Raw genomic sequence first — 72,089 nt, 5'->3', positions numbered from 1 at the left:
TAAGTGTGTGCTCACAGTTGTCCTGTGCAACAGTTGCAAGATAAGGGGGCAGTAATATTGGTATACTCTTGTTGTTGCACAACCGTGTGTCATTATTGTGTGGGCACAGTAATTAACAAGTTGCAGTAGCCGCAACCATATGTGGGCAGTGCATTTGTGTTGTTGCATACCATTGTAGTGTGACCTATTGTTACGGACCCGAGCCCGACGTCCGAGCACGGAGCAGTGACGACCGCGCCATCTGTGGGTCAGCTCCCGAAACCCCCTCCAAATGGCCGCCGCCATCTAGTGAGGACGAGATATACTGGCTACAAGGGCTAGTTTCCCGTCCTAATCAGCTCATAACACAGCCGCTGCTGACCTCTGGTGAGGTGGCGCCTAGACAGCAACGCCATCTATGGATTAGATACGTCGGGCGTTTGTGTCTAAGCCTGTAAGTAAGGTGTCCTAGTGTGTCCCTGTTAATGATGACGTGTCTGATTACAGAGTCGACCTGGGACTGCTGTAATGGGAGTTGGATCAGTCTACCCAAGGCAGCCGACTTGTCTCCAAGTGTTTGCTGCAGCAGCTGTGAGTCGCCCCCCGGATGAACACTGTTGTGTTAACCTGCCTGTGAAGTGGCAGTTGAGGGATTGTCATACCCGGGACTGACTGGTAGAGACGCTTAACCACTGGGGTGTTGAGGCGAGGAGAGTGGTCTGTGGGGATCACACGAGGCTCCTGACTAGGGCTACCCTAGTATCGCTCGTGGAGTGGCCTAACCAGCGTCGCTGTTTGGAACCTGCCAGCTACCGGCTGGACTTGTGGTTGATGGCCTCCACGATGGTGCCCCCAGTGGAACTGTGATTTGGCTGGCCTGTGGCCAGGGTAGACTCGAGAGGATCAAAGGATTCGTAGTGAGGCCACAAGAGCACCAAGAGCTTAGCATCGTGAGCACCGTGAACGTCCGGAGTCTTCAGTGGAAGACAACGTTGTGCATTGTAGTGTTTATACCCCCCCCCCCCCCCCCGTGTAATCGTTTATATAGTATTTATGGTGATGGTAATAATTATATTATTAAGTTTTTGACTTTATTTCCCTTCCCCCTTTAATTTACTTGCGTTACGGATCACATCCCTTGAAAGCCACTACTAGCTTGGGGCCGGATACCCTATCTCTAACAACATCTGAGAAAGAACCCGGTTGCGACCCGAGAGGGCCGTAACACCTATGTAACACTGGGGTTACTTTGTTTCTTTAAGTTGTGTTGAGGACTTAAGAATTCAGTGAGTTAATAATTGGGGAATTAACTGGATAAGGGGTGCACACTTATTGTGGAGTGAGTGAGGGCTGTTATGAGAGAAAACAGCATTGAGCTTGAGTGAGATACGTCTTGGGAGCAATTAATTGTCCATGTGACAACTAATTGACCACTCTAGCTAATTATGTAATTAGCCTTCTCATCATGAATTCACGTAGTGGGAGAGGATCTGTCAGAGTCTGTCAGTATTTGTGTTAACGTAATTTGCTCAAGACTAATTACCTTTCTGGGGTATAGCAATTAGTGGCTCATGTTAATTAGTGGAGTAATTAACGTCTGGAGGGCTCAGATGACTCGGTAAAGCGAGGTCATGGAGCTAGCATAAATCGTTGTATTAATCATATCCTGTCTGAGGACAGTGGATTAATGGCACTCAAGTTAATTCGGGGTAATTAACTCCTTTCCCGTGAATTCACAGTGTTTGATGAGACCTGCTTAGGCAGTGCGGAGTGAGACGTATTTATGGATGATTAATTATCGGTCTTGGTGACAGTTAATTAATTGCTCGGAGTTAATTCGGGTAATTAACACTCGCTAGTAATTTTTTTTGACACAGACTGTTGAGAAGCTACCAAGTTAGGGTAGGCTTAGTTAACGTAACTCAATGGGGATGTAATTAGTGGTCCGTTTGACCTTAATTGAGAATTACTCACTGAATACTTGCAAGGAGTCAAGTGTGGTGTAATATGTTGAGTTATTGTTAACAAGAGAGACAAGTGTTAATGATTAACGTAGAGTATCATCATGTTATATCAAATATGTTATATATCAATTATATGTTATCAATCAAATAAATGGATTTAAACTATTTCACACAGTTAGATATATTAGACGAGGAGGTGGAGTAGCCATATATGTTAGGGACAATTTGAAATGTAGTCTCAAAGAGGGAATCAAAACTATGCCACACACAGAAACTATTTGGATAGAATTAAACGAAAAAGCAAATAATATTATAATAGGAGTTATATATAGGCCACCAAATTTAGACAGAATGGAAGCAAAGCATCTATGGAATGAAATATCTAGAGCATCTAGATCTAACAGTATTTATGTCATGGGTGACTTTAATTTTAGTGGAATAAACTGGGTGAACAAAACAGGGAATAGTGAAGCAGAAGATTTTCTAGAATTAATTGACGATTGCTTTCTTACGCAACACATTAAGGAACCAACACGGGAAAATAATATTTTAGATTTAGTGTTAACTAACAGGGAAACACAAATTAATGATATCGAAATAGGGAGTGAGCTAGGGAACAGTGATCACAAAGTAATCAGATTTAGCATAGAATGGAATAGACCTGTAGGAGAAAATTCTGTTAAAGTGCCAGATTTTCGAAAAGCTGATTTTAATAGCCTAAGAAATTTTTTGGGTCAAATAGATTGGAAACTCTTGGGTATGGGGTGTGGGCCGGTCTTAGAGCAAGACATGAACCCAGCGATAGGTGACGAAAAAGGGGATTTCGATGTGGATTTAATATATAACTTATTTAAGAATATTCTAAACAAAGCACAGGAACGTAGTATACCATACAAATTGAATAGGTCGAATACTAATGACCCAAAGTGGATAACAAATAATTTAAAGAACCTTATAGGTAAAAAGAGAGCTTGGTACAAAAGGATTAAGAATGGGGAAGTCAGGTTAGAACAGGAATTCATACAACTGGTTAGAAATGTTAAAAAAGAGATTAGGAAAGTAAAAAGAAACTATGAAGTTCGCATAGCAGAGCAAGCAAAGTCAAATCCTAAAGGTTTTTTTCAGTTATATTGAACTAAGACTAGGGAAAGGATAGGTCCATTAAAATCTGAGACAGGTCAAATAACGGATAATGACAAGGAGATGAGTAGTATTTTTAACAAATATTTTATATCTCTATTTACTAAAGAAGAACTTAACAATATGCCTTCAGCCGAACAAGTCTATGTGGGTGGGGATGAGGACAGGTTGACTAGTTTAGCAGTTACCAGGGAGGATGTTCTTAAACAATTAGAAAAACTAAAACCAAACAAATCCCCAGGGCCGGATGAAGTGTTTGCCAGGGTGCTTAAAGAATGCAAAGAGGAGCTTTCCGAGCCACTGTCTACCATATTTAATAAATCAATAGAGTCGGGCAGAGTGCCAGAGTCATGGAAGGTAGCTAATGTGGTACCAATTTTTAAGAAAGGAGATAGATCACTTGCGTCAAACTATCGGCCAATTAGCCTAACGTCTATTGTGGGAAAGTTACTTGAATCAATAATTGCAAATACAATTCGTCTCCATCTTGAAAAACATAAATTAATAAATGAGTCGCAACATGGTTTTACAAATGGCCGTTCATGTTTAACAAATTTGCTAACTTTTTATTCCAGCATAGTTGAGGCAGTTGATAGTGGTAAGGATTGTGATGTTGTGTACCTTGACTTTAGCAAAGCTTTTGATACAGTGCCACATGAAAGACTAATTAAAAAAATAGAAGCTCATGGTATTGGGGGTGCTATATTAACTTGGATTAGGGCATGGCTATTCCAAAGGAAACAGAGAGTTAGTATAAATGGGGTTAAGTCAGAGTGGGATAATGTTGTTAGTGGAGTACCTCAGGGCTCTGTCCTGGGACCTCTGTTGTTTATAATATATATAAATGATTTAGATACAGGATTGAGTAGCAACATTTGCAAATTAGCCGATGATACGAAAATCGGTATGGAAATTAATTCGGAGGAGGACTCACTATCACTTCAAGTTGATCTAGATAGGGTTTTGAAATGGTCAAAGGATTGGCAAATGCAGTTTAATGATGATAGTTACAAGATACGAGCTAGATGGTGTTGAGATTGCGAATTCGGATTGCGAAAGGGATCTGGGAGTTATGATTAGTAAAAATTTAAAACAAAAAGATCAATGCATGAATGTTCGTAAAAAGGCGAATAGGACACTGGGATTTATTAATCGAAGCGTTAGTAACAAGACACCTGGTGTGGTTCTTAAGCTATATCTTGCTCTGGTTAGGCCCCATTTAGATTATGCAGTTCAGTTTTGGTCGCCGTATTATAGAATGGATATAAATTCACTTGAACGTGTCCAACGTAGGATAACTAAGTTAATTCCCCAAATTAGAAATCTTTTATATGAAGAAAGATTAACAAAGCTTAAGCTGCATTCACTGGAAAGGCGAAGAGTTAGGGGTGACATGATAGAGGTTTACAAGTGGATGAATGGACATAACAGGGAGGATATTAATAGGGTATTAAAAATATAAACACAAGACAGAACACGAAACAATGGGTATAAATTGGATAAGTTTAGATTTAGGAAAGACTTGGGTAAATACTGGTTCAGTAACAGGGTTGTTGATTTGTGGAACCAATTGCCGCGTAACGTGGTGGAGGTGGTGTCCCTCGATTGTTTCAAGCGCGGGTTGGACAAGTATATGAGTGGGATTGGGTGGTTATAGAATAGGAGCTGCCTCGTATGGGCCAATAGGCCTTCTGCAGTTAACTTTGTTCTTATGTAATGGACATAACAAAGGGGATATTAATAGGGTATTAAAAGTATCAACACAAGACAGAACACGAAACAATGGGTATAAATTGGATAAGTTTAGATTTAGGAAAGACTTGGGTAAATACTGGTTCAGTAACAGGGTTGTTGATTTGTGGAACCAATTGCCACGTAACGTGCTGGAGGTGGGGTCCCTCGATTGTTTCAAGCGCGGGTTGGACAAGTATATGAGTGGGATTGGGTTGTTATAAATAGGAGCTGCCTCGTATGGGCCAATAGGCCTTCTGCAGTTGCCTTTGTTTTTATGTTCTTATGTTATTATGTTGTTGTCTAGTGTGAAACAATTATTTGTGATTACCGTAGTACTTTGTTGCTGACTGCTGCGATCAATGGATAACAATGGATAACAAAGAATTTGAAGAACCTTATAGGTAAAAAGAGAGCTTGGTACAAAAGGATTAAAAATGGGGAGGTCACTTTAGAACAGGAATTCGTACAACTGGTTAGAAATGTTAAAAAAGAGATAAGGAAAGCAAAAAGAAACTATGAAGTTCGCATAGCAGGGCAAGCAAAGACAAATCCTAAAGGGTTTTTTCAGTTATATCGTACTAAGACTAGGGAAAGGATAGGTCCATTAAAAACTGAGACAGGTCAAATAACAGATAGTGATGAAGAGATGAGTAGTATTTTTAATAAATATTTTGTATCTGTATTTACTAAAGAGGAACTTAACAATATGCCTTCAGCTGAACAAGTCTGTGTGGGTGGGGACGAGGACAGGTTGACGAGTTTAGCAGTTACCAGGGAGGATGTTCTTAAACAAATAGTAAAACTCAAACCAAACAAATCCCCAGGGCCGGATGAAGTGTTTGCCAGGGTGCTTAAAGAATGCAAAGAGGAGCTTTGTGAGCCACTGTCAACCATATTTAATAAATCAATAGAGTCAGGCAGAGTGCCAGAGTTTTGGAAAGTTGCTAATGTGATACCAGTTTTTAAGAAAGGAGATAGATCACTTGCGTCTAACTATCGACCAATTAGCCTAACGTCTATTGTGGGAAAGTTACTCGAATCTATAATAGCAAATAAAATTCATCTTCATCTTGAAAAACATAAATTAATAATTGAGTCTCAACATGGTTTTATAAATGGCCGTTCATGTTTAACAAATTTGTTATCTTTTTATTCTAGCATTGTTGAGGCAGTTGATAGTGGTAAGGATTGCGATGTTGTATACCTTGACTTTAGCAAAGCTTTTGATACAGTGCCACATGAAAGACTGATTAAAAAGATAGAGTCTCATGGTATTGGGGGTGCTATATTAAGCTGGATTAGGGCATGGCTATACCAAAGGAAACAGAGAGTTAGTATAAATGGAATCAAGTCAGAGTGGGAAAATGTTGTAAGTGGAGTGCCTCAAGGCTCTGTCCTGGGACCTCTGTTGTTTATAATATATATAAATGATTTAGATTCAGGTTTGAGTAGCAACATTTGCAAATTTGCCGATGATACGAAAATCGGTAGGGAAATTAATTCGGAGGAGGACTCACTATCACTTCAAGTTGATCTAGATAGGGTTTTGAAATGGTCAAAGGATTGGCAGATGCAGTTTAATGCTGATAAATGTAAATTTCTGAGGTTAGGTAATGATGATAGAGTTACAAGATACGAGCTAGATGGTGTTGTGATTGCGAAGTCGGATTGCGAAAGGGATCTGGGAGTTATGATTAGTAAGAATTTAAAACAAAAGGATCAATGCATAAATGTTCGTAATAAGGCAAATCGGACACTTGGATTTATTAATCGCAGCGTTAGTAACAAGACACCTGGTGTGGTTCTCAAGCTATATCTTGCTCTAGTTAGGCCCCATTTAGATTATGCAGTTCAGTTTTGGTCGCCATATTATAGAATGGATATAAATTCACTTGAACGTGTCCAGCGTAGGATGACTAAGTTAATTCCCCAAATTAGAAATCTTTCATATGAAGAAAGATTAACAAAGCTTAAGTTGCATTCACTGGAAAGGCGAAGAGTTAGGGGCGACATGATAGAGGTTTACAAGTGGGTGAATGGACATAACAAGGGAGATATTAATAGGGTATTAAAAGTATCAACACAGGACAGAACACGAAACAATGGGTATAAATTGGATAAGTTTAGATTTAGGAAAGACTTGGGTAAATACTGGTTCAGTAACAGGGTTGTTGATTTGTGGAACCAATTGCCGCGTAACGTGGTGGAGGTGGGGTCCCTCGATTGTTTCAAGCGCGGGTTGGACAAGTATATGAGTGGGATTGGGTGGTTATAGAATAGGAGCTGCCTCGAATGGGCCAATAGGCCTTCTGCAGTTACCTTTGTTCTTATGTTCTTATGTTCTTATCAGTCAATTAACGTAATTAATCACTTAAGGAAATTTCTTTTGGTTGTCGTCTGGTGACGAGAGTAGAGTAATCTAGGGATTTGTGGAGCTGTGTCCCAGAATCCCGCCTTGCCTGTCTTTGTTACTATTTACAGTGCAACTTCTTGTAGGGAGTTGCAAAGAGTGTTCACACTGGGTTGTGATAGGGGGAGTCACTGTTGGACTACCCGCCTAGTTACGGGGGTCACTCCTGTTTGGAAGGAGGACCCTTAAGCTTGTGATTAGAGTAGCTGTCAGGGAAGCCGTGACACTATTGATCGCATGCTTGCGTCATCAGTGGGCATCATTGTTCAGTTAGTTCACTTGTCAGCCTGAAGTGTCAGCAGGATGGAGCCTGCTGTCATTTCTCGAGGGGCTGTTGAATAGCTGTGTTGCAATTGCCACTTGATGGACAATAACGTAACCATTCGCTGTGGAGTAACTTAGTCTGTGATATTTTTCTTTGATTTGCAATATTGTGTCATCAGTGGGCACACCTGTGTTCAGGTTAGTTCAGTATACAGCCTCACAGCAAGGGTTGCTATTTAGCTGTTTGTTATCGTGCCACTGGATGGACATTAACGTAACGTAAACTCGGTAATGTAGTAGTTAGTCTCTTGTTATTAATAAATTGTTATGTTATAGAAAACGGTCTTTGTTGTCAACCCTTCAACCATATTATTCCACACATGTTTCTGCATATTACGATTAAATGTTGATGTGATCTTGATATGGCGGCTGTTCTTGGGAATTCGAATTCCAATTCATAGAGCCACATCAAATATAAATATTTGATTGTGAGAACCCGTCGGTTACCCTTTATTAGTTTTAACGTCCTGTTTAACTAGGAGGAGCCAGCGGCCTATTGTGGACAGGTTTTCACCCCTAGTGGTGGAGGCCTGGCGGTTTGCTCCCGCTTTTCCTTTTTCTATTGGACTCATGCTTAACTGCCGTGAGCAGCCTTTAAACTTGTAGTCCACCTCCTAAGGCAGGTAGGCGTAGAAAAAAATCTCACAACCCCTACACGTCGGTCAGAGATGATATTTACTTGGCTAGGGAATTAGCTTTCTTTTTTCAGAGCACAAAGATCACTAATTCTGTAAGTATCATATTTCATTTAGTAGGAATACCCTTGCTTATGTCCTGTAGAGACTCGGCAAGGTATCCCTACATTTTTGGACTACCTTATTCACTTTTAAAACAATTAAATGTTTCATTTGTTTTAGAAACTGTCGGTTTCATTTATTTAGTAGGATTTTCTTGCTCTTATTCTCTTACATTACCGGGTACAAGATTTCCTGCGATTTTGATTGACTAATCATTTACCATACTAAGATTAACGTTAATTGTTAAATATTAAATTACCACAGGATAGTTACCAGTTGCCACGTCATCCTGTTACTGACACTTACATTATCGCAAGTATATTCATTGTACATTTATTTGCTATTTTTCACCATGTTTCGTCTCCAAGCATTTCGTAACGATCCAGCAAGTGAAGTAGGGAACTTAAGTTGTGCCAAGAGGACCGAATTACAAACTCTTGCACACGAGTATAAACTAGATGTTCCCCATGGACCCAACAAAAATGACTTGCATAATTTAATCTTGGATTATCTCTTAGATGAAGGAAAGATAGACTGAAGCTCACGAAAACTATTCTATTAGAGATAAACATGCTCTGGCAGCTATGAAGCTAAAGCTCTCACTTGCAAAGCTCGAGTAGGAAGAACAAAAAGAAGCTCTCCAACAACAAAAAGAAGCTCTCCAAATAAGGGAACACGAGGCAGCCATAAGGAAAGAAGAACAAGAACACGAGATGGCCGTAAAGAAGGAAGAGGCTACCCTACTCCGTGAGCGGGAAAGAGAGCAGCATGAAGCAAGAAAACGTGACCTGGAGATACAACGGGAGCACAGTAAACAGCTAGCTGATAGTGTGCTCGAATATCGTCGACAAGATCTTGCTTTGGAAACTACACACCACACTCAGCGCCAACAAGCTACATCTAGTCTTCCCGTAAGTTTCAATGTCTCCCATGCAAGTACGTTAATGCCACCATTCGTTGAGACAGAAATAGACGTGTTTTTCACCACTTTTGAGACCCTAGCTAAAAAGCTTAGCTGGCCTGCAGATCAATGGTCTACCCTTCTCAGAGTGCATCTCACAGGTAGGGCTGCAGTTACTCTCAGTACCTTAGCGTCTGAGAATGACTACCAGACCCTGAAGCAAGCAGTTTTAGACGCCTACCTTCTCTCCACCGAAAGCTACAGACGAAAATTCCGTGATTATCTAAAGGCAAGTACCACCACCTTTTTAGAATTTGCCAATACAAAGAAAAGATATTTCATGAAATGGCTGGAAGCAGCACATGTCTGTACATTTTCAGAACTCGTCAACCTCATTCTAGTTGAAGAATTCTTTAGACGTGCTCCCCCCTTCCGTCCGTTTACATTTAGCAGACAAAGAAGAAACCGACTACATCAGATGTGCGAAGTCGGCTGACACCTACAGCCTCATACATCGGCTAACAGCACCTTCCAGTAAGAAGTCTTGGTATAGCTATGATAAAGTGAGTACCGATCAAGCGAGCTCTCAATTGTATTGTAAGTATTGTAAACTCTATGGACATACCATAGATAGATGTGGGAAAGCTCAATACAAAGGCAATGAAACTCCTAAAACCAAACCGACTCCTCCTAAGTCCGGTAAGCCTGTGATGAATGTTGGTGTTCCTGCTAATGATCTTTCTCTCTTCAGCAAACACCTATATCCTGGAACTGTCTCTGCCATCAGTATAGATTCGGAGGGACGTTTCAAATTGAAGATCTTGAGGGACACAGCGGCTCTTCAATCAATAATATTGAAATCGGCTGTGCCTAACGTCACCTACACCGGGGAAACCGTCCTTATCACTGACCTCACTGCTACCACTCCATATCCACTCGCCAGAGTCCACCTGGATTGTCCTTTCGTGACCGGTGAAGTCCAAGTCGCCATCAGGGAAAAGCCTTTTCCCATGTCTGGAGAGCAACTTCTCCTGGGCAACGACTTGGCAGAAGATCTGAAACCGTCCAACCTGATCATCATGGACAAACCCCAGGTGTGTAACTCTGTAGTGGACAATCCCATCTTTAAGTATGTTCCAGCAGAGGTCCAAGAAAATGATAAAGTTTCTCCTTCTGTTTTGGTGACCACCCGTGCACAAGCCGCACGCCCGCAACCAGCTGACTCTACTGCAACCGCTGTCCCTCAAGACCATCAGAATCTACCACCGAATCTTACTATGTTGGAGTTCCGTAAGTTACTGAGGGAGGATCCTTCATTAACACCATTATTCTTCCAGGCGGAGACTCAACCTGACAGTATCCCTGGGTTCGTCCTAGAGAATCAGTTGCTCTACCGCAGGTACAGACCCAGTAAGCTGGAGGAGGATGACGAATGGGCAAATGTCGAACAACTATTGGTTCCCACCAGCCTACGGCCCGATATTCTACACCTGGCCCACGGAGCACTTTCTCACTATGGTTTTAACAAAACCTACCACGGAATCAGACAAGACTACTACTAGCCAGGTATGGTTAAAGACGTCAAAAGTTACGTGCAACAGTGTCATACATGTCAGATGGCAGGTAAACCTAACATTTCTATTCCCAAGGCTCCATTCATTCCTATCCAGGTGCCTGCGGAACCTTTCCACAGACTCATCATAGACTGTGTTGGTCCTTTACCCCGGACCAGTTCTGGCAACGCCTATATACTAACTATCCTGTGTCCTACCACCAGATTCCCCATAGCAGTTCCAGTAAAGAACATTATGGCTGCTACTTTGGTGAAACAACTATTGAAGATCTTCACCCAGTATGGATTTCCAAGAGAGGTTCAAAGTGACTGTGGCACCAACTTCACCAACTTCAAGAAGACACTGGAAGAGTTCAACATCACACAGGTATTGTCCAGCCCCTATCATCCTGCTTCACAGGGTTCTCTTGAACGTAGTCATCAGACTGTTAAAGCACTCCTAAAGAAATTTTGCAATGAAACCTTGAAGGACTGGGATAAACAACTTGACCTCATCATGTGTATTTTCAGAAGTCTCCCCAATGAGTCTGTAGGAGTATCTCCTTATGAGATGCTCTACGAACGTAAGTGCCGTACTCCTCTCAAAGCTTTCAAAGACTCTCTACGTAATGCCACCTTCAGTGACCCTCAGAATGTGCCCCAGTTTCTTCAAAACTTAAAGCACATTCTAGAGAGAGTACGTAAATTTGCTAATGACAATCTATTGAAAGCTCAGGAGAGGATGAAGACTAATTTTGACCAACGCAGCAAAATAAGGAAATTTAAACCAGGAGACTTCGTGTTGGCATATTTTCCTATCCCAGGTTCTCCATTGCAAAACAAGTTTTCAGGACCCTACCGCATCAAGGAGTGCAGAAACAACCACAACTACGTTCTTGAGACTCCAGATAGGCGGCGGAAGACCCAAGTGTGCCACGTCAACCTCCTGAAGCAGTATCAAGGTACTCCCATCACTGTGTTGGTATCATTATCCACATTTAAAGGTCCATACCTCCACAGTGAGACCTTCCCTGCTTCTCCTCCCGAAAGCACTAACACTGAGTCAGTGCCTTCCAACTCAGAAATCCTAACTGATTTTCATACCTATTTGCAGGACAGTAATAGTGCTTCTCTCATCAGAATCTTCAAGGAACACCAGAAGTTGTTCAGCGATGATCCACAGGAGTGTAATGTGGTTCAGCACGACATCCAGCTACTCCCTGACACCCGGCCGATTCGTCAACCTGTCTAGCGAATCAGCCCGAGCAAAAAGGAAGTTATGCGTGCTGAAGTATAGTATCTCCTGGATCATGGGCTGGCCACCCCTTGTGAGTCCCCTTGGGCCTCACCCTGCATCTTGGTGCCGAAACCGCACGGTAAAGTGAGGCTGTGTACCGACTACAGGAAATTGAATCTTGTGACTGTCAAGGATGCTTACCCATTACCTAGAATAGATGACTTCCTTGACGCCATTGGTAATGCTCGGTATTTATCCAAACTAGACTTACTCAAGGGATACTACCAAGTGTGTTTGACAGAGCGAGGTAAGGAAATATCTGCCTTCACCACTCCTTTTGGCCTTTACAGATATGAACGCCTTCCATTTGGACTATGTAATGCCCCGGCCACCTTCCAGCGAGCTGTCAACCGCGTCATCCATGGCTTATATCACACCTACGCCTACTTGGATGATATCGTTGTGGCAACCAACACCTGGAGCGAACATCTGCTCCAGCTGCAACGATTGTTTGCCAAGCTCCTGACAGCCGGCCTCACCATCAACTTGGGCAAGTCCACCTTTGCTAAAGGTAAAGTGCGTTATCTTGGTCATGTGATAGGGAGTGGCAGCCTAGCTCCGTAAACACACTCAAGCCATCCAGCATTACCCACAGCCTACCACCAGGAAGCAGCTCCTGCGCTTCCTTGGTCTTGCCTCCTACTACCGTAGGTTTGCGAAGAATTTTAGTACGGTAGTGAAACCATTGATCACTTTAACCAGCCCCAAGCAACGGTATCTTAGCAAACCATTGCTTTTGAACAACTTAAATCTCTGCTCTGTTCTAATCCCATTCTCGCCTCGCCAGATATCACGAAGCCTTTCATCCTCCATGTCGACGCCAGTGGTACTGGCATCGGGGGCGTCCTGATGCAACAACGAGGCGAGGAGGTTCTACCTGTTAGCTACTACAGCTACAAGTTAAAACCCCACCAGAAGAACTACAGCAGTATCGAAAAGGAACTTCTCTCCATCGTCCTGAACTTACAGCACTTTACAACGTACCTACAAGGTGCTCGGTCTACCACCATCTGCTCGGACCACAATCCCCTACGCTTCTTGCAGCAAGCCCAATTCACCAATCAACGACTTCTACGATGGGCTTTGTATCTGCAGAATTTCAACCTGGAGATCTTCTACATCACGGGTTCTGACAACATCGTACCAGACGCCCTCTCCAGAGTCTATGAGGTAGAGGCAGCTACACATACCACTCTACCATCAGAAGAAGTAACTTGACCCGTTAGAGCAGGCTTCGGGGGAGAGTTGTGATGGTAATCTCTTTCAAGAGAGATTGAGCCTGCTTTTCCCTATGTAAAGTTACTATATATATACAACAGTAAGATGCTACCTTCAAGATACGTCTACCAGTAGCACAAAACTTTTTGACCAGGAGGCAAACGTACCCTAAACTCCCCCCACTCCTCACTCCCTCCATGCCGGCTCGCCACCGTCGTCAACCAGCAAACTACCATTCCAGCCTGCCTGCTTCTGATTGGTGACCCGCCGACTGCGCACCTCAGCGCTCTCTACCAAGTCGATGTCTGGGCTTGAACCAGCCATTGAAGTCAGAATATCCTTGTGCTCTCAAGCTGTGAACAACCAACTGATATACACTCTGTTTATTGGTGGAGGTTCTCAGCTATCGCTATATTCTCAGCACCTGTTTAATCATTTTTCTGTTTTTATTTTATTTGTAAAGTAACGTCACCCTTTTTATTAATTTTTATGTTATATTTTTTGACTTGTTTGTTTGCACTGTACATAGCCAAGGAATTGTCTTATTCTTAATTTTTAAAGTTAATTAAAGTTTCATTGTTCATACTATGTGTTTTGCATGTCTTCCCTTACTTTACCACAGACAACAGCCAAGCAGTCGATCTTTTTTTTCTAAAATGTGATAGGCATTGACACCAGCCATTAGGAGGACTGCCGAACACTTACACTTCTACACTTTCCCATCACAATATATATACATTATATATATATATATATATATATATATATATATATATATATTTGTGTGTGTGTATTTCAAACACATACATGTCATAGGAAGTGTATGTGAAATAGGTCTTCTGCAGATTAATTTATTCTAACATTAGAGCTTTTAAAACTTTACAATATTCCAACTATGTCTATTTGGGTCTATTTGTTTATATTTCTGAGACAATGAACTTCCCTAAAGTTAGAGAAAAATTCCATATAGAGAACTAAAGCTGTAATGAGAAGCACATCAACCTTCTCTGACACAAGCAGGTGAGTACAACCACAATATGCTGCTGATGTGTCCATAAAACGTAAACACACTCTTCACTACTGCTTCATAAATATAGCTTTATCAACCAAACAATAGAGGGTACAGGCAGCTATCAACACGTTCTTAGGTTTGTAATTACATTGCAACATTCGAGCATTTTCATTTTTGAAATGAACAAATAAATATCAGTCTAAGTTAATAATATTATTAGTAAAGCATAATAATTCTTTGACAATACAGACTTTATGTAATTTAATTACAAATGACAAAAAAGGGCATTATATTCATATGTGTATTAATAAATACACCACATTACATAATGATGTTCAAGTAATGGTAAGATCTGCAAAATAAGTGCAGTTGTGCCATGCTAAACCAAAGTAATTCACACAAGAGACTTTAAAATAGTTAAGAACAAGGGTAACAAAAATAATGATAATAACCTTGAAGATTAAAATGTATAAAATCTATAACATAAATAAATTTAAAAATCACGAAAAAAAATAGCAATTTTAATATCTATAATTTTAGAGCCCAAACATTAACCTCGCATATCTGAATAAATTCAGCAACAGCACCAACATATCGGATAGCGATGTACCGGCCATAGATCTTGTCAACTCTGTCACAGGTGAGCAGCCACTGGTCAGCGGTGTAAGGTCCCGCATATGTTGAAAACAACGTGTACTCAGAGAGGTCACCTGACGTAATAAGATTTTGACCCACCCGGACCTGAGTTATAGACAAAATAATGATATTAGTACAACTTCAAAATTATGTGTAAAAAGAACTCAAATTCAAAACAGTATTTATATGTTCTCGAAAGGTAAACAAATATTTTATTAACAACATACCAAGGAAGTTGTTGTAGAATGTATTATTGCGTTTAGAAACTAAGAGTCACATGACATAACGTATAATTTGTTAAATGTCCATCTGTTTCTGAGATTAGTTGCAAGATTGAAACCAATGATCTAATTAACCTTTAATTTCAAGAATTATCATAAATTAAACAATACTATCTTAAGGCTACTTTTTATTTTACAGATGTTTTATTTATTCTCTGGATTTTATCCCAACATTTTATTCTACAATCTCTGTTGTGTATCTAATTCTCCTGACTAGGTCAAGTAAATAGGAAGAATGTTACAGGATCTTTGTAAACAAAAAAAAAGTACCTTAAGGGAGCATTATGCTACTTTGAAATAAAAAAAAAAAATTACAAGTAAATATGCGTTTTTATAAAGAAAAGGTTATGTTTCTGATTTTTTTCTTACATTATTATTCATATTACATTATTCATAAGTGGATAAGGTTTCCAGTACACACCAGTTGCTTTGTGCTCCTGGCAGTATGGGTTCGAGTCACTTCTGGGGTGTGAGTTTTCAGTTGCATATAGTCCTGGGGACCATCCAGGCTTGTTCGCATTTGTGTTCCTCATGTGTGCCCCAAAGAATGAGGTTATTTGATAAAATACTATACCCAAGATTACCATCAGAGTGCCGGCGGGCTGATGGGCAAATAGCCTCGGCTACCATTAGCTTTTGTCCGGTCGTGATGGTCGAGTGGATAAGGTGTCCTGTACACACCAGTTGCATTTTGCTCCTGGCAGTATGGGTTCGAGTCACTTCGCAGATGTCAAGCCGCCTGCTATCGCTGTATCTATCGATGATTTCTGTGTTGTTTGCTAAGATTTCTCTGGTGATGGTTTGGTTGTGGGAAGAGATTATGTGTTCCTTAATGGAGCCCTGTTGCTTATGCATCGTTAATCGCCTGGAAAGAGATGTTGTTGTCTTGCCTATATACTGAGTTTTTTGAGGCTTACAGTCCCCAAGAGGGCATTTGAAAGCATAGACGACGTTGGTCTCTTTTAAAGCGTTCTGCTTTGTGTCTGGAGAGTTTCTGATGAGTAGGCTGGCCGTTTTTTTGGTTTTATAGTAAATCGTCAGTTGTATCTTCTGATTTTTGTCTGTAGGGATAACGTTTCTATTAACAATATCTTTCAGGACCCTTTCATCCGTTTTATGAGCTTTGGAAAAGAAGTTCCTGTAAAATAGTTTAATAGGGGGTATAAGTGTTGTGTTAGTTGTCTCTTCAGTGGTTGCATGGCGTTTCACTTTCCTTCTTATGATGTCTTCAAAGAAACCATTGGAGAAGCCGTTGTTGACTAGGACCTGCTTTACCCTACAGAGTTCTTCATCGACTTGCTTCCATCCTGAGCTGAGGCTGAGAGCACGGTCGACATAAGCGTTAACAACACATCTCTTGTACCTGTCTGGGCAGTCACTGTTGGCATTTAGGCACATTCCTATGTTTGTTTCCTTAGTGTAGACTGCAGTGTGGAAACCTCCGCTCCTTTCCATGACTGTTACATCTAGAAAAGGCAGCTTCCCATCCTTCTCCATCTTGTAAGTGAAACGCAACACAGAATTCTGCTCAAATGCCTCCTTCAGCTCCTGCAGATGTCTGACATCAGGTACCTGTGTAAAAATGTCGTCAACATACCTGCAGTATATGGCCGGTTTCAAGTTCATGTCGACTAAGACTTTTTACTCGATGGTACCCATGTAGAAGTTCGCAAACAGGACACCTAGGGGAGAACCCATGGCGACCCCATCTACTTGCTTATACATGTGCCCATCCGGGCTCAAGAAGGGTGCCTCTTTAGTACAAGCTTGGAGTAGTTTCCTTAGAATGATTTCTTGTATGTCAAGAGGAGTACAGGCCAGATCACGATACACTCTGTCCGCTATCATCCCGATTGTTTCATCCACAGGTACGTTGGTAAACAGTGATTCTACGTCAAACGAGGCTCTTATCCCTGTGGCCCGTGTTCCCCGTAGTAAGTCAACAAATTCCTTTGGAGACTTCAGGCTGAAGGCGCAAGGGACATAAGGAATCAGCAAGCCGTTGAGTCGTTTCGCCAGTCTGTACGTGGGTGTGGGTATCTGGCTGATGATTGGCCGAAGTGGGTTTCCAGGCTTATGTGTCTTGACATTTCCATACGCGTTTCCAGGCTTATATTTGTTACGGCCCTATTGGGTCGCAACCGGGTTCTTCTCTGATGTTATTAGAGTTTGGGTATCTGGCCCCAAGCTAGTAGTGGCTTTCAAGGGGTGCATTCCGTAATGCAAGTTAAATTAAAAGGGAAGGGATACCAATGCACTGCTTTATATATATATTTCTACCACCACCATAAATAAATATCTCACAGTCACACGCAGGGGCTATAACTACACTTATGTACAATAACTTGTCTTCCTCCGAAGACTCATGATGCTCCACGGTGCTCACGATGAGTAGCCCTGGTTCTCTTCTTTGTGGCCCACGATGAATCCTCTTGGATTCTCTCGGCAAATCTACCCTGGCCACAGGCCAGCCAAATCACAGTCCCACTGGGTGCTCCGTCGTGGAGGCCTTCAACCACAATCCAGCCTGTAGCTGGCAGGTTCCAATCAGCTCCGCTTTGTAGGCCACTCCACGACCGATACTAGGGTTGCGACCCCTAGGCAGGAGCCTCATGTGATTTTGCAGATCACTCTCCTCTCTCCACACCACAGTGGCTAGTCTCTTCCACCAGCCAGCCCCCAGATAAGACGATTCCTGGTACTGCCACGTCACAGGCAGGCTAACACACTCAACAGTGTTCGTCCGGGGGTGACTCACAGCTTCTGCAGCAAACACGTGGAGAGACTTTGGCTGCCTTGGGTAGACTGATCCATCGTCCAATACAGCAGTCCCAGGTCGACTCTGTAATCAGACACGTCATTAGTTCTAGGGCACCTCACTTACAGGCTTAGACACAAACGCCCACCTATCCACTTCATAGATGGTGTTGTTGCCTAAGCGCCACCTCACCAGAGGTCAGCAGCGGCTATGTCACGAGCTGATTAAGACGGGAATCCATCTCCTGTGGCCGGTATATCCCGTCCTCACTAGTTGGCGTCGTCCATTTGGAGGGGGTTTCGGGAGCTGACCCACAGATGGCGTTGTCGTCACTGCTCCGTGCTCGGACGCTGGGCTCGGGTCCGTAACAATATTCCCCAATAATCTTTGGCAGGTGGAGTCCGGATTTCTAGGCGTTCACAGTTTTGATCAATTTGTTGACCTTTGCCTTCAATTCGGCTGTAGTGTCCTTCGTTATCCTTGGAATTTAGTTTGGTCAGAGAGTATGAGGTTCATTTTCGCCAGATATTCGTCTTTTTAAAGAATGACGTATATTGGCGACTTGTAAACCTCTCCTGACAACTATTTCCTTGTTCTCACGAAGGCTCTTGGCTGCCGCTTTGAGCGCGGGGGACAGTATGGTGCTTCTGTAGTTGCCTCGATTCTTTCCTCCTTCCGCAATAAGTTCTGCTTGTAAGGTGTCTTTGGTGGTGACCTTCTTAAGAAGGTCACCACTGTTGTAACATATCAGTTGTAGCAAATCACCTCACCCAAAACGCGGGTATAAAATGAAAAATGAAAGCTGTTTAAATCATAGCATAAGTAAGAACTCTGTTTAGTGTTTGCAGGTAATAGTTGTGTGTGTGTAAACTAAAAGTCTTTGAAAATGTAATAAGTTATTACGAAACGCGTTCAAGTGTCGCATCAGACTAGAAATAAAAATTAATTTTGGAGAATTGATTTTTCAATTACCATCAACATAAAACATAAGAAAGATCGAGAAAATTCGTGTTAGAATTATTAATCTTACTTTTTCGGTCATATTTAATAATATATATATATATATATATATATATATATATATATATATATATATATATATATATATATATATATATATATATATATATATATATATACATATATATATACACACACACACACACACACACACACACACACACACACACAAGGCCCAATTTGCCTAATAAGCCAAGATTTCATGAATTAATTGTTTTTCGACTACCTAACCTAACCTAATTTTTTCGGCTACATAACCTAACCTAACCTATAAAGATAGGTTAGGTTAGGTTAGGTAGGGTTGGTTAGGTTCGGTCATATATCTACGTTAATTTTAACTTCAATAAAAAAAAAATTGACCTCATACATAATGAAATGAGTAGCTTTTTCATTTCATAAGAAAAAAAATTAGAGAAATATATTAATACAGGAAAACTTGGCTTATTAGGCAAATCGGGCCTTGCATAGTAGGCCGAGAAGTGCATTCTGGCTACTAGGTACGAGATATATATATATATATATATATATATATATTTATATATATATATATATATATATATATATATATATATATATATATATATATATATATATATATATATATATATATATTAGTATATTTTGGTAGCAGTCTTTCCTGTAGACATATATTATTAAATATGACCGAAAAAGTAAGATTAATAATTCTAACACGAATTTTCTCAATCTTTCGTACATTTCTTTTCACTGTTGGAGGTAATTCAAAAATCAATTCTCCAAAATTCATTTTTATTTCTAGTCTGACGTGACACGAGCGCGTTTCGTAAAACTTATTACATTTTCAAAGACTTTAGTTTACAAATACACAACTGAATAGAACTTACACATCTCCGATTTTGTTTATATCTACATTTGAGTGAGGTGGATGGGGTGAGGTGGCATTAATAGGGTATTAATTTCATCAACACAAGACAGAACAAGAGGTGGCATTAATAGGGTATTACTTTCATCAACACAAGACAGAACACGAAACAATGGGTATTGAAATGGAAGTGATTGTAGAAAGCCTATTGGTCCATATTTCTTGATGCTTCTATATTGGAGCGGAGTCTTGAGGTGGGTAGAATATAGTTGTGCATTAATTGGCTGTTGATTGCTGGTGTTGACTTCTTAATGTGTAGTGCCTCGCAAACGTCAAGCCGCCTGCTATCGCTGTATCTATCGATGATTTCTGTGTTGTTTACTAGGATTTCTCTGGCGATGGTTTGGTTGTGGGAAGAGATTATGTTCCTTAATGGAGCCCTGTTGTTTATGCATCGTTAAACGCCTAGAAAGAGATGTTGTTGTCTTGCCTATATACTGGGTTTTTTGGAGCTTACAGTCCCCAAGTGGGCATTTGAAGGCATAGACGACGTTGGTCTCTTTTAAAGCGTTCTGCTTTGTGTCTGGAGAGTTTCTCATGAGTAGGCTGGCCGTTTTTCTGGTTTTATAGTAAATCGTCAGTTGTATCCTCTGATTTTTGTCTGTAGGGATAACGTTTCTATTAATATCTTTCAGGACCCTTTCCTCTGTTTTATGAGCTGTGGAAAAGAAGTTCCTGTAAAATAGTCTAATAGGGGGTATAGGTGTTGTGTTAGTTGTCTCTTCAGAGGTTGCATGGCGTTTCACTTTCCTTCTTATGATGTCTTCGACGAAACCATTGGAGAAGCCGTTGTTGACTAGGACCTGCCTTACCCTACAGAGTTCTTCGTCGACTTGCTTCCATTCTGAGCTGTGGCTTAGAGCATGGTCGACATATGCGTTAACAACACTCCTCTTGTATCTGTCTGGGCAGTCGCTGTTGGCATTTAGGCACATTCCTATGTTCGTTTCCTTAGTGTAGACTGCAGTGTGGAAACCTCCGCTCTATTCCATGACTGTTACATCTAGAAAGGGCAGCTTCCCATCCTTTTCCATCTCGTAAGTGAAACGCAGCACGGAACTCTGCTCAAATGCCTCCTTCAGCTCCTGCAGATGTCTGACATCAGGTACCTGTGTAAAAATGTCGTTAACATACCTGCAGTATATGGCCGGTTTCAAGTTCATGTCGACTAAGACTTTTTGCTCGATGGTACCCATGTAGACGTTTGCAAACAGGACACCTAGGGGAGAACCCATGGCGACCCCATCTACTTGCTTATACATGTGCCCATCCGGGCTCAAGAAGGGTGCCTCTTTAGTACAAGCTTGGAGTAGTTTCCTTAGAATATTTTCTGGTATGTCAAGAGGAGTACAGGCTGGATCACGATACACTCTGTCGGCTATCATCCCGATTGTCTCGTCCACAGGTACGTTGGTAAACAGCGATTCTACGTCCAACGAGGCTCTTATCCCTGTGGCCCGTGTGCCCCGCAGTAAGTCAACAAATTCCTTTGGAGACTTCAGGCTGAAGGCGCAAGGAACATAAGGAGTCAGCAGGCCGTTGAGTCGCTTCGCCAGTCTGTACGTGGGTGTGGGTATCTGGCTAATGATTGGCCGAAGTGGGTTTCCAGGCTTGTGTGTCTTGACATTTCCATACGCATATCCAGGTTTATATTCCCCAATGATCTTTGGCAGGTGGAGTCCGGATTTCTTGGCGTTCACAGTTTCGATCAGTTTGTTGACCTTTGCTTTCAGTTCGGCTGTAGTGTACTTCGTTTCCCTTTGGAACTTAGTTTGGTCAGAGAGTATGAGGTTCATTTTCGCCAGATATTCGTCTTTTTTAAGAATGACATATATTGGCGACTTGTCACCTCTCCTGACAACTATCTCCTTGTTCTCACGAAGGCTTTTAGCTGCCGCTTTGAGCTCTGGGGACAGTATGGTGCTTCTGTAATTGCCTCGATTCTTTCCTCCTTCTGCAATAAGTTCTGCTTGTAAGGTATCTTTGGTAGTGACCTTCTTTTCTGTCTCGAGGTCGAATATGTCGTCCAACAGAATTTCCAACTCTACTTTCCGGGCCATCTCACTCGGTCTGGACATAACGTGACAGTTTATGCCCAGATTTAGGAGAGTGACTTGGTCCTCAGTGAGGTTAATTCTTGCAAGTTTCAGGAAGCCATCTCTTGGTCGTGGAATTGCCATAGGTCCTCCATATAATGTTGTTAGTTTCTTGATAATTCTCTTGACATACCCGAAAATATTCTAAGGAAACTACTCCAAGCTTGTACTAAAGAGGCACCCTTCTTGAGCCAGGATGGGCACATGTATAAGCAAGTAGATGGGGTCGCCATGGGTTCTCCCCTAGGTGTCCTGTTTGCAAACTTCTACATGGGTACCATCGAGCAAAACGTCTTAGTCGACATGAACTTGAAACCGGCCATATACTGCAGGTATGTTGACGACATTTTTACACAGGTACCTGATGTCAGACATCTGCAGGAGCTGCAGGAGGCATTTGAGCAGAGTTCCGTGCTGCGTTTCACTTACGAGATGGAAAAGGATGGAAAGCTGCCCTTTCTAGATGTAACAGTCATGGAAAAGAGCGGAGGTTTCCATACTGCAGTCTACACTAAGGAAACGAACATAGGAATGTGCCTAAATGCCAACAGCGACTGCCCAGACAGGTACAAGAGGAGTGTTGTTAACGCATATGTCGACCGTGCTCTAAGCCACAGCTCAGAATGGAAGCAAGTCGACGAAGAACTCTGTAGGGTAAGGCAGGTCCTAGTCAACAACGGCTTCTCCAATGATTTCGTCGAAGACATCATAAGAAGGAAAGTGAAACGCCATGCAACCTCTGAAGAGACAACTAACACAACACCTATACCCCCTATTAGACTATGTTACAGGAACTTCTTTTCCACAGCTCATAAAACAGAGGAAAGGGTCCTGAAAGATATTGTTAATAGAAACGTTATCCCTACAGACAAAAATCAGAGGATACAACTTACGATTTACTATAAAACCAGAAAAACGGCCAGCCTACTCATGAGAAACTCTCCAGACACAAAGCAGAACGCTTTAAAAGAGACCAACGTCGTCTATGCCTTCAAATGCCCACTTGGGGACTGTAAGCTCCAAAAAACCCAGTATATAGGCAAGACAACAACATCTCTTTCTAGGCGTTTAACGATGCATAAACAACAGGGCTCCATTAAGGAACATATAATATCTTCCCACAACCAAACCATCGCCAGAGAAATCCTAGTAAACAACACAGAAATCATCGATAGATACAGCGATAGCAGGCGGCTTGACGTTTGCGAGGCACTACACATTAAGAAGTCAACACCAGCAATCAACAGCCAATTAATGCACAACTATATTCTACCCACCTCAAGACTCCGCTCCAATATAGAAGCATCAAGAAATATGGACCAATAGGCTTTCTACAATCACTTCCATTTCAATACCCATTGTTTTGTGTTCTGTCTTGTGTTGATGAAAGTAATACCCTATTAATGCCACCTCTTGTTCTGTCTTGTGTTGATGAAATTATTACCCTATTAATGCCACCTCACCCCATCCACCTCACTCAAATGTAGATATAAACAAAATCGGAGATGTGTAAGTTCTATTCAGTTGTGTATTTGTAAACTAAAGTCTTTGAAAATGTAATAAGTTTTACGAAACGCGCTCGTGTCGCGTCAGACTAGAAATAAAAATGAATTTTGGAGAATTGATTTTTGAATTACCTCCAACAGTGAAAAGAAATGTACGAAAGATTGAGAAAATTCGTGTTAGAATTATTAATCTTACTTTTTCGGTCATATTTAATAATATATATATATATATATACACACACACACACACACACACACACACACACACACACACACACACACACACACACACACACACACACACACACACACACACACACACACAATTGTCTCAGAAATAATTCAACATTAATCATAGGCAAATTGATCATCTAAGTCAAAGAACATTCAATTAAATATTCATAATCTCTGCATTTTTCCTTAGAACATTACTACTTCAATGGGAATGGGAAGGGAGTGTTATACATCCATACCATGTCTTTGGAGCGGTGGGGGAGAGGAGGAGGAGAGACTACAGGAATTAAACCTCACATCGCTAGCAGACAGAAGAGTTAGGGGAGACATGATCACCACGTACCAGATTCTCAGAGGAATAGACAGGGGTTACCTTGAGGTGCTTCCGGGGCTTAGCGTCCCCGCGGCCAGGTCGTCGACCAGACCTCCTGGATACAGATAAAGATAAGGGGTAGATAAAGAGGTAGATAAAGACAGACTATTTAATACGAGGCACACACGCACTAGGGGACACAGGTGGAAATTGAGTGACCAAATGATCCACAGACATATTAGAAAGAATTTTTTTTAGTGTCAGAGTGCTTGACAAATGAAATGCATTAGGCAGTGATGTGGTGGAGGCTAACTCCATACACAGTTTCAAGTGTAGATATGATAGAGCCCAATAGCTCAGGAACCTTAACACCAGTTGATTGACAGTTGAGAGGCGGGACCAAAGAGCCAGAGCTCAACCCCTGCAAGCACAAATAGGTGAGTACACACACACACACACACACACACACACACACACACACACACACACACACACACACACACACACACACACACACACACACACACACACATACACAAACACACACACACACACAAACAGTGAGGGGACAAAACGTGGGGAGAAAAGTTAGTAGATTTTATAGACAGGAATTTCTTAACACAACATGTGAAGTAAGACACAAGGGAATGAGGAGGTGATGCAACGAGCCTTTTAGACCTGATTTTCACCCAAAACGTAGAAGACATCGAGAATTTGGAGCATGAAATACCTCTAGGGGCCAGCAACCATTGTGTCCTAGTCATTGACTACATGATGAAATTCAAATTTTGTGGCCATGGGACAAGAGGTCTGGGAGAGGAGAGTTGACTACAGGAAAGGGCACTACAGGAGGATAAGAGACTATCTGGGAGAAGTGCAGTTGGAGGGAAAAATAAGAGGAAAGACAGTCCGAGATATGATGGACCTAGTCATACAGAAATGCCAGGAGGCCAAAGAGAGATTTATACCAACAGTAAAGGGAAAAAGTAAGAGGGAATATAATAACCCATGGTTTAATAGACAGTGCCAGGAAGCAAAAATGGCCAGCAGGCGGGAGTGGAGGAAGTACAAGAAGGAAGTTAGAACATCATTCAGAAACCTAAGTCAGGAGGCATTTAGGGCGCTTTACGCTGCCTCCGTGAAGCCAGTCTTAGAGTATGCCGCATCATCTTGGAGTCCCCATCTAAAGAAGCATATAAGGAAACTTGAAATGGTTCAGAGGTTTGCGAGACTCGTCCCAGAGTTACGAGGGATGGGGTATGAGGAGCGCCTGAAGGAACTGAGCCTTACGACACTAGAAAGAAGAAGGGAGAAGAGGGGATATGATAGAAACGTATAAAATACTCAGGGGGATTGACAGAGTGAACATAGACGAAATGTTCACACGAAGTAGTAACAGAACGAGGGGACATGGGTGGAAGCTGGAAACTCAGATGAGTCAAAGTGATGTAAGGAAGTTTTCTATTAGCGTGAGAGTAGTGGGAAAATGAAATGCACTTAAGGAACATGTTGTGGAAGCAAATACTATTCATAATTTTAAAACTAGGTATGATAGGGAAATAGGACCATAGTCATTGCTGTAAACAACCGATGCTCGAAAGGCGGGATCCAAGAGTCAATGCTCGATCCTGCAGACACAAATAGGTGAGTACACACACACACAAAAGGAATCGAAAGGAATCCAAAGGCTCAAAAGGATTCTGTTGGAACTGAATGTGACAAAGGCTGTTGGACCTGACAGAATCTTACCATGGATACTAAAAGAAGGTGCAGAGGCACTAAGTGTGCCACTCTCTATGGTGCATAACAGGTCACTGGAAACAGGAGACCTACCAGAAAGTTGGAAGACAGCTAACGTAGTCCCAATATACAAAAAGAGTGACAGACCAGAGACACTGAACTACAGACCAGTTTCCCTAACTTGTATGCCACGAAGGTGATGTAGACTGGATTGTATACCTGGATTGTATACCTGGATTGTATACCTGGATTGTGGGTTTAGACCTAATTTAGTTTTTTATTACAAGTGGCATCTTTTTTTATTATAAAGTCTCAATCACACTGTCTACTTCCTTGTAGGTTTAGTTTACATTTTCCTACTACAAATTTGCAGATTTCTTTTTATGTCCCTCTTCGTAAGGTGTATTCTGCCAGCTCCTTGCCCTCCATTAGGAGTGTTTGTTGCTTCTTCCGCCTGTCAATCTCTGAGTAAGTATTATGCCGAAATCATAAAGAGCTTGAGATACGGTCATTATGGAGCTATTGTTAAAACCAGGAAGAATCCACTCGCTAGAACAACACTGTGATACGTCCATCTCATCGTCTCAAATTTAATGACGTTGAGCGTCTGTTCTATCGACACCTACCTACACCGATTATCCATGTTTGTTGGTACCTTCAACAACTAACTTTTATTACAATTAGCTCTTAATCAGCTCTTTATTCCCTTTTTTGCTAAATATTTGGAAATTGTCTGAAAGTTGCACAACATGCAGAGAGTTCTGGCCTAGCAATCTGCCACATATCATTGGTCATTGAGCCTAACAAAATCTTACTATATAAACAATGCAGATATTACAAACCTCCATGTCATGGAACCTGGTGGGACAACAGCCATACCGTGGGATGATCGTCACCTTGTAGATCAGACGGTTCTCGCCAATGTCCACGATCCACCAGCCATTAGTATCTTGTATAGCAGAGGCATAGAAATTGGTCCCGGTCGTGATGCCATCTACGGCGTAGCTGCTATAGTAACTGTGTGAAAAAGTTGAGCAATGATGTGTTCTAGATGACAATCATGACCTAAGCACTTCCCTATTACTCTCTCTCTCTCTCTCTCTCTCTCTCTCTCTCTCTCTCTCTCTCTCTCTCTCTCTCTCTCTCTCTCTCTCTCTCTCTCTCTCTCTCTCTCTCTCCCTCTCTCCCTCTCTCCCCCTCTCTCTCTCTCTCTCTCTCTCTCTCTCTCTCTCTCTCTCTCTCTCTCTCTCTCTCTCTCTCTCTCTCTCTCTCTCTCTCTCTCCCTCTCTCTCTCTCTCTCTCTCTCTCTCTCTCTCTCTCTCTCTCCCTCTCCCTCTCCCTCTCCCTCTCTCTCTCTCTCTCTCTCTCTCTCTCTCTCTCTCTCTCTCTCTCTCTCTCTCTCTCTCTCCCTCTCTCTCTCTCTCTCTCTCTCTCTCTCTCTCTCTCTCTCTCTCTCTCTCTCTCTCTCTCCCTCTCTCTCTCTCTCTCTCTCTCTCTCTCTCTCTCTCTCTCTCTCTCTCTCTCTCTCTCTCTCTCCCTCTCTCTCTCTCTCTCTCTCTCTCTCTCTCTCTCTCTCTCTCTCTCTCTCTCTCTCTCTCTCTCTCTCTCTCTCTCTCTCCCTCTCTCTCTCTCCCTCTCCCTCTCTCTCTCTCCCTCTCTCTCTCTCTCTCTCTCTCTCTCTCTCTCTCTCTCTCTCTCTCTCTCTCTCTCTCTCTCTCTCTCCCTCTCCCTCTCTCTCTCTCCCTCTCCCTCTCTCTCTCTCCCTCTCTCTCTCTCTCTCTCTCTCTCTCTCTCTCTCTCTCTCTCTCTCTCTCTCTCTCTCTCTCTCTCTCTCTCTCTCTCTCTCTCTCTTAAAACTAAGATTAGGGTTCTTTAGGGCTGTTAATTGACATACCTAGTGAAACGGTTAGCATATCTAGTGAAATCTCCAAGCATGAACGGTTATTCTACCTCAGCTCATCTGAAGCCTACTCCTAGTGACTCATTTATTTAATGAGAATTTGCTTTGAAATTATCACATAGGGAACTATTATATAAGGAACCTGGTGAAACTGCGAGCAAGATCAACTAAACCTGCCAACTTAGCAATTTCATTGGCTTTCACATTTAATGGGATTCCAGCATGGGGATGGGATAGAGTTTAGGGTGTTGTCTTTGTGTTTGGCGTTTAGCGACTGCTCCAAGATACAAAATGGTGGCAATTATTTCCACGTTGTCTTTCCACTGCTTTTTTCCCTAATATTTGAAGTGAACCTTTCGAGTCTGATTGCGCTCTGAACGTTTTGTGCAATCACATATGCGAATGCCTGTTGTTTGGCAAACAGCTCAGATTGGGTTGATGATATTAGTCCTAACAGTCTCCAATATGCCTGTTCGCTGGACCGTGCAAAGAGCAGCGCCAGCATTCTCATATTCCGTGTCAACCGATCCGTCTGTGAAGATGTGGGTGGCTCCTGCTACTGCTATGCTGCATATTTGCTTTTCTATTATGCGCCTAAGGATTGTTGGATCATAGTCAGCCTTTGTCATCGGAAGACCTTCTATTACTATTTTGAAGGTAGGCTCATCCCACGGTTGGGGAACAAGTGTAGTTTTGGTGTGGTTTATCACCTCCTTTATCAAGGATCATTTTTTTTTTAATTGTTGTCTGTTTAGGACCCTTCCCACTCTGGCAGCCCAAGAGTTTCCGTTTAGTGGGCCTAGTTCATCCACCAAGGTCTGTTGTACTGGGTCTGGATCAGGGGAAATAAGTATCTTACTGATAATCGTAGCTGTTCTTTGATGTATTCTTTCTTGAAGAGAGGGCAAACCTGATTCCAGTCTTAGAGTTTCAAGCCTGATCTACATTGGGGCTCCCAATGCAGCTCTCGCAACATTGTTTTGGGCAACTTCAAGCTTTGTCCACTGTTGGTGTGATAGACATGTGAGTGCAGGTGCGGCATTGTCGATCACTGATCTGACTGCCTGTACATAGTGCGAATTACTTGCAGATTGGCTCCTCCAGAGAGGGAGGTTAGAGACGTGAGGATTTCCGTCTGGGCAGCAGTTCTCTCTCTCAAGTAAGGGACCTCAGCATTAAAATTTATGTGTGTCCAGGATTATTCCTAGATACTGATAAGTGTCCACCTATTAGTTGACCCTGTACTGTGAGTTGGATAATGGGCCTCGCTATTTTTTATGAGCATGACTTTTGTCTTTGTGGGGTTGAGTTTGGTAGCAATCTGCTTTGCCTCTTTACTGATGCAGTCTAAGCATTTGGGTGCAAGGCTTACCGCATCCCTTCCTTTTATGATGATGACAAAGTCGTCCGCGTAGTTTAACAGCCTGCTAAGCTACTTCTTTCAGTTGAAGAGAAAGGGGCGCTGAGAATGCCTTCTGAAGGGCCTCGTAGCCTGGTGGATAGCGCGCAGGACTCGTAATTCTGTGGCGCGGGTTCGATTTCCGCACGAGGCAGAAACAAATGGGCAAAGTTTCTTTCACCCTGAATGCCCCTGTTACCTAGCAGTAAATAGGTACCTGGGTGTTAGTCAGCTGTCACGGGCTGCTTCCTGGGGGTGGAGGCCTGGTCGAGGACCGGGCCGCGGGGACACTAAAGCCCCGAAATCATCTCAAGATAACCTCAAGATTGCCGTGTACCATTTTAATGTTTTTTAGTATTCAGAGACTGTCATGAAGGCTTACTCCTGCTTCTAGGTTTATGAGAGAGTATTTGGGAGAGCAGGTTGCCTTTGACCTCTTTGTCGATGAGGCAGCAGAGAATAGTTGGGGCGCTAGTTTGATCAAAAGCTTTCTCGAGGTCCAGGACTATCAGCATTCCTGGTCTGTCATCCAAGTGGGCTAGAGTTGTAATACATTCCACTGTGCCAACCCCCTCTTCTATAGGCATACATATCCTGGTGCAGTTTAGGAATTTTCCACTCAGGTCTGATGAGTGCCATTCTGTCAGCCGTCTTGGCTGAACAGCTTTAGAGAGAGATGCACATGGGATTAGCTGGATCTTTGGGTTTTGAGATCGGCATTATGTCTGCTCTATTCCAAGCCGTAGGTTTAGTTTGAGAAACCCAGGTTAAATTAATTCACCTAAGGTATGCTGTGTCTCCCTCTGGGCCGAGGTTTCTAATCATTTTATAGGATATTTTGTCGTGTCCAGGGGATGTATTCTTGGAGTTTTTCTTAGCCAGATTGAGCTCATCCAGTGTAAAAGAAGTATTAGTGTCAGAGGCTTCTGCACATGTTGTTAGGATTCTGTGCCACCTTTCTTCCTCTAATCCTGGTTGCACTGCTAACACATCTGGTGGAAGCTGATTACTGGTTGCTCTTTCTGCAAACCTGGTTGCCAGTACTTCGGCTTTCTGATGCGGATCCTTAGGGTGTGGGGCTTTAGGTGTTTTATTTCATTTGGCCCGGTGGATTTGCTGCCACATCTATCCAAGAGAGGTGTGTTCGTTCAGAAGTGAACACCATTCCTGTCCCTTTTGTTCTTTTATTAGCCTGGTCTCTTGATGCACATGTTCCTTAACGTCATAATGTAGGGTCTTGTTGCGGTCACTTGGCTGCTTTTTGAAAAGCTTCCTTGTGTTGTTGAGTCCATGATTGGGTTGTTTTACACGTTCGCAATAGTACCAGGGATCTTTGTGGTGTCTGGTGGACTGTATTTTCAGTGGAATTGAATGGTTGGCTGCCATTTGAATAGCTTCAACAAACTCTTGTTCAGCCTGATTAATGTCTTTGGGAACATCATAGTTTCTATGCCACTCTGAAATGAGGTTTTGAAATCGGTCCCAGTTTGTTAAAGCAAAGTTCCAGGCTTCAGATGGAGGCGGAGGTGGGGTGGGAAGATCTAACTTAATATCAATTTGGACCCCATAGTGGTCGCTTGTGAGAGTGGGCTCAGCTGACCATATAGTTGCATCTCTTAGGGAGGCTGATAAAAAGGTAAGGTCTAATCTACCTCCTTGGATGTGGGTGGGTTCATTCTTGTTTAGGATTTGGATTTCTAGAAGCTGGTCTAGTAGATGTGCTATGTGAGTGTCGGCCACATTTGTTGTGTTGGAGCCCAGTGCCAAACGATGATGGGCATTGAAATCACCACAAATGGTTGGGTTTGATGTAGTCGCGTGTCCAAATAACACCGAGAGATCCATTTCAGCACGTGAAGACCTGTAAACATTAAACACTTCAGGTTTGTCGTGTCTTAGTTCAATGGATACTCCCATTTCCTCTGTCCCTGCTCCACAATCGGGTGGGCTGGTTATGGTCCTGGAGGTTAGGTCACGTTTTAAATAGATTGCATCATCCCCTGGATTGCCCGTTGACCCATGGCAGGAAGAAGCCTCGATAGCCTGAGATTTTAGGTTCTAATCCGACTCGAAGTAGGCTCTCCTGTAGTATCAGGATGTCTTGGCCTTTGGTTGCTGCTATACATTGCATGTGTTGCAATTTTGTGCGCAGCCCTTGCACATTCCATTGCAGGATCTTTAGTTCTCTAGGTTGTTGGAACTTGCTGATATTACCTTGGTATCCATGAAGTCTGATGAACCCGCAATGGAAGTTAAGACTTGCGTTGAGGATCTTGGTGTACTTGAAATTGCCTCATCAATGTCGCTTTCAGATGTACGGGACTCTACCTGTTTTTTAGGAGTGTCTCCTGTCCTGCGTTCTTAAAGGTCAGGATATTTATTTTTCTTGAGCTTGTGCTTAATTGTCTTTCGACTCTGTATGGTTTGCTTGATACCGTGTATCGACAGCAAATTTTCGACTAATTCCTTGACTTTGAGCTTAAGCATTGGCCAAAGGGTGTCCAGTTGTGTGGGAGCACTATTTACTGCTGTGCTGGTTTGGGGCATGTTTACTCTTTGGCCCTTAACAGTGGAAGCCTTGACACTCTTGCCATTATTGCCCCCAGTGTGCTTACTGGATGCAATGGGCAGACAACTACGTTGAAATGTTTTCTTGTAGCCTCCAGCCATCCCTCTGCCCTAGACGGAGGCCTTCACACCCCTTCAGTATGGCCGATGGTAGAGGGCCATGTGGCCCCCTCTACCTTGTTTAATCTTGGTAGGTTCTACGCTGTTTTTGTGGGCAGGGGAGCTGGTGTATGTTTTGATTGGGGCGAGGTATGTTTTGATCGCTGGCGAGATCTAGATGAGAGCGAACCTGTGCTTCATATAAGGATTTGCAACCCATTCTGTGTTGCAAGAAGGTGTGAGGTGCACCGTTGAGATGTAATTTTCCTTGCTGCTTTTCGAGCTAGGTTAAGCACGTGGCACTGAATTACCACTGAAGAGTCGAACATTCATTCCCAAGATGTCAATTTCATCTGTGAACTCTGTTGTTTTGCCACTCATATGCATGCCTGTCCGATTTGCCATGTTCAGTCTAGTTATTATCATCGCTTGTGCTTGCTCAACCGTATATGTGACCTGTCATCTCCTACTTCAGGTCGAAATCGCTGAAAGTTAGTGACTTGATAAGTTTTGCAGCAGTTCGCATTTCTTCCGTTCTGTACGTGAAGGTTAGAGTGCAGTCATCAGCATAGGTTTCAGCTTCAGGAATGAGATGTGGATCGTTGAAATAGCATCCCACAGATGAGCGGCCAAGCACACTATTCCCTGTAGAATATATATATATATATATATATATATATATATATATATATATATATATATATATATATATATATATATATATATATATATATATATATATATATAATGTTAGTGTAATAACAGCAAAAGGATTATGTTGGGAGGAGCCATTTGGGGGTGGATAGAGGTGGCGTCGTCTGCATGACTTGTTTGGCTGTGTGGAGGGTGGTCACTATGCTCTTTGTGCACCCTACAAGCCTAGGTGTACAGTTAGGAAATTATCCAAGGGTTAAGTGCAACCCTAACCCTTCCCCCCGCCCCCCCCCCCCTGAGTGTAGTGCCTCCCCCTCCCCCCAGTGAGTGTAGTGTCTCCCACTCCCCCACTCCCTTTGTGCAGTGTCTCCCGCTCCCCGCAAGTGAGGTGCAGTGTCTTCCGCTCCCCCGCCCACACCTCCCACAATCAGGTGGTCGCGCCTTCCCCTCCCAGCCCCACTCCCAGACCGGGCCAGCGCAACCTTCCACCCTCACCCACCACCACCACGAGCCCACCCATCCCAGACATCTTCCCAGACATGACGCATGGTATAGGGGGACAACCTGCCCCCCCCCCAGCTAGGAGGGAGAGACAAATACTCCAGTGCAAGGTGACAGTCACTTTACCTAAGGGGATTGCAGAAGAAGCCGCTACCAGCCAGCTCACCCCTCCCGAAGCCAATCAAAGGAGAGGCACATGCAGTGTTTGTGGGAGCAACATCAGCATCACCTTGGTCTCCAGAGTCATACGCCAGCATGGTGACTGTCCTGGGTCAGGGAGGCTTCCCGTGGGAGGAGGCAGCACTCAGGAGCCTGTTGCACCAGTGCAAATCGCAACAGATTACATTGCAACAGACGACCTGCTAGAGGCAATTAAAGCAAAGTCAACCAGGACACTAACCCACATCCCAAAGGCCTATCGCCCATTTGCTGCCGGGAAATACTCGGACCTCATCGGAAAAGTCAACAGAGGGTCAAATAACCTTGATGCACCTGATACCATCAAAACCTGGCACAGTCTGTTACTTTATGGCAACGCATGCTTAGGTGTACCAGACAGAGGAGGCAAGACATGGCCTCATCTGTCAATAAAGCAATTAGGGATTTTCCTAGGGCTGAGAACCTAATCCGCATCCCCAAACACACCAAACACTGCCGAGGCAGACCAAGTACGACAATCAGCGACAACAGAAAATTAGGTACCCAAGTCAGCAAGAAAACTGAAGAGGGCAATACAGTCGGGACACTTAGGTTGATCACAAGTGAGGACAAAATTTTGCCCAAGGATGAAACCACAGCCCAAGCACTGAGAGAAAAACACCCCCTCAGGGCCGTAGGGGGACCTCCTCTGCAGGTCAGGGTTCCTCCTAACCAGGAACCTCTCGTCCTCCGGGAGTCAGAGGTTTATAAAGCTATCGTTTCATTTCCCCCGGGTTCCTCAGGAGGCTACACATGGGTAAGACCTCAACATGTGAAGGAAATGGTGAACCCGTTTCTTGGCCCAGCTGCAGAAGCGCTCCTGACAAAAATCACAACATTTGTCAATAACTGCCTCGCCGGGTTAATTCCTGATGAAATCAAACCATTCTTCTTTGGTGCATCCCTATGTGCCCTGAAAAAGATGGGGGAAGGGATCAGACCCATTGCCGTTGGTAATACCCTTCGCCGCCTAGTTGCAAGGGCTGCTGTCAGAAGTATCCGAATGGAAGCAGCCACCATGCTGCAATCCAACCAGTTGGGGTTTGAAGTTCCCCAAGGCTGTGAAGCAGCGGCCCATGCTGCACGAGCCTACATTAGCTCTCTTACTGAAGACCAGGCAGTAGTAAAATTTGATTTTAAATACGCTTTCAACTCGGTCAAAAGGGAAGCAGTCCTCACTGCAGTCCAGGAACATTGCCCAAGCATTCTCCCGTTTGTGTCAGCAGGCTACAGCAAAGACTCAACCCTCCTGTTTGGCAAACACGAAGTCACCTCAGCAGAGGGAATTCAACAGGCAGACCCACTTGCACCCTTCCTCTTTGCATAGCGGTTCGAGAAATTACAACCAGACTGTCCAGTGAGCTCAACATCTGGTTCCTGGATGATGGCACTCTGGCAGGCACACAAGACTCCCTGCTGGAAGACCTGCAGCTGGTGAAGACACGGGGGGAGTCCATGGGTCTTGTTCTTAAACCCTCCAAGTGCGAAATTATTGCATCCAGTGAGGCAATCATTAAAGCAGTGAAATCACTTTTACCAGAAGCCTCAGTCATTAAACCCACCGACATTACACTACTTGGAGCACCTCAGGGCCACAATACTATTGCTGCAGTCCTTGACGAAAAGTTTAACGACGTAAAGAGGATGGAAGCGTGAATAGGTGACTTGGACTCCCACGATGCCCTCTACTTTCTCACAAAGTGCCTTACATTGCCCAGGCTAACATACTTCTTAAGGTGTGCACCCACTTTTGGCAACCCACTTCTAAATCAATATGATGAGCTCCTCAGGTCAATATTCAGGAAAGCGCTCAACCTAGATGTAGATGACAGTCAGTGGAACCAAGCAACACTACCAGTGAGATTTAGGGGATAGGCATACGAAAGGCAACTGAGGTAGCACTTCCAGCATTATTATCCTTATGTACATCAGCCAACGAATTGATAGGGCAGATCCTACCAGAGCGTATGAGAGAGACAGCAGGAACTCATGACCAAACGTTCATCGAAGCAGCCAGACAATGGGACATCATTGTACACCCTCAACCCTGACTACAAGCCCCAAAAGACCACAAGCAGGCCCACTGGGATAGCCCCAAATATGTATATATATATATATATATATATATATATATATATATATATATATATATATATATATATATATATATATGTGTGTATATATATATATATATATATAAATAAATATATATAAATATATATATATAAATATATATATATATATATATATATATATATATATATATATATATATATATATATATATATATATATATATATATATGTCGTACCTAGTAGCCAGAACTCACTTCTCAGCCTACTATGCAAGGCCCGATTTGCCTAATAAGCCAAGTTTTCATGAATTAATTATTTTTCGACTGCCTAACCTACCTAACCTAACCTAACCTAACTTTTTCGGCTACCTAACCCAACCTAACCTATAGAGATAGGTTAGGTTAGGTTAGGTAGGGTTAGTTAGGTTCGGTCATATATCTACGTTAATTTTAACTCCAATAAAATAAAATTGACCTCATACATAAGGAAATGGATAGCTTTATCATTTCATAAGAAAAAAATTAGAGAAAATATATTAATTCAGGAAAACTTGGCTTATTAGGCAAATCAGGCCTTGCATAGTAGGCTGAGAAGTGCGTTCTGGCTACTAGGTACGACATATATATATATATATATATATATATATATATATATATATATATATATATATATATATATATATATATATATGTCGTACCTAGTAGCCAGAACGCACTTCTCAGCCTACTATGCAAGGCCCGATTTGCCTAATAAGCCAAGTTTTCATGAATTAATTGTTTTTCGACGACCTAACCTACCTAACCTAACTTTTTTGGCTACCTAACCTAACCTAACCTATAAAGATAGGTTAGGTTAGGTTAGGTAGGGTTGGTTAGGTTCGGTCATATGTCTACGTTAATTTTAACTACAATAAAAAAAATTGACCTCATACATAATGAAATGGGTAGCTTTATCTTTTCATAAGAAAAAAATTTGAGAAAATATATTAATTCAGGAAAACTTGGCTTATTAGGCAAATTTGGCCTTGCATAGTAGGCTGACAAGTGCGTTCTGGCTACTAGGTACGACATATATATATATATATATATATATATATATATATATATATATATATATATATATATATATATATATATATATATATATATATATATATAGGGGGGTACCACCACTGGTGTAATTATAGGGACCCACAGCCTCAGAGAAGGGAACACAGAGCACTCAGGGAAAAACTTGACATTTAACTCTGAATACGAAAGAGTGTTCACTTCTCCTACCACCCCCTTTTTTTTTTATTATGATGTACACTTTATTATGCAAGGTTATACAGTTACATATCTGATTTTATACAAAAAATGAACATTAAGAGGACACAAGAAAAAGTTCGCTTCCTAGAGGCTGTAGATTTCCTCGAACTCCTCCGACGCCGGGCAGGAACCGAGGATGCAGCGGGCATTTCCCCTCTGGATCGCGACACTGAGGCGCTGAAAGAGAAAACTTGCTGCTCTAGGGTCTCTTGTGGTGTCAATGAGCTTGGAACCAAGATCCTTAAGAAACCTTCTTGCACTCTCACCCCATGGGCCTAGGGTCTCAGACCCTATTGGAACGAAATTGTACCTTTGATCTAATTGCCTGTACTTGACTGACTTTTGTTTTTCTCTGTGTGTCGCTGCGGCTCCTGCCGTGCCGGCAGAGAGGGTGATGTATGTCGTTGCCAGGGTGGATACGCAAGTATAGTCCCATGCTAACTGCCTGCCACCCTTCCACGGACGCAGTGTGATTCCGTCTGGTCGGCCGGCAAAGCTAACAGAGTCACGGTTCAGTAGGTTGCGGGGCTCTCTCTCCGCTGGACACTGAGCAGAGGCAAGGCTTCTTTTAATGATGTCGTTGACTTCGTCGTGTCTAGTGTGCCAACCACCCGATTTTCCACAGTGCAGGCCATGCAATCCATATTCGTCAGCATCTGCCTCGCCGCAAATACACCTGTGAACAGTGTGGATAGGGGCAGCAAGGCGGAGAGCGACTGCAATACGGAGCTCCTGCGGATCAAGACGTGTGCCTGTCGCAGACATAGGGACTGCCAGAAGGAAGTCCCCTGCATGGGGAGCCTGCACAGCTGTGAGGCGTGCACGATCACTGGGGGTTGTTGCTGCCTCCAGCAAAGCTGTGGCTTCTTTGTCTGCAATGGGGCTGTCCCAACTGGATTGTTTCTTGGCTTTCGGCATGGCTGGTCTGAGTGCTGGGTCTGTCATGGCACCCCATTTCGTGTCACATTCCGTGTAGTGGGGGTCCTGTATCCCCGCTACATCACTCAGGGTGTCAGGTAGAATTTCCTTAACCAGGTCATCTGATGCTGAGGAGGAAGACAGGAAGGCTGGGACTGCAATTTGGGTGGCGGTGCGGACACCCAAGCCACCGAGCCTGACAGGAAGAGTGGCTTGTTTCCACTGGCATTCGTTGAGAGAGAGGTTAACAACTTTTTCCAGCATGGTCTTCAGTAGGAGGTCATACTCGTCAAGCTTTGGGTTGTTGTAAGATGGGGCGCACCTCAGAAAGTAGGTTAGCCTCGGAAGGGATAGGCATTTGGTGAGGAGATAAAAAGCATCGTGGGCATCGATGTCACCTATTCTGTCTTCCATCCTCCTAAGGTCTGCGATTTTCTTGTCGAGGATCTCCTCAATGGCGTTAGACCCGAGGGGAGCTCCAAGGAGGGTGCTGTTCTCGGCCCTAATGACATGGGCTCCAGGCAAGGCAGACCTTATTCTAGCTACGATGTCTGGGTTGGAGGAGACTACTTCACACTTGGAAGGGTTCAGGACGAGACCCAGGCTTACTTCTTGCTCCCTTATTTTCCTGATATCTGACAAGAGGTGGTCTACGGTGCCAGCTATAGTGCCATCATCCAAAAACCAGATGTTGAACTCGCTGGACAAGCTTTCGGTGATTTCTTTTAAGACTAAGCAGAAAAGAAGGGGAGCAAGAGGATCACCTTGCTGAACACCTTCACATGATCTGATTTCATGTTCACCAAAGAGCAGTTTTGACTCGCCACTGTAGCACGATAGTATGAACGGGTAGAGGGGCCGGAAATGGCGATGTACGGCACAAAGTACTGCATCTCTTCTTACCATGTTGAAGGCATTCTTAAAGTCCAGTTTGAGCAGGGCCTTTTCATCAGAAATGTTTGTGATGTATGCTCGTGCTGCATGGGCAGCCGCTTCACAGCCTTGGGGGATTCCAAATCCTAGCTGGATTGGTTTCAGCAATTCAGCCGCTTGCTGGCTGACAACCCTCGTAGCAGCCTTGGCAATCAGGCGTCGGAGAGTGTTGCCAACAGCGATTGGCCTGATTCCTTCGTCCTTCTTTTTGAGAGCACAGAGGGAGGCACCAAAAAAGAGAGGCCTGATGACCTCAGGTATCTCACCAGCCAGACACATGTTGACGAACCTTGTGAGTTCCATAAGAAGATCTTGTGCAGCATCACCAACCGCAGGATTTAACATTTGCTTGATATGTTGAGGTTTTAACCCTGTAAAGCCGCCTGCTGACCCAGGTGGAAAAGAAAGGGCTGCTTTGTAGACCTCAGATTCACCAACTGTTAATGGGTCTGAAATGGTGTCGGCTGATGGCGGAACGATGTTGTCGCCTTGAGGGGCTCTGGGTGGGTGCTTGCTTTGCAGGGCCCGTGCTGTGGCTGAGTTTCGAGGAGCAATTTTCTCGTCACTGGTGAGGACTCTAATAGCACTTGCGGTATTTCCCTCTTCAATTTTCTTGGTGATTTGTGCTCTGATTTTGTACGTTTCCGGTATGTTGTTGTTACCATTTCTGCGGTGGGTGTGGTTTGCTCGGAGAGGCAGGCGAACTAGGTTGTCCCCCCTTGGGTATTCATTTATCGCCCTCAGGACCGAGGAAGCAAGTGATTTGTCCCTCCTTGGAGGGACGGTGAGGCATACATTGCCAAACATATATATATATATATATATATATATATATACATATATATATATATATCTCCTAAGATATAAACATCTCCTAAGCCAAACATATAAAACATATATAAACATAGCCAAACATATAAACATAGCCAAACATATATATATATATATATATATATATATATATATATATATATATATATATATATATATATATATATATATATATATATATATATGTCGTACCTAGTAGCCAGAACGCACTTCTCAGCCTACTATGCAAGGCCTAATTTGCCTAATAAGCCAAGTTTTCATGAATTAATGTTTTTTTCGACTACCTAACCTACCTAACCTAACCTAACCTAACTTTTTCTGCTACCTAACCTAACCTAACCTAACCTATAAAGATAGGGTAGGTTAGGTTAGGTAGGGTTGGTTAGGTTCGGTCATATATCTACGTTAATTTTAACTCCAATAAAAAAAATGACCTCATACATAATTAAATGGGTAGCTTTATCATTTCATAAGAAAAAAGTTAGACTAAATATAATAATTCAGGAAAATTTGGCTTATTAGGCAAATCGGGCCTTGCATAGTAGGCCGAGAAGTGCATTCTGGCTACTAGGTACGACATATATATATATATATATATATATATATATATATATATATATATATATATATATATATATATGTCGTACCTAGTAGCCAGAACTCACTTCTCAGCCTACTATGCAAGGCCCGATTTGCCTAATAAGCCTAGTTTTTATGAATTAATGTTTTTTCGACTACCTAACCTACCTAACCTAACCTAACCTAACGTTTTCGGCTACCTAACCTAACCTAACCTATAAAGATAGGTTAGGTTAGGTTAGGTAGGGTTGGTTAGGTTCGGTCATATATCTACGTTAATTTTAACTCCAATAAAAAAAAATTACCTCATACATAATGAAATGGGTAGCTTTATCATTTCATAAGAAAAAAATTAGAGAAAATATATTAATTCAGTAAAACTTGGCTTATTAGGCAAATCGGGCCTTGCATAGTAGGCTGAGAAGTGAGTTCTGGCTACTAGGTACGACATATATATATATATATATATATACATATATATATATATATATATATATATATATATATATATATATATATATATATATATGTCGTACCTAGTAGCCAGAACTCACTTCTCAGCCTACTATTCAAGGCCCGATTTGCCTAATAAGCCAAGTTTTCCTGAATTAATATATTTACTATAATTTTTTTCTTATGAAATGATAAAGCAACCCTTTTCTCTATGTATGAGGTCAATTTTTTTTTATTGGAGTTAAAATTAACGTAGATATATGACCGAACCTAACCAACCCTACCTAACCTAACCTAACCTATATTTATAGGTAAGGTTAGGTTAGGTAGCCAAAAAAAGCTAGGTTAGGTTAGGTTAGGTAGGTTAGGTAGACGAAAAAACATTAATTCATGAAAACTTGGCTTATTAGGCAAATCGGGCCTTGAATAGTAGGCTGAGAAGTGCGTTCTGGCTATTAGGTACGACATATATATATATATATATATATATATATATATATATATATATATATATATATATATATATATATATATATATATATATATATGTCGTACCTAATAGCCAGAACGCACTTCTCAGCCTACTATTCAAGGCCCGATTTGCCTAATAAGCCAAGTTTTCATGAATTAATGTTTTTTCGTCTACCTAACCTACCTAACCTAACCTAACCTAGCTTTTTTTAGCTACCTAACCTAACCTTACCTATAAATATACGTTAGGTTAGGTTAGGTAGGGTTGGTTAGGTTCGGTCATATATCTACGTTAATTTTAACTCCAATAAAAAAAAAATTGACCTCGTACATAGAGAAAAGGGTTGCTTTATCAGTTCATAAGAAAAAAATTATAGTAAATATATTAATTCAGTAAAACTTGGCTTATTAGGCAAATCGGGCCTTGAATAGTAGGCTGAGAAGTGAGTTCTGGCTACTAGGTACGACATATATATATATATATATATATATATATATATATATATATATATATATATATATATATATATATATATATATATATATATATATGCGAACAAGCCTGAATGGTCCCCATATATATATATATATATATATATATATATATATATATATATATATATGTCGTACCTAGTAGCCAGAACGCACTTCTCTGCCTACTATGCAAGGCCCAATTTGCCTATTAAGTCAAGTTTTCATGAATTAATATATTTTCTCTAATTGTTTTCTTATGAAATGATAAAGCTACCCATTTCATTATGTATGAGGTCAATTTTTTTTATTGGAGTTAAAATTAACGTAGATATATGACCGAACCTAACCAAGCCTACCTAACCTAACCTAACCTATCTTTATAGGTTAGGTTAGGTTAGGTAGCCGAAAAAGTTAGGTTAGGTTAGGTCAGGTAGGTTAGGTAGTCGAAAAACAATTAATTCATGAAAACTTGGCTTAATAGGCAAATCGGGCCTTGCATAGTAGGCCGAGAAGTGCGTTCTGGCTACTAGGTACGACATATATATATATATATATTTATATATATATATATATATATATATATATATATATATATATATATATATATATATATATATATATATATATATATGCGAACAAGCCTGAATGGTCCCTAAGACTATATGCGACTGAAAACTCACACCCCAGAAGTGATTAGAACCCATACAGCCAGGAGCAACGCAACTGGTATCTACAGGACGCCTTAATCCGCTTGACCATCACAACCGGACATAAGGAAGTGATAGCTGAAGCTATTTGAACCTCTTCCCCCACCGGCACTCGGATGGTAATCTTGGGCTTTGCATTTTATCAAATCACCTCATTCTTTGGGGCACACGTGAGGAACACAAATGCGAACAAGCCTGAATGGTTCCCAGGACTATATGTGACTGAAAACTCACACCCCAGAATGGTCGTGATGGTCAAGCGGATTAAGGCGTCCTGTAGATACCAGTTGCATTGCTCCTGGCAGTATGGGTTCGAATCACTTCTGGGGTGTGAGTTTTCAGTCATATATATATATATATATATATATATATATATATATATATATATATATATATATATATATATATTGTGATGGTAAAGTGTTGGAGTGTTGATGTTCGGCAGGTTCAATAGCAGGGGGCAGTGCCTCGTCACATTTACAGAAAAAAAAGAACCTGCTTTCCTGTTTGTCTGTGGTAAGGTAATGGGAAGACACACAAAACACAAAGTATAAACAATAAAATTTTAATTATTCTAGAAAACAAGATATGAATAAAGACAATCCCTTGGCTTACGAAAAATTCAAAACAAGTCAACAAACAAAACAACATGAATAATTTAATGGCTGTAAAATTTACTCTAAAACAAAAAAAAGTGCAAGAATAATAATAATATTAATCAGGTGCTGAGAATACTGGCTTAAGCTGCCACCTCCCTTAGTACACGACAGCCAGAGCTTTGTCTACTAGAGAGAGATGTCAACTCCAAAGAGCACAGATATAATTTGAGGAGTACGGCGTGTGCTGGCCCAGACGTCGACTCAGGAAGTGGCGTGAGTGCAGGTGCGGCGACACACCAGCCAACCAGGAGCAGGCAGGCGGAGAATGGGTAGTTTGCTCGTTGACGGCGGGCGGGAGCCGGTGTGTCTAGTGGTGCAAGGTAAGCTTTGCTTCCTGGACAAAAAGTTTGGCGATACTAGTGGACGTATCTTCAATATAGTATCTTGTACTTGAATGACGTGAATTATGTAGGGAAGAGCAGGCTCAATCTCTCTTGAAAGAGAGTATCATCACAATACATATATATATATATATATATATATATATATATATATATATATATATATATATATATATATATATATATATATATATATATGTCGTACCTAGTAGCCAGAACGCACTTCTCAGCCTACTATGCAAGGCCCGATTTGCCTAATAAGCCAAGTTTTCCTGAATTAATATATTTTCTCTATTTTTTTTCTTATGAAATGATAAAGCTACTCATTTCATTATGTATGAGGTCAATTTTTTTTTATTGGAGTTAAAATTAACGTAGATATATGACCGAACCTAACCAACCCTACCTAACCTAACCTAACCTATCTTTATAGGTTAGGTAGCTGAAAAAGTTAGGTTAGGTAGGTTAGGTGGTCGAAAAACAATTATTTCATGAAAACTTGGCTTATTAGGCAAATCGGGCCTTGCATAGTAGGCTGAGAAGTGCGTTCTGGCTACTAGGTACAACATATATATATATATATATATATATATATATATATATATGTCGTACCTAGTAGCCAGAACGCACTTCTCAGCCTACTATGCAAGGCCTGATTTGCCTGATAAGCCAAGTTTTCCTGTATTAATATATTTTCTCTAATTTTTTTCGTATGAAATGATAAAGCTACCCATTTCATTATGTATGAGGTCATTTTTTTTTATTGGAGTTAAAATTAACGTAGATATATGACCGAACCTAACCAACCCTACCTAACCTAACCTAACCTATCTTTATAGGTTAGGTTAGGTTAGGTTGCCGAAAAAGCTAGGTTAGGTTAGGTTAGGTAGGTTAGGTAGTCGAAAAACAATTAATTCATGAAAACTTGGTTTATTAGGCAAATCGGGCCTTGCATAGTAGGCAGAGAAGTGCGTTCTGGCTACTAGGTACGACATATATATATATATATATATATATATATATATATATATATATATATATATATATATATATGTTGTACCTAGTAGCCAGAACGCACTTCTCAGCCTACTATGCAAGGCCCGATTTGCCTAATAAGCCAAGTTTTAATGAATTAATTACTATCACAGACGTGACATCTATATGGTATGAATAAAAAAACCTGGCCGGATGCGAATGGAACGTTGTGGGAAAATTTCAAAGCAATCGGTGAAGAACTTTCGGAGATTAGCGATTTTGAACAAACGAACATTTCCATTTATATATATATATATATATATATATATATATATATATATATATATATATATATATATATATGTATATGCGAACAAGCCTGAATGGTCTCCAGGACTATATGCGACTGAAAACTCACACCCCAGACGTGACTCGAACCCATACTCCCAGGAGCAATGCAACTGGTAACTACAGGACACTCGGATGGTAATCTTGGGCATAGCATTTTATCAAATCACCTCATTCTTTGAGGCACACGTGAGGAACACAAATGCGAAAAAGCCTGAATGGTCCCCAGGACTATATGCGACTGAAAACTCACACCCCAGAAGTGACTCGATCCCATACTCCCAGGAGCAACGCAACTGGTAACTACAGGACGCCTTAATGGATGTATGGGCCCTTTTTTTCTGGGAAAAAGGGCCAATATGTCACACCAGATTCAGCGAACTTTGGAAAAAGGGCCGATATGTCACACCGTTTTCACCGAACTTTGGAAAAAAAGGGCCGATATGTCACACCGTATTCACCGAACTTTGGAAAAAAGCGTCAATACGTGTTCCAGGTAAATTTGGGCAGTCACTGATTTGGAATTAAGGAATTCTTATGAGAAAAATAATTTCCGAGATTTTAGAGGTTTATTAAGAGTTCTTATGGCATAAATTAAGTAGGAAAATCTTATAGAAAATTTCAGAAAAAAAAGGGTCAATATGTCACAGCATTTCCAGGTAAACTCTATGGTCATATTTTACCAGTTTTCAAAACCGCGTATTTTTCAAAGACCATTTTCTGTGAATATATTCATTAAAGTTTGTTAAGAGTTCTTATGAGGAAAATAATTTCATAGAAGTTTGTTAATTAAGAGTTCTTATGGGACAAAGGTATCTCAGAGTCATCAAAGTTATTCTCAGAGCTAACAAAAGTTAATCTCAGTCATCAATGTTGTTCTCTAAGACATCAAAAGTTATTCTCAGACATCAAAGGTAATTTCCAAGTCACTTTCATTCATCAAAGTAATTCTCTAAGTCATAAAAGCTATTCCCAGAGACATTAAAATTAATCTCTGTCATCAAAAAGTTTATCTCAGTCATCAAATGTTATTCTCTTAGTAACCTTTCGTTCATCGGAGAAGCTTTCTAAGACAGCTTCGTTCATCAAAGTTGTTCTCTAAGTCATAAAAGTTATTCCCAGAGCTATCAAAGTTGATCTATAAGATATCTTCGTTCATCAAAGTTATTCTTACATTCATCAAAGGCGATCTCTAACTCACCATCGTTCATCAAAAGTTGTTCTCTAAACACCTTCGTTCATCAAAGAAACTCTTCTTCTTCCAACAAGTTATACTTTACGACATCATTGTTGTACTCTAAGACATCTTCAGGCATAAAATATCTCTCCAAATAGCTTTTCATGTCAAACTTGCACTTCTGTTAAAATATATTTTCTTGGACACTTTAAAACTGTTCTCTGTACAACACTGCTTAAACCTACCTAACCTATCCTCCCCACCCAATGTTACTTAGTTAACATAACATTCCTAAACCTAACCTAGCTTACCCTTACCCAAACCTAACTAACCCTAACCTAACTTACCTAACCTAACTTAACCTATCCTAACTTAACCTAACCAAATTACCTAACCTAACCTAACTTAACTTATCCTAACTTACCTTACCTAACCTAACTTACCTATCCTAACTTGCATAACATAACCTAACCTAACCTAACTTACATATCCTAACCTAACTTACCTAACCTAACTTAACTAACCTAACTTACCTATCCGAACCTAACCTAACATAACTTACCTTACCTACCTATCCTAACTTAATCTAACCTAACCAAACTTACCTAACCTAACCTAACTTAACCAAACCTAACCTAACTTGCATAACCTAACCTAACTTACATATCCTAACCTAACTTACCTAACCTACCTATCCTAGCTTAACTAACCTAACTTAACCTAACCTAACTTCCCTTACCTACCTATCCTAACTTAATGTAAATTACCTAACTTAACCTAACCTAACGTACCTAACCTAACTTACCTATCCTAACTAACCTACCTTACATAACTTACCTTACCTAGCCTAACTTAACCTAACCTAACTTACCTTACCCTACCTATCCTAACTTAACTAACCTAACTTACCATACCTTACCTAACATAAATTGCTTAACCTAACCTTACCTAACTTAACCTAACCTAACTTAAATAACCTAACCTAACTTACCTATCCTAACTTACCTATCCTAACCTAACCTAACTTACCTTACCTAACTTACCTAACTTTACCTGCTTAACCTAAATTAACTTAACCTATCCTAACTTAAAGTAAATTGCCTAACTTATCCTAACTTACATAACCTAACTTACCCAGTCCAACTTACCCAACCAGACATGACCTAACTTACATAATTATTCCTGTTTGTCTTTTGTGTTTTGTCAATGTCTCATAATCATTTGTTCGTTTCAATAGTTTATTCTCAAATGGTCATTTTTGCATTTCAAGGGTTATTTGTTAAAGATTGGGTGTTTAAGCATTTCAAAGGATTTTTGTTATATACGGGCAATTACTCATTTCAAGGGTTAATTTCTCAAATGGTCATTTATGCATTTCAAGTGCTATTTGTTAAAGATTGGGTATTTAAGCATTTCAAAGGATTTTGTTATATATGGACATATACTCGTTTTCAAGGGATAATTTCTCAAATGGTCATTTTTGCATTTCAAGGGTTATTTGTTAAAGTTCATCAAGTTGCTCATAAGTTGTATTTATTATGTTTGTTATAATTATTCTTATTCTTCTACCCTTTAACCTAACCTCTTGTAATCTTAGTGTATTTATTAGGTTTTATCATATGTTCTTATTCTTCCCCTCCTTAACCTTTCAGATATAGTTTATTTATCCTCCTTATTCTCTCTATCTTCATCCTTCTAACCCCTTTTTCTCTCTCTCTCCCTTATTCTCTCTTTTCCTCCCCCTCTCTCTCACTCGTTTGCTCCAATACTCTTATTTTTTCTCAAATTCAAGTCTTAATGCTCCCATGCTCTCTCTCTCATTCTCTTATTTTTATTTTTCTCAAATTTAAGTCATAATGCTCCTATGCTCTCACTCTCCCTCTCTCTTACCCCTTTCTCTCACTCTCTTGCTCTCTTGTTTTTCTCAATTTCAAGTCTTAGTTGATCTGATTCTTTACTACTGTAATTTTATTATTACTAAGATAAAGAATGAACTTATATGTGAAAACAAAGTAAAAGAAGGAAGGAAGGTTAAGTGGGATGGTGGGTTTGGGTAAAATATACAAAAAGGAGAAACAAAACTACATCTGAAAGGTTAGGATAAGGATAATATATTCAACAAATAAACTATATCTGAAAGGTTAGGTTAAAGGGTGGGGAATAAAAACAAATGATAACCAACATAATGAATACACTAAGATTAAAGAGGTTAGGTTAAGGAGGGGAAGAATAAGAACATATGATAAAACCTAATAAATACACTAAGATTACAAGAGGTTAGGTTAAAGGGTGGAAGAATAAGAACAATTATAACAAACATAATAAATACAACTTATGAGCAACTTGATGGACTTTAACAAATAACCCTTGAAATGTGTAACGACCCTGGGTTCTTCAGTGGAAACCAGAGGTCAAAATTGAGTTATTAAACTTTCCTATAGTATAGTTGAACGCATCACGAGCTGAAATTGTTTGTATCTTCCCTGCCAGACGTAAGACTATTCTTGTTTCTCAAAGAGCATTTAAAAACTGAGCTGGGGGTTGATTATTAAATAATAACATAGGCACCAACTATGTTTACTAATATTTTAATCACTTGTAAAGTAACAATACATTGCATAGGGGAAGATTTTTAATGTGCTTAGCTGCACGATCCATTAGGCTCCTTCCGGCACCACCACATACGGGAGGCCTGAGCTGGTCGCTGGGAGCGTTCTTCTTCTGGCTAGCGTTTGTGGGGACGAGACTTACTCTGTGGCTGCACCCCTACTCTCCTCCCTTCTCCTCTTACTTATTTCTCTTACCTTAAGTTCCTGTACCATTAAATTAAGTACGGTGTTTTAAGTGTGCCTACTCTGGTAGTAACGATTGGTGAGACCTGGGGGTAGTATTTGCCAGTGTTTTGGGTACCCCTAAGTGTTGTGTTTTGGTATTAGGGTACCACGTGGTCTCACTACCCTAAGCTGCATCCAGCTTCAGTGCTTATCCAGTAGTACTTTACCCTAGCTTGTTCTTAGTGTAAACCTTGTATCCTGCCTAAGTGGACCAAGGCTTTTAACGTAAGATAGGGTGGTAAAGTAATTATTATTATTGTCATTGGTGTGAGTGTATATGGGGGTTGTTAAGGGGTTAATAAATAAGTAAATTAGAACAGAGTATCCCTTCTTCCTGTGTGGGAGTGCATTGATCAACCCTTAGACTGACATGGTCTAGTAGCAAGTTATTATTACTGTGGATAGTTTGTTTTGGGGGCCGGGCCTTTTAGTTCTCCCATAGTTGATAACTCTGTATTCTAACTACCCTTACCCCTTAATAGTACCAGTCCCCCATAGCAAGTCCACCATTTACATAACAAGTGGTTGGCCTGACCGGGAGGAACAGTAAATTGAAAAAAATTAATTATTGAGTGCCAAAACTAAAAATTCTTGTTTTCTGCAGAACGGTTGTGCCTAGGGTCCAGACTCATCTAGCAAAGGATTAATTTTTACTGACTGGACACCTAGCTGGATCTCTTCATGATTGAGGTAAGTGTGGCCTTGTGTTAGGGGCCGTGCAAATTTTTGTTTTTTCCTATTTTTATTTTTTAATTTTTTCATTGGCTAGGAACTAAATTAATTAGTGATGGCATCTGAAATGCAGAGACTGGCAAAGAATCCTTCAGTGGCAGTGGTAGAGATAAAGAAACTTACCAAGTCTAATTTAGTATTGTTAGGCAAGGAGTTTGGCCTAGAATTAAATGACATGGATAAAAAGTGGACTTTGGTGAATGAAATATAACAACATTGTATTGATCAAGAACTATTGGCAAGTGATACACCTTTATGCCTGCCTAGCCAAGCGGAAAGTGCAACTCATAGGGACAGAGAGTTAGCTCTAGAGTTAGCAAAAATAAAATTAGAGGAGCAAAGACTCAAAACCGAGGAGGCTAGAATTAGAGCGAATGCCACTGGACCTCCACCTGCCGGGGATTCAAACCCCAGGCATTATGAGAAAAAGCATAATTTGCCTGAATTTTCAGAGTCGGACCCTGAAAGGTTTTTCAACCATTTTCAGAGATTGGCCATGTCCATGAACTGGCCAAAGGAAGAGTGGGTGAAAATTCTACAGGGAAGACTTAGGGATAAAGCACAAGATATTTTTATAAACATGCCTGACGACGAGTGTTTTGAATATGATAAAGTCAGGGAACGTATTTTGCAGGCATATGAAATTACTCCTGAAGCTCACCGCCAAGCTTATCGCAACCTTAGGCCTACTCACAACCAACCGCTCACTGAATTTGTTAATGATCAAATTAGATTGTTTGATAAATGGATTCGCTCGGTGAAAGTCAAAACATACGGGGCTCTCAGGAACGTAGAATGGAGCATTTTATAGATATTATGCCAGAGAATGTTTCACATTACATTAGAAGTAGGATAGAGGTAGATTCTAAGATAGGGGATTTGGCCAAGATGGCAGAAAACTATCAATTGGCGGGCAAAAGGCCCAATAAAAATAATTATATCCCACAGAGTAGCAAAACTTATACCCACAGCCAGTCCAGACCAGCTCATTCTAACCCTTTACCTAATGCACCTTCTGTTTCAGACATAACTAACCCTGTTAAATTGTCTAACCCCACGACACCTAAGAGTGAACCGAAGGGTAATTCTGTTAGTAATGTCTCTTCTCCCCGACGTTTCTGTGGTCACTGTAAACGTCCAAACCACACTATTAGCCGTTGTTGGCAACTGTACCCGGAAAAAAGACCCAATGCTCTAGTTGTGACACAGGGCTTGAGGCCTTCGGAAGGGTTAGGGAGTAAGACCTCCAACCCACAGTGGTTGGACTTGCTTACCCCATTCTTATCGAAAGGGAGACTACGTTTGTCTGAGGGTTCTTCCTGGAAGGACGTAGTGATCTTCCGAGACACCGGTGCCATCCAGACTAATTTTAGAGAGAGCTTTGCAAGGTGCCAACACTCTCGACACTGGAGAGGTGGTACTGGTCGAGGGTGTCACTAGTGATACTCGAGCAGTACCCCTCCATAAGGTTACCCTGGAATCTGATTTCCACAAGGGTGTTTGTACAGTCGGAATCACTTCATACCTACCTTTCCCTAATGCTGATGTAATAGTTGGTAATGATTTAGCAGGGGATAAGGTAGGGGACTCCAGACTGCCTATTATGTTGCCTACCCCTAAGGTTTGCCTGGATCCACCCGCCGCAGAGAATAATGTTGTGTACCCTGCGTGCGCAGTGACCAGGTCTATGGGACTTAAATGTAAGGGCAGCCCTGTGCTTGCCAAGGTGGTAAATCCCGAGGACACGAGGAACTTTCCGAGTGATGAAAACCAAGTGGACCTCGCGAACACATTCATGGCCCGACTCGTTGACGTGGCCGAGGACATTGTAGAGAGCCTGCCACCGCCACCTACCGAGAGTAGTGGGGAGGTGGAGGAGAACACTGTTGAGCCTCGGCCAATGGCATTTGACCAAGGCCTAGATGCCTCCTTGAGTGAGTTACAGAAAGCTGACCCCACTCTTGCAGATTGTCATGAGACAGCCGTCTCTATGGAGGAAATTGTAGATGCAGCAACTGGGTACTACTACAATGATCGGATTTTGATGAGAAAATTGAGACCACAGAGTGCTCACTTGTCAAATGAGTGGGAGGTAGTCCACCAGGTTATGTTGCCGACCTGCTATAGAGAAAGAGTTTTGGCAGCTGCTCATGATGATCCTATGGGGGGACATCAAGGTACTAATATTACGTATCACAAAATTTTAAGGTATTTTTTCTGGCCCAAGCTGAAAAGCGATGTGGCAAAGCTTTGTAATGTGTATATTGTTTGTCAACTGGTTGGGAAACCAAACCAGACTCCACCTAAAGCTCCTCTAAGGCCTATTGTCGTGCCAGAGGAACCATTTTCTCATGTGGTAATGGACTGTGTTGGACCATTACCTAGAACTAAGTCTGGTAATATTTACCTAATCACGATGATGTGTATCACTACTAGTTACCCAGAGGCTTTTGCTGTAAGGAACATCCGAGCAAAAACTGTTGTTGCTCGTATGTTGCAATTTTTTTCCACTTTTGGACTGCCTCGGGTCGTGCAAACTGACAATGGTACTAACTTTAAGTCTGATATTTTTGAACAATTTTGTAAGGACCATGGAATAACTCATAAGGTTTCCAGCCCATACCATCCACAGTCAGGGGGTAATTGAATGTTCCCATCTAACTCTGAAGCAGATGTTGAAGACATCATGCGAGAGTTCCCACACCTTCTGGGACGAGAATTTACCGTATGTTTTGTTTGCGGCTAGAGAGGGATTACAAAGTTCACTGGGTTGTTCTCCTTTTGAGTTAGTCTTTGGCCATAAAGTTCGTGGACCCTTGCAAATGTTACAGGAGAATCTGTTAGGGAACGTAACGTTAACCGAAGGTTCGGCTTTCTTTGCGCAACACCACCAGAGACTCAAGGACTGCAAGGCGGCGGCACTAAAGTATCTTGGGAAGGCCCAAGAAAAGATGAAAGAACGTAACGATGCTAAATCTAAGTGGCAGGTATTTCAGCCTGGCGACCCTGTCCTGGTATTAAAGCCTCGACTTGGGAACACTGTCCCACAAGTACGAAGGCCCCTACATTGTGACAGAAAAGACTGGGGACCTCACGTACAAAGTGAGGCACTCTGACAAGCGTAACCAGGTAATGCTCGTACATGTAAATCCGCTGAAGAAGTTCCAGGGCCCCAGGCCCATTGCTCTAACCAATGTTTCCATTTCCAGTGAGGGACGGGATGATTGTTCTGGGGACCCAACTAATCTCATTCTCAATAATTCTAGTTCTGTGAATGCTGTGGAGGATGGACTGTCCCATTTGCAGATGGCCCAACGTGAAGAGGTGCAGTCGTTGGTTGATGAATTCTCCAGTCTGTTCGGGGAGATCCCGACCCAGACTGATGCCATTTGCCATGATGTCGAGTTGACGGACTTCACCCCCATTCGCCTTCAACCCTATCGGATGAGTCCAGAAAAGAAGGCCATCATACGGAAGGAGGTCGACTTCTTGCTCCAGCACGGCCTCATCCGGCTGAGCCAGGGCTCTTGGTACTCGCCCTGCCTTTTAGTCCCCAAACCAGACGGCTCCTGGCGAATATGCACCGACTATCGGCAGCTCAACAAGGTGACCATTGTGGATGCCTACCCGCTGCCCCTCCTCGAGGACTGCATCGACGAGCTGGGAAACGCCAAGTACTTCTCGAAATTTGACCTCTCGAGGGGGTATTATCAAATCCCACTCACTGAACGTGCTAAACAACTAACTGCGTTCGTGAAATCCGAGGGTGTTTTTGAGTATCAAGTGTTACCGTTCGGCTTGCGTAATGCCCCTGCCACGTTCCAGAGACTCATGAACTCTTTGCTCGCTAAGATGCCAAATTGTCGGGCGTATTTAGATGATATCGTGCTCTTTGACAGTAATTGGGCTGACCACATAGCTAGGTTATGCCAGTTGTTCACAATTTTAAAGAAGGCAAATCTAACCTTAAATGCAAAAAAAAGTGTCATTTTGGCCAAGGCACAGTGACATACCTCGGTTATGAAGTGGGCCAAGGAAAAGTGTTACCTTGGCAAGATAAAATCAGTGCCATTCTGGAGTATCCAGTGCTAAAATCTAAAAAGAACGTTCAAAGATTTATAGGTATGTGTGCGTACTATCGATGCTTTTGTCAGAACTTTTCCAGTGTTGCCACTCCTCTCACAGACTTGTTGCGGAAGGCCGTTAAATTTAAGTGGTCATCAGACTGTGCAGAGGCATTTAAAAATTTGAAATTGATCTTAGCTTCCGCCCCAGTGCTTGCTAGTCCAAGGTTCGACCGACCGTTTAAAATTCATCTTGACGCGTCTGACTCAGGTGCTGGTGCAGTGTTGTTGGAAACTGGGGATGATCAAGTGGAACACCCAGTATATTATTACTCTGTGAAATTTGACAAGGCGCAACGCAATTATTCAGTGGTAGAAAAAGAGGCGTTGGCGCTAGTGTTAACATGTAAAAAGTTCGACGTTTACCTCACAGGTAATATAGTGGAAGTGTACACGGACCATAACCCACTAGTCTTCCTGACTCAGATGAAGGGGGAAGAATAAACGCATCCTCAGGTGGGCATTGTACCTACAGGACTTCAATCTGTCTATTACCCACCTACTGGGCCGGCTCAACGTTATAGCCGACGCTCTGTCCCGGTTGCCTGAATAACATTCATCTAGGCCACAGGAAACCATTTACCAACTGTCATGCTTTAGTTATTTTTTTTTTAGGTTCTCCTGTGACATTAAATATTCCGTGTCCAATTTATTTACTTCCCTGTTTTTTTGTGTATGTGTTTTTTTTCAGAGAATTCCTTTGTACTTTTCTTGCAGAGAAATTGTTGTTTTTGATAGATTTTTTTTTGTCATAGATTTTCCTTTTTATTCTCTGTATACTCTTACAAAAAAATATGACTACTATTCTAGTAGTCACATTTTTTTTTCTCTGAAGGGGGGAAGAGTGTTACGACCCTGGGTTCCTCAGTGGAAACCAGAGGTCAAAATTGAACTAAATAAGCTATGTTAGATTAGCAAAATGCAAGTCGATGTGTCTCTGTTCGTATCTTCCCTGCCAAACGTAGGACGAATCTTGTTGCTCACAAGCATTCAAACTCTTGAGCTTGTTGTGGATTAAGTATAACATTGTTATAAGATTAACTACCCTGAGAACGAGGAAAGTAACAATATGTTGCATAGGGGAAGATTTTTAATGTGCTTAGCTGGACGATCAATTAGGCTCCTCCCGGCACCACCACATGCGGGAGGCCTGAGCTGGTCGCTGGGAGCGTTCTTCTCTAGCTGGCGTTCGTGGGGACGAGACCTACTCTGTGGCTGCACCCCTACTCTGTGGCTGCATTTCTCCTCTTCTCCCTTCTCTTATTTCCCTTACCTTAAGTTCCTGTACCATTAAGTTAAGTACTGTATCTTTAATTGTGCCTACTCTGGTAGTAATGATTGGTGAGACATGGGGGTAGTATTTGCCAGTGTTTTGGGTACCCCTAAGTGTTGTGTTTTGGTATTAGGGTACCACGTGGTCTCACTACCCTAAGCTGCATCCAGCTTCAGTGCTTATCCAGTAGTACTTTACCCTAGCTTGTTCTTAGTGTAAACCTTGTATCCTGCCTAAGTGGACCAAGGCTTTTAACGTAAGATAGGGTGGTAAAGTAATTATTATTATTGTCATTGGTGTGAGTGTATATGGGGGTTGTTAAGGGGTTAATAAATAAGTAAATTAGAACAGAGTATCCCTTCTTCCTGTGTGGGAGTGCATTGATCAACCCTTAGACTGACATGGTCTAGTAGCAAGTTATTATTACTGTGGATAGTTTGTTTTGGGGGCCGGGCCTTTTAGTTCTCCCATAGTTGATAACTCTGTATTCTAACTACCCTTACCCCTTAATAGTACCAGTCCCCCATAGCAAGTCCACCATTTATATAACACACTGCTACTACTACCCTTAGTTCTCCCATCGCCATGGTGCCTGTTATGTAGTCTCTGAATACCTAGCAGCCCGGAATAACCATCTTGAAACTCCTTTCTCATTAGTAGGGCCACTCTACCTCCTCCCCTTCCTTCCCTCTTTTTCCTTATTACAGTGTAGTCCTGGGGGAACAACTCATTCATTATGATTCCTGAGCATTTTGTTTCTTTGAGTTCGATTACATCTTGGTTCACTTCTTGTGCTCTTTCCCTTAGTTCACTTGCCTTGCTTGTAATCCCATTTATGTTCGAGTACATCACCCCTGAAACTGACACTCTTCTGTCCTTTCAAAGTCTCTGTTGATTCTCCTGAAGCAGGGAAACAGAGAGGGTCTAGGATGGAAGGGCCGAGGAAGGGGGACCTGGGGGATCCGGGGTATACGGGGGCTGGGAGGATCTGGTACGGGGGAGGGAGGTGGAGGAGGAAGGGCTTGGGAGGTGGAGAAGTGAAAGCTTGTGGGGGGGAGGCCTGGGGGGGGTTAAAGAGGTAGGTTTGGGGTAGGGTGAGAGAGAGGGAGGCTTGGAGGAGTGTGGGAGAAGGGGATGCTTGGGGGTGGGGGTATGGGAGGAGGGAGGGAGGGCTTGGTGGGAAGGGGAAGAAGGGGGGCTGAAGAGGAGGAAGGGCTTGGGGGTGGGGGAGAAGGGGGGCTTAGGGGGGTTTGGGAGAAGGGAGGGCATGGGGGAGAAGGGGTGGCTTTGGGAGGTGGGGGAGTATCTTCTTGAGTTATCTTGAGATGATTTCGGGGCTTTAGTGTCCCCGCGGCCCGGTCCTCGACCAGGCCTCCACCCCCAGGAAGCAGCCCGTGACAGCTGACTAACACCCAGGTACCTATTTTACTGCTAGGTAACAGGGGCATTCAGGGTGAAAGAAACTTTGCCCATTTGTTTCTGCCTCGTGCGGGAATCGAACCCGCGCCACAGAATTACGAGTCCTGCACGCTATCCACCAGGCTACGAGGCCCCAAATATATATCAGGGGGTAGAAGGGAGAAGGGAGGTCCTGGAGGGGAAGTGGGGGGTGTGTGCCCTTGGTGGATACCTAGTGGGGGGCTGGCAGGAGTTAGGGCAGGTATGACGTCCATTGGGTGGAAGGTAGGAGGGGTTGCTTCTTGTGGCTGTTGAACTGCTCGTAGAGGGTTCCCCACTCCTCTCTGGAATTGTAGGGTTCGGGGCTGTGGTTCTCTGATTCCTTTCTTTCTCCCTGTGCTACCTCCTTGTGTCTGCCGCCTCCATTCTCTTGTCCCTTGTCATATCCTTCTGCAGGAATACATTTTTGAATTTCAGTTCATTTGCTAGTCCGCTCTTCCTTGTCAACAATTCCTCTTTTGTGTTCTCGCTTGTGAATCTCGCTTCTCCTTTGCAGATGACACTAGGATTTTTATGAGAGTAGACAACATAGAGGAAATGGTAAACCTCCAATCACACGTAAATCAGGTCTCTCTATGGGCTTCAGAAAATAATATGCTGTTTAACGAAGATAAGTTCCAGCTCATGCGCTATGGGAAAATGAAAATATAATAACAGAAACCACTTACAAAACGCAGTCAAATCATAACATAGAACGAAAAGGCAATGTTTTTGGTTTTGGGTGAGATTTGGGTGTGCTCATGTCGAAGACCTTACATATAAAGAACACAATGAAGTAGCCGTCACAACTGCAAGAAAAATGACAGGTTAAATAACAAAACCTTTCACACTGGAGATCCTATACCGATGATGACACTTTTCAAAATGCTAGTGCTTTCTAGAGTGGAATACTACTGCACAATAACAGTCCCTTTCAAAGCTGGAGAAATTGCTGACCTGGAGAGCGTGCACAGATTCTTTAGTGCTAGAATCCACTCAGTAAAACATCTAAATTATTGGGACCGACTAAAGAGCCCAAATCTGTATTCTCTTGAGTGCAGGTGGGAGAGATATATAATAATTTACATGTGGAAAATATTAAAACGGCTGGTCACAAACCTGCTCACAGAAATAACATCACATGAGATCAGAAAGCATGGCAAGATGTGCAGAATTCCGTCATTGAAAAGCAGAGGTGTAACAGGTACTCTGAGAGAGAACTCTATCAACATCAGAGGCCCGAGACTGTTCAACAAGCTTCCACTACACATAAGGGGCATAACTGGCAATCCCCCTCACAGTGTTCAAGAGAGAACTATCAACATCAGAGGCCCGAGACTGTTCAACAAGCTTTCACTACACATAAGGGGCATAACTGGCCGACCCCTCACAGTGTTCAAGAGAGAACTTGACAAACACCTCCAAAGGATACCTGATCAACCAAGCTGTGACTCATACGTCAGGCTGCGAGCAGCCGCGTTCAACAGCCTGGTTGACCAGTCCAGCAATAAGGAGGCCTGGTCGACGACCGGGACACAGGGTCGCTAAGTCCTGAAAATACCTCAAGGTAACCTCAAGGTAAGGTGAGTACTACCTTTATCAATTGGTCTCTGTCCTTGTTGTACTGTCCGAGCCTGAAAACCTTTTCAACATTCTGGTCAGCCCTCTCCATATTTACCCCTTTAGATCTCATTAACTTTGTTTTTGTCCTAGTTTCTCTACTCCGCTGAACTCAACTCCCTGTTTGTTCCTTAATGCCTATTATTACTACTGTTTTTTTTGCTCTATCAGCCTGCTAGGACATCTAGCTGCTTATTGAGAAGAAGTCGCTTCCATGGCAACTTCCCTTACTGCAGACCTAACTTCGAGGTTCTTTTTAAACAATTCTGCAAATGAGGGTGGTTTTGTAGAAGTCCCCCCCCCCTCTACAGGAACATTACCATTACCATATGGAGTTCCAAGAATCCGGGCCTGGTGCAGAGTGCATAGGCATACTATTTATGGCTTCTTCAAAATCCAGTGGGGATAGGGTGACGTCTGATATATGATTTGATGTGGGTATCATATCCATGAAAAGTTCATTTGGGTTATCAATCTTTAGTGCGTTTAGTGGCTCGCTGAAAATAGAGTCGTACTGTTTCCTCAGTAACAACTCATTTCTTTGTTGTCATCGGTGAAAGTTCCATCTCCCTTTCGCAGGAGCCCGATACTAGATGTGTTTTTTTATTTTGATTTTGCATAGGAGAAAAAATATTTCAGATTTCTCTCTATTTTACTGATGGCCTTTTGCTCTCTTTGCTTCTCCTGGGTTTTGTATGATTCTTGTAGCTTGAGTTCAATTGTTTCTATTTCTCTACCTAGCCTTCTTCGCCGTTCTTGAGATAGGGTGCGACTCTCAAGTTGTTCCGCGATTCGTTTTCTTCGCCTATATAGAGAACGACGTTCCCGTTCCAATCTGCATCTCTTTCTCTTTTTTCTTAGGGGTATGTGGTTTGAACATATTTCTAGTGCTACTGAGCTTATTTTTTCCAGGCACTGGTTCAGGTTTGCATTTTCTAGCTGTTCTTCCCAGTTTATTTCTGTGAAGTCCTGGTTTATTTGCTCCCAGTTTATCTGTTTATTATTGAAGTTGAATTTGCTGAAATATCCTCCACCGGGAATCTAGACTGGTTTTGAAGGTCTATTCCCCATGGTTGTCAGAACTTCAATTAAGTTGTGATCTGAGTAACAGGTATTTGTAATCATTATGTTCCTGATCAATTCATCATTATTAGTGAAAATGAGGTCAAGCGTGTTCTCTTTCCTAGTTGGTTCTATTTGCTGGTTTAAGGCAAACCTGTCGCACATCCGTAGCAGGTCATTTGCATGTGCCTGTTCATTTAGGTTACTTCCTGGTATTCTTTCTGATATTACTGTATTAGCCAGGTGCTTCCATTTCAGGTGCCGTAGGTTGAAGTCCCCAAGCAGGATGATGTTCGGAGCTGGATTTGTGAGGTTTTCCAAGCAGTGTTCTATTTTCATTAGTTGGTCTTTAAACTGCTGAGGGTTTGCCTCCGGTGACTTATATACAAGGATAATAACTACATTTAGGATCTCTATTTTGATTATCAGCACTTCCACCATATCATTTGAGGTGTTTAGCAGCTCAGTACAGATGAGTGTCTTTGATGTAGAGGCTGACCCCACCCTGAAGCCGGTGTTTCTTATCACATCTAAAAAGATTGTACTCTGAGATCCATATTTCACCATTATGGTAATCCTTTGTGTGAGTTTCCGTTAGGGCTGCAAACACTGCATTTGCCTCATGAAGGAGACCATCTATAAAGTGAACTTTGTTGGATTTGCGTGTTTTTATACCCTGGATGTTGGCAAATATAAATGATGTTATCGTGTTAGTGGAAGTGCTGGATGCTTTACTTGGTGTAAATATCTGAGGCTATCTATCTTAATATTTAATATCTAATATCTGAGGCAGGGGGGGAACAGAGGGAGAGGAGAAGAGTGGTGTAGTTCTGTCTGGGTCCACAAGACCCAGACGGGTTCTGTGGGCCCATCTGCTTAACCCACCAGAGTCACAGTGATGTAGCCGATCCTCTATACTATGGATTCTAAATACCACAGATATGGTTATATTTTAAATTAGTTATTTTAAATCACTCTGCACACCTTATTGATGACCTAAAGTGGGGGAGGGGGGGGATGGTACTTACTATCAGCTCACTCGAAGTAAGCACAGTACTAGGTGAGTTTGAGGTGGAGTCTATATGACGGGGGTTTGGGTCTCCTGCTGCTCCTCGTCAATGTTGATCCCCACGTGGCCTAATATGTTCTGCTTTCTGTACTTCTCAATGACCCTCAAACAGCATAGACAACGTAGCATACTTTTAACGAGGTGCGCACACTTTGGGAGATAGGAACGGTATAGGAGCTCACTATATACTTGATCACTACGTTTATGTGCACTCCTGTGAGAAGAAACAACGTTTCTTGTCTCTGTAACCCTTTAATGACTTGAGATAATTGACGTTAGTTCGCGGACGCCCACTGACACGTGTCTCACCGTGTGTGCGTGTGTGTGTGTTGTATGTATGTATGTATGTATGTATGTATGTATGTATGTATGTATGTATGTATGTATGTATGTACTCACCTAATTGTGTGTGTGTGTGTGTACAATTAGAGTTGTAACTTCATTTCTCATTCACCTTGAGAGCAGATTCAATTTAAGTTTGAATTCTGTTAAGGACCAATATTTTTTGCTGATTAATGGAAAATCTATTAATAGGCCTTGTCCTCCATTTAGGACTTCACAAATGCAGGCGATGAGTCACAATAACGTGGCTGAAGTATGTTGACCAGACCACACACTAGAAATTGAAGAGACGACGACGTTTCGGTCCGTCCTGGACCATTCTCAAGTCGATTGTGATGAGGACAGGTAGGGACAGGCATTAAATAGGCAAGAGAGAGCTGAGGAGGAAAGTCAGGTGTAGGGGATAGCAGTAATGAGAACCGCAGCAGGCCTATTGGCCCATACGAGGCAGCTCCTATTATAACCACCGAAGGAGATAGTAATAGGAATAAGAAGATGATAGCAAGGGAGCGTAGAAGACAATGAACAGAAAAAGGGAGAAGAGAGAAAGAAAGGGAAAGAGAAAGAAAGAAATGGAAGGGGGAAAGCTTATGTTAAGTCACGTTTGTTAGAAAGATTAGAGCATTTGAGTATATACTGTGAAAGGGAAGAGTCCACAGCAACAAAGCCAGGACTCAAGTTCATGTTGGGTACATTGTTAATAAGAGCCGATTCTACAAGACGGCGTCTGTGTAGAGTAGAGGCAGGAAAGATTATTTTGGAGGAAGACCAATCAATGGGATGATTAGAATCCCTCACATGGCAGAAGAGAGCATTGTTAGTGTCAGCAGACTTAACACTTCTCTTGTGTTCTTTAAGTCTGTCATTCAGTGTACGGCCAGTTTCGCCAAAGTATTGGAGAGGACAAGATGAACAGGAAATAGAGTAGACACCAGCAGCATTAGAAGCAGGAGGAGCAGTGTGAACTAGATTGCTACGAAGTGTGTTAGTTTGTCGAAAGGCAAGTTTAATGTCAAGAGGACGAAAGGTATTGGTAAAAGTTTTGAGTTCAGATATGAAGGGAAGGCATAGTACAGTGCTACTAGTGTTGGAAGCAGGTTTAGGATGAAAGAAATTTCGTTTAGCTTGAGAGTAGGCAAGGTTGATGAAATGCAAAGGATAACCAAGGCGAGAGAATGATTTGTAGATAAAAGCAATTTCAGAATCAAGAAACTGAGGGTCGCTGATGCGTAGAGCGCGGAGGAAGAGAGAGACGAGGACACTTGTCTTAACAGAAGGAGGATGGTAGGAAAAGAAGTGAATGTACATGCCACTATGCATGGGTTTACGGTAGACAGAGAAAGAGAACCCAGACACAGAGCTGTGAACATGAACATCAAGAAAAGGAAGGAGGGAATTAGATTCCCACTCAACTTTGAAATGGATAGAAGGAGCCAGATTGTTAAGAGAGGCGAGGAAAGGCTGGAAAAGATTAAGGTCATGAGGCCATAAAGCAAAAATGTCATCAACATATTTCACAAACCTTGAAATAAATAGTCTGTTGGCAAAGAGGAAGGCTGTTTACTACAGAGGAATATGTATTATGAGTGTTTTTGCTTTTATTATATAAAAGCCTGGTAAGACTAGGGACATAATCTTTTAAGGTACTTACCAAACTAAACACATTCATTAGTTAAACTAAAAAATCCAGGGAATTTCGCTTCATTTAGTTTATTTCAAGTGAGTATGTCTATATAAATAAGAAAATAGAACTCGATATTGCTAAAAGACTAAAAAATATGGAGATAAATTACGGGATCCATGTAGATGAAGCGTAGGTAGGTTTTCCTTGAGCGACCTCTTCCAACATATCTTGTGGTATTAGATTGATGTAGGTGACCTCACTTAAGTTGTAAGGTAATCCTTCCTCTATTACGCCACACATGTTATTAGCGCCTGAAAATGATTCGGCTAATGTAAAAAAAATTATCAGTGTAACAGTGAAGTAGTTAAATCTTTCATATAATAAATAAAAATTGATTGTTTATACATGACCGTTTGTTTAGTGATAATCGTCCGCCATCAAGTATCACAAAAACGAAGTGGTTGTGTATTTACATATATATTTAATTGAATGCAAAGGAAGTTTGACTAGTTTAAGGTGGCAAGATTATCCCAGAGAACAAATTTGTATATATTTATAATATTTTTTTATTGCAATTAAGAATTCAAGACTATTATCTACATTTTAAGATTAATTGCGTTAATATATATATATATATATATATATATATATATATATATATATATATATATATATATATATATATATATACAATATATATATATATATATATATATATATATATATATATATATATTGGTGTATACTGGCAGCAGGTTTTCTTTCAAACATGTTTCATTGAATATGACCGCATATTCTGTATTTATTATTTTCTGGTTTAGGGCTTCTATCCCTCTAACTATTTTCTTAGCATCAGGGCTTAATTGAAATAGGAGTTCTCCAAAACTAATTTTCGTACTTTTAAGGTGAAGAAAAGAAGTGATTTACTATAGAGTGTATTACACTTATTTGTATAATTTGCACGACGTTTCGAACCTCCATGGTTCATTCTCAAGTGAACAGATCTTACAATACTAGTTGATTTTATACCCGCATTAGGTCAGGTGATAATACAATGAAGGTGAAAACATGGGGGGATACATAAGGGATAAACATAGGGGCTGCAGAAGGCTTATTGGCCCATACGAGGCATCTCCTATCTAAACACAAAGATTAATCCAGTGTAATTGGCCTGTTATGTTGGACATTGTCTTCTGTGTTGGCATCGATATGTTCTTGTCCTTACTCTCATGGTGGGTAGAGTATATAGTTCCGTGATTTGGGTGTTCATGGTAGGTCGCTCTATTCTTATGTGAATTGCCTCAAGAATTTGTAATCTTCTTGAATCTTGGGTTTTGTCTATTATGCAAGTATTCTTGTTCAACATTTCTCTTGTTAGAGTAATGTCATGGGCTTGTCTCATGTGATTCCTAGGGGCACCAGATTGAAGATGGCATGTCAAACGCCTCGTCAGCTTGGTCGACGTCATACCTATGTACTTACATTGAAGGTTACATCCTTCGTGGGAGCAAGTGTACATGTATACAACGCTTGACTGCTGTAGAGGGTTCTCCGTCGGCTTCGGGCTGTTTTTGATAAGGAGTTCGGAAGTCTTCTTGGTTTTGTAGAATATTATCAGGTTTATGTTTTGGTTAGGAGTAGTGCTTTTTACTCCTTTACGGATTATTTCTTTCATTATTCTTTCCTCTTTTATATGTTCACTGTGCATGGTTGATTTGTAATATAATTTTATTGGGGGTGTTGTGGTTTCTGTTCTAGGTTCTGAATTATACTAACGGTCCAAGTGTCTTCTTATAGCAGCGTTTATTTCCGCGTTGCTATATCCGTTGTTCACCAATACCTGAGTTACTCTTTCAAACTCTCTACTCACGTTGCTCCATTCAGAGCAGTGGGTAAGCGCTCGACGAATATAAGCATTGAGAACACTGGCTTTGTATCTTTGGGGGCACTCACTTCTACCGTTCAGGCATAATCCTATGTTGGTGGGCTTGGTATATACGTTGGTGCTTAAAGAGGTTCCTGTTTTTGTTATTAGTACATCCAAGAATGGCAGACTGTTATTTTCACTATTTTCATGTGTAAATCGGAGTACTGACTCTCTCTCTAGGTGTCTTTTTAGGTCAATTAGTTCATCTGAGTCTTTTACTATTACGAATATGTCATCTACATAACGGCAGTATACAGTTGGTTTTTGTCTGCTACTGAAGACCCTATCTTCGATGGTTCCCAAATAAAAATTAGCAAATAAAACTCCTAAGGGGGAGCCCATTGCTACTCCGTCTATTTGTAAATACATGTCTCCTTGTGGACTCCTTGTGCATTTCAATAAACTTCAGGGCGACTATGGCTTAGGATATGCCTACGGCAATGTTAAGACGCATAAACCAGGTAACCCACTACGCCCTATAATCAGCCAAATACCAACCCCAACTTATCACCTGGCAAAGAAACTCAATGAACTCCTAACTCCATACACTCCAAGTAAGTTTAGTCTACAATCATCAGCAGATTTCCTAGAATTGATCAAATCTACCCAGCCCAATGGAATCATCGCTTCCCTGGACGTTGAATCCCTTTTTACCAACGTCCCAGTCGACACAACCATAGGAATGATACTGGACAGAGTATACAGAGACGAGAGCACCACCAAATTAGACATACCTGAGCCACACTTGAAAAGTCTTCTCGAAGCATGTACAAAGGAAGCCCCTTTCATCAGTCCACAAGGAGACATGTATTTACAAATAGACGGAGTAGCAATGGGCTCCCCCTTAGGAGTTTTATTTGCTAATTTTTATATGGGAACTATCGAAGATAGGGTCTTCGGGATAGGGATAGGATAGGATATATATATATATATATATATATATATATATATATATATATATATATATATATATATATATATATATATATATATATGTCGTACCTAGTAGCCAGAACTCACTTCTCAGCCTACTATGCAAGGCCCGATTTGCCTAATAAGCCAAGTTTTCATGAATTAATTGTTTTTCGACTACCGAACCTACCTAACCTAACCTAACCTAACTTTTTCGGCTACATAACCCAACCTAACCTATAGAGATAGGTTAGGTTAGGTTAGGTAGGGTTGGTTAGGTTCGGTCATATATCTACGTTAATTTTAACTCCAATGAAAAAAAATTGACCTCATACATAATGAAATGGGTAGCTTTATCATTTCATAAGAAAAAATTTAGAGAAAATATATTAATTCAGGAAAACTTGGCTTATTAGGCAAATCGGGCCATGTATAGTAGGCTGAGAAGTGAGTTCTGGCTACTAGGTACGACATATATATTTATATATATATATATATGTCGTACCTAGTAGCCAGAACTCACTTCTCAGCCTACTATGCAAGGCCCGATTTGCCTAATAAGCCAAGTTTTCATGAATTATTGTTTTTACGACTACCTAACCTACCTAACCTAACCTAACCTAACTTTTTTCGGCTACCTAACCTAACCTAACCTATAAAGATAGGTTAGGTTAGGTTAGGTAGGGTTGGTTAGGTTCTGTCATATATCTAAGTTAATTTTACCTCCAATAAAAAAAAATGACCTCATATATAATGAAATGGGTAGCTTTATCATTTCATAAGAAAAAAAATTGAGAAAATATATTAATTCATGAAAACATGGCTTATTAGGCAAATCGGGCCTTGCATATTAGGCTGAGAAGTGCGTTCTGGCTACTAGGTACGACATATATATATATATATATATATATATATATATATATATATATATATATATATATATATATATATATATATATATATATATATATATATATATATATGTATGTATATATATATATATATATGTATATGCATATATGTACATATCTCGTACCTAGTAGCCGGAACGTAGTACTCAGCCTACTATGCAGGACCCAATTTGCCTAATAAGCCAAGTTTTCCTGAATTTATATATTTTTCAAGTTTTTTCTTGTGAAATTATAAAGCTATCCATTTCATTATGTACGAGTTAATTTTTTATTAATTTGAGTTAAAATTAACATATATATATATAACAGATATATAACTGGACCTAACCTACCCAACCTAACCTAACCTAACCTAACTTAACTATTATAGATTGTGTGTTGGTTGGTGGTGTTGTCGTCGTTGATCCTTCTCTACGGACAACCCAACCCACAACTCGGTAGAATGCTTATACCTCTCTAGGAGATCACACTAGGCGCTTCTGGCCCTTGGAGAGGGGCTCAACGTCACACATTTAGGGGATGCGGCTCCAACACTTAGCCTCGTTGTCACGTGCACACACCCACTCGAGCCGCTGTGACTCCCCACTCTCTCCTTAGGTGATATGATCTCCTCACTCCCCCTTTGACTTATTAGTATTACCTTCTACCCTGTCCACAGCAGTGGTTCTTGGTTCTTTTTCTCTCTCTCTCCTTCGGTACTATTTCATGGGAAGCCTCACTAGGACAAGGTCAAATACCAGCAAATTTGAATACATTTACTGGACAGAGCACATACATAATACATATACACATATAATAATAATGAATCCTATACTCTATACTATTACAATCAGGTTGCTCTCCAACACCATCAGAACTCTATTATCAGTTTAACAAGTGGTATCCTATCTCCTGGTTCACCACCTGATACTATCAACCTCCTCAAGTTGATCAAGTCTACATGCATACACCGTTGCACTATCAACAAGAGAAATATATATATACATATATATATATATATATATATATATATATATATATATATATATATATATATATATATATATATATATATATATATATATATATAATATTAGTATATTTTGGTAGCAGTCTTTCCTGTAGACATATATTATTAAATATGACCGAAAAAGAAAGATTAATAATTCTAACACGAATTTTCTCAAGTACTCCAAGCTTGTACTAAAGAGGCACCCTTCTTGAGCCCGGATGGGCACATGTATAAGCAAGTAGATGGGGTCGCCATGGGTTCTCCCCTAGGTGTCCTGTTTGCAAACTTCTACATGGGTACCATCGAGCAAAAAGTCTTAGTCGACATGAACTTGAAACCGGCCATATACTGCAGGTATGTTGACGACATTTTTACACAGGTACCTGATGTCAGACATCTGCAGGAGCTGAAGGAGGCATTTGAGCAGAGTTCCGTGCTGCGTTTCACTTACGAGATGGAAAAGGATGGGAAGCTGCCCTTTCTAGATGTAACAGTCATGGAAAAGGGCGGAGGTTTCCACACTGCAGTCTACACTAAGGAAACAAACATAGGAATGTGCCTAAATGCCAACAGCGACTGCCCAGACAGGTACAAGAGGAGTGTTGTTAACGCATATGTCGACCGTGCTCTCAGCCACAGCTCAGAATGGAAGCAAGTCGACGAAGAACTATGTAGGATAAGGCAGGTCCTAGTCAATAACGGCTTCTCCAATGGTTTCGTCGAAGACATCATAAGAAGGAAAGTGAAAAGCCATGCAACCTCTGAAGAGACAACTAACACAACACCTATACCCCCTATTAGACTATTTTACAGGAACTTCTTTTCCACAGCTCATAAAACGGAGGAAAGGGTCCTGAAAGATATTGTTAATAGAAACGTTATCCCTACAGACAAAAATCAGAGGATACAACTGACGATTTACTATAAAACCAGAAAAACGGCCAGCCTACTCATGAGAAACTCTCCAGACACAAAACAGAATGCTTTAAAAGAGACTAACGTCGTCTATGCCTTCAAATGCCCACTTGGGGACTGTAAGCTCCAAAAAACCCAGTATATAGGCAAGACAACAACATCTCTTTCTAGGCGTTTAACGATGCATAAGCAACAGGGCTCCATTAAGGAACATATAATCTCTTCCCACAACCAAACCATCGCCAGAGAAATCCTAGTAAACAACACAGAAATCATCGATAGATACAGCGATAGCAGGCAGCTTGACGTTTGCGAGGCACTACACATCAAGAAGTCAACACCAGCAATCAACAGCCAATTATTGCACAACTATATTCTACCCACCTCAAGACTCCGCTCCAATATAGAAGCATCAAGAAATATGGACCAATAGGCTTTCTACAAACACTTCTATTCAATATCCATTGATTCGTGTTCTGTCTTGTGTTGATGAAATTAATACCCTATTAATACTCTTGTTCTGTCTTGTGTTGATGAAATTAATACCCTATTAATACCACATTTTGTTCTGTCTTGTGTTAATGCCACATCACCCCTTCCACCTCACTCAAATGTAGATATAAAATCGGAGATACGTAAGTTCTATTCAGTTGTGTATTTGTGAACTAAAGTCTTTGAAAATGTAATAAGTTTTACGAAACGCGCCTGTGTCGTGTCAGACTAGAAATAAATATGAATTTTGGAGAATTGATTTTTGATTTACCTCCAACAGTGAAGCGTAATGTACGAAAGATTGAGAAAATTCGTGTTAGAATTATTAATCTTACTTTTTCGGTCATATTTAATATATATAATATATATATATATATATATATATATATATATATATATATATATATATATATATATATATATATATATATATATATATATATATATATATATAAATATATATATATATATATATATATATATATATATATATAATATATATATATATATATATATATATATATATATATATATATATATATATATATATATATATATATATATATATATATATATAAATGTGTACAATGAAGATCAGCATGTGAATGCAATAACATATATCAGCATAAATGTTCCTTGATACACCGCAATGATCAATCGATCACCCTATCAGTCCTAGAACGCATACATCTGTAGGTAATCCAGCCGACGACTGTAACTCTAAACTTCAGTATAAAACACTCCTTGACATAAGAATGCAAACAATCACTCACCTCTCACTGCGTCTTGCACGCTAATGACAACCAAACACTATCAACTCCCTACAAGTAATCCACCAGAACTTCCCTTCCACCTCTGGAAGTTCACTACCCTGATATCTTCAGGTTCTTCCGGGCTTCACTACCAGGATCCTCTGCAGCTCCTCCAGGCTGCTACCATTTCCTTGAACAACTACGGTACTTCACCCTTCTGCTAGGGTCCTCCACAGCTCTCTTGGCTCCTACACCATGAAGTTTCCTCGAGCAACTATGGTGCTTCACCACCTCTACAGAAGCACGTGACACTCCTCTTCACTGCTTCTCCTCACAGCTCGAGGTCCTCTCCTCCACTACGTTGGAGTCTCATCAACTACTCCCTTTGTGCTGGCTTCGAAGTTCTCAGCAACTTCTTCCCCAAAGACAAACCTGCAACCCATCGACACTCCAATAAAAATGTTTCCCCTTTAACACATAAACAAAAATAATCACACAATATGTTTGCCTCTAACCTCTATCTGTCCTCTACATACAGTGAGAGAGGCTCCCCCGTTGGGCGGGTCCACTTTGCCCGGTGGGCCTCACTCACTCCAGGAGGGGCCTCCGCTGTCGGGAGTCTTCAGTCACCTGCCAGCGCTCAGAGGGGATGGACGTCGCTCCGTGCTCCTCCCTCTCCACTCTCTTATTTTAGGCTTTCTGCCTTATCAAAACATGTCTAACTAATAAATAAACATTGCTACTGTCGCTGGGCACACGACCAACTACAAGCAATCAATATGAACTGGCTTAAATCGTGCTTACCACAGATTGTCTCGTCGAGGGCGCTCCTCCCTCTGACAGAGCCTGGTCAGGGCGCTTCCACAGCCCACGAAAATGTCTCTGGGCGGCTTAATATTCTCCTCGTCGACCAGGACTTGAGACCACAACGTTCCCAGTTCGATTCTACAGCTGGCACGTCTACACACTTCTCTTCTCTTGGAGATATATCACTAGAGGTTCCTTTCTGACGGGAGCTCGACGGAGCGCGGCTTTACCCCTGCGATGTCTGGCCTCAAGTGAGGTCAAAGCCCTTCAGAAACGAGCCTCACACCTCCAGCAAAATGTCTACATCTCCTAGCCAGTCATTAATCTGTTTTCTTCTTCACTGCCCATAATCTTAAATTGTTCATCATATCCAACCAGCTATTTTACATATGTGTTATCACCTCTATATTTCTTAGACCTTCTGTTAGGTCTGGCTTGATGGAATAATTCTCAAAGGGGAGACTCGTTTTTCGGCTACCTGGGATCATAACATAACCTAAACTAACAAAAGTAAGTCAATAATTTATGTTCTTAATATAATATAATATTAATGATTCAAATAAACTAATTGAAAACAATTTATTGAAAATAAAGAAAATCACTCAGCCTATTAGGCAAATCGGGCCTTGCATAGTAGGCCGAAAAGTGCATTCTGGCTACTAGGTACAACATATTTATGTGTATATATATATATACATATATATATATATATATATATATATATATATATATATATATATATATATATATATATATATATATATATATATATATCGTACCTAGTAGCCAGAACGCACTTCTCAGCCTACTATGCAAGGCCCGATTTGCCTAATAAGCCAAGTTTTCATGAATTAATGTTTTTTCGACTACCTAACCTAACCTAACTTTTTCTGCTACCTAACCTAACCTAACCTATAAAGATAGGTTAGGTTAGGTTAGGTAGGGTTGGTTAGGTTCGGTCATATATCTACGTTAATTTTAACTCCAGTAAAAAAAATATACCTCATACATAATGAAATGGGTAGCTTTATCATTTCATAAGAAAAAAATTAAAGAAAATATATTAATTCAGGAAAACTTGGCTTATTAGGCAAATCGGGCCTTGCATATGTTACGGTGCCCTCTCCTATTTCTTTCGTTTGCCCGCTTTAAGAGTCATATTCAGCTCTCCCTACTGATTCTCTGAGGTTCAGGGAGTCTATTGATATATGTGGCGACCAGACCGGCTGCCAGTAAAAGGAGAACGTTACATTATAAGTTGTAAGTAAGGGGAAAGTGGCGCCCTGATATAAAATGAAAGAGTATCCCCTACTGCAGATATGACGTTTTGGAAGGGACACTAGCCGATCGCGGATCGACCAATCAGGGCCCGCCGTGACTTCACCGAGTGCCCCGGGCGGCGCCAACGTCAGAGTTGACCTGACCTTGGAAGCGAGAGGACGCACCTCGGTCATCTCTCAAGGATTTGAGGCTCTACAAGCCTTTCTTAGTGGATTAGAGCGGGCTATCGCAGCCCATCTTACGTATTGGAGACCCCGCGCTTCTGGGAAGCAAAAAGGAACCAAGTTTATTGAGCAAAAGAGTGCCAAACTTGGAAAATATTCAGCGACGACGCTGGGCGGCGACGCTGGACGTTGAGGGTCTGAAAAGGTGTGGCGGGCCAGCCTAGCTGTGACCGGGTCACATCCACTGAGGGTTTTGGAAGGACGACATCATTCCTAGGACAAGGAGCAACGCCTTGTAGAAGGGGCGAGTGTGGGAAAATAGTGATTAGCTCAGCGCCTATCGATGAACCAGGATTAGGGTAGCTGAATCTCAGGGATTGGAACGGCGATGACGCGAAGGCTCCACGACACCTGAGGACCTGTGGAACGTGCCTGGATCGGCGAGGATCGACTCAGGAAGCGTGGGAACCTCACACCATCGAGGGACAAGTGTCGTGAGCCAGGAATGAAAGGTAGATAATTTTCCCTCCCATTACCCCTTGTGTGAGTAGGCTAGTTAGGCCACAATATTTACTTATGTATGTGGCAATAGGACATTAATACTTTAGTAGTGGAATAGGCTGCAAGCCAGCGTGGGTCCAGGACTGTCAGAGGGGACAGTGTGTATGGATGGCAGGACAGTGAAGAAGAGGTGCCGACGTGGTGAAGAGGCCCTCCTGTGAGAGAGTGTGGGACTCCTGTCTTTCTGTCCAGTTGAAGGAGTGTTGGAGGTCGTGGAAGAAGAGGCTGACGATCTCCAGACTTATTATCCTTATTTCCATATTCATGTATTACTTGTGATTGTATGTGTGTTCATGTAATTTGCGTCAGTAAATTCACACATTTTATCATTGTGTTTAAGTGTGCCTCCATTTATAATATTTCTCTATGAGCATACACGAAGGTTATCATAGTACCACCTAGGGAACACTACGTTCTCTATAGAAGTTCTTATTGCCTGGAGAGTGGTAAAGACAGCACGGACCTATATAAAAGTGTACCCTTAGCCATCCGATCAGTATCAGTGCCTGAATGGTGGCAACTAGTAACGTGGTGGCTAGAGAGAGGTAAAGCCACACAGACCTTCCTGGGAGAGTACCCTGGGCCGACAGTCTAGTAGCAGATCTATGGGAGTAGCAATCTTCTGGCTACAAACAATATATAATACACCCACTGAACTGCATTGCTGGGGTGCAGATATAATAACCCAGCTGGCGACCTTGTTAAGAAGAAGATAGAGAAGACAGGCGGGAAAGGAGTTCCTGCAACCTTTTTGTCTGGCAGGCAAGACTCAGGGAGGTTATTGTTATAAGGTAAGCCTGAGTCTTCCTTCACTCCTCCACGGGTCTAGGCCGGAAATGTAAACAGCAGTTTCCCCGTGTTTGACTGAAGGGCTTCCAGGGTGAATCAGTGGCACCCCCCCCCCTTTTGTGGTGGAAGCAAAGACCTGCGGAGGTGGGCA

The 72,089-nt window shown here is 41.5% G+C and overlaps 1 protein-coding gene across 1 annotated transcript; it reads right to left on the bottom strand.

Annotated features, from left to right (window-relative positions):
* Positions 1-14,647: 14,647 nt before the first annotated feature.
* Positions 14,648-61,741, bottom strand: LOC138358198 (fucolectin-like). Its single transcript, XM_069315708.1, has 3 exons — positions 61,606-61,741; positions 26,595-26,769; positions 14,648-15,009 (listed from the first exon to the last, which is right to left on the bottom strand). The coding sequence occupies exons 1-3, from the start codon at positions 61,734-61,736 to the stop codon at positions 14,797-14,799; spliced, it is 519 nt and encodes a 172-aa protein (XP_069171809.1). The 5' UTR covers positions 61,737-61,741; the 3' UTR covers positions 14,648-14,796.
* Between the last annotated feature and the right edge of the window lie 10,348 nt (positions 61,742-72,089).

This window comes from Procambarus clarkii, chromosome 82, assembly GCF_040958095.1.
Source record: "Procambarus clarkii isolate CNS0578487 chromosome 82, FALCON_Pclarkii_2.0, whole genome shotgun sequence".
Classification (NCBI taxonomy): Eukaryota; Metazoa; Arthropoda; class Malacostraca; order Decapoda; family Cambaridae; genus Procambarus; species Procambarus clarkii.
Note: the sequence above shows the minus strand (reverse complement) of the source record. Positions and strands in the feature narration are given on the sequence as shown.

What these genes read in the sequence shown, in the direction of transcription:
- LOC138358198 (XM_069315708.1), bottom strand. Translation starts at nt 61,736, where the DNA reads ATGTGTGGCGTAATAGAGGAAGGATTACCTTACAACTTAAGTGAGGTC. An exon ending in GCTTCATCTACATGGATCCC is followed by an intron (nt 26,770 to 61,605) that starts GTAATTTATCTC and finishes TTTTTCACACAG; the next exon opens with TTACTATAGCAGCTACGCCG. An exon ending in CCAGGTTCCATGACATGGAG is followed by an intron (nt 15,010 to 26,594) that starts GTTTGTAATATC and finishes TCTATAACTCAG; the next exon opens with GTCCGGGTGGGTCAAAATCT.